Raw genomic sequence first — 60,948 nt, 5'->3', positions numbered from 1 at the left:
CACAAAAACCCTTGATGTTGTCATTACCAATGTCACCATGACAGTCATTTTGATTTCCCATGTTGTTCTCCTGACCCTCATTCTGAATTCTCTGTGTGCTCAAGTTCTCCCCATGATCGCCATCCAGCATTTCATCTTCCTCCTTACCCTTCTTATTATCAGTTTTTTCAACCTCAATATCCTCATCAGAAGAAATATAAATCTACCTTTTCACCTTCTTTATCCCCTTACGGTTCTTCTTGGTCCTTTGGGTTTGCTTACCCATACCCTTTCTCTTCTTGCTTTTTATGAATTTATCATCAAAAGACTCATCCTCAGAGTCTGAAAGGTCAGAATCCACAGCAGTCCCCTTGCTCTTTCCCTTGTTCTTCCCCTTGTTGTTGAAATCCTTAGACTCGCCTTCAGTTTCAGAGTAGAGATTGAACCCACTATTCTCACTTTCAGTATCATCATCCCTAATTTAGTTGCCTTTACTAATGGGTTTCTCAATAGTTTTCCCCTTCAACAACTTATAAACTAAAACCATTAAACCCTGGTGGAGGGCATGGTCTCTTTGAGAGTCTTTCTGCACTTCTCTAATAGTATGATCCATAGAGCAAGCAAGATAGTAAGGCAAACTGACCTTGTCACCATGATGGAAGTGATTAAGCAACACAAAATGATGCCCATAAGCCCTTGTGAATCTCTCATCTAGAGTAATGTAGTTGATGGTGGCAAACAGAACAAACCTCCATGGCCTACAAATACGCTTAGGGGAATGGTAGGGATTATCCACCTTCACCAATTTCCCTTTTTCTCCATCAATGACAGGAAACCTATCCGCAGCCTTGTCAGACACACTTTGATCTCTGTAAAATTTAATACCTTCTTTAACCATACCCGTAGCTTCAGCAATGACATCTTCGTCCACCTTCTTCATCTGGGTACCAACAAGAACCTTACCATTCTTCCAGTTTTTTATGAAATGCTTAGTGACAGTAGGGTCTTTGCCACAAAGCCTTTCCATAAAAACACTCAAGCCTCCCTCTTGAAGAATCTCCCAGACTTCATTGTTTTTCTTCCAGTCCGAGCAAGAAGCCAGTTCAAACCTCTTTTTATTACCTCCCATATTACCCTTAGTTTCACAATTCTTCCTTATCTTAGCTCTGTTATTTTCTCTATGATCTTTGTGAAGAAACCTAACAATTTTTTTGTTGTTATGAAGAACCACCTAGAATCCATGCAAAGTAAATATGATATGACTAATAATAAAACAAGTCACATCGTCGTAGTGAACAATCATAGAAAAATGAGGAAAAGGCATTAGAAATTGTGATTAGCAAAGACATGTTGCTTCATCTGGATACAATCTAGTTCAATCATAGATTTCGCCTCGCACTTGAGATTACTCTCACCATAAAGGGCAATGATTTTGTCAGAATGGCAAGCCAGGTTGGCAGCCCAGTCAACACACTTGTTGGATTCTCTATATACATGGTGAAAATACACATTTCAAAAGTTTCACTAATTTCCTTCGCAGTTTTGATGGCATTGTGTATAGACCAAGAGGGAGGGAAAACATTATTCAAGCAATTAATAATGTTCAAAGAATCGCCTTCAACCCAAACTTTAGTGCAATTGGAATCCTTAGCAAGAACCAACCCATGATAAGCAGTAATGGCCTTGGCAACATGGTTGGTTTGATTACCTATAGGAATACATTTGATAGCTTTGCATATTCCCCCTTCATCCCTTAAAACCACACTGCACCCTGCATTGCCAGAGTTACCCTTGGAAGCACCATCGAAGTTAATTTTCATCCATCCATGAGGGGGGCATTCCCATCTTGCCTCTTCTCTAGGATTAGCATGTATGATGTCACTCCCCTTTATTCTCCAATTCTTGAAAATGATGTTAACACCTTGATCTTTGGGGTTGGTTATTTCACCAGTGATGTAGAGGCTCTCCACCATATGTCTTTTGATTTTCTAAAAAATAATTTGAGCTTTTGAAGCCTTATCTCTGAACACTTTATCATTTCTTTCTTTCCAGATTCCCCAACAAATATGAGGTAAAGAAAATCTCTATAACAAAGTAATTGAATTGTTCTTCGAAGGGTGGAACCAGGAATTAAAAACATCTTGGACAGCTTCAGGGAAGACCCATCTGACATTGAAGTTGTCAAGATATCTAGCCCAAATATCAGCAGAGAAGGGACAATGGATAAACATGTGATTAATGGTTTCCTCATTCTGCATACAAAGATGACAAATACTAGGCAGACAAAAACCTCTAGTTTTGAGATTGTTAGTCGTCAGGATCTTATTTTGAAGGACAGTCCAGAAAAAAATTATTTTTGGGAATAAGTCCTTTCACCCAAGCCTTAGCCCAACAAGGACTCTCCTGACTAGAATATTGATGGATATAAAGAGAGGAGACAGAAAATTTACCATCACCAGTAAGTTTCCAGATAAGTTGGTCCTTGTCATCAACCACTACCATAGAATTCATAATTTTATTCAGATGCTCAAGGGAAGGATCAACAGAGGATAAGTCCTTCCACTGGCCTAAATTCCAGTAGTCAGCCATAGTAGTACCAAATTTTTCCTTACACTAATCCTGAAACTTGCCCCAATCAGGATTTTCACTAATGGGAAAGTCTAACAACCAAGTGTCTTCCCAAAATTTAATGAAATTACCCTTCCCCGCCTTCCATTTCACTCCTTTGACTATTATATCTCTAGTTCTAGTGACATTTTTCCAAATGTTGGAACCAATCAGAATATCTTCAGCCTTGAAGAAACTATGAAGGGTAGGGAGTTGTCTTTTATACTTATTGTCCCATATCAATTTCCATTCTCCCTCGGTATTATAACCTCTCCATATCTGCTTAGCCATGAGAAACTCATTCATATCTCTGATTCTTCTAAGACCAAGGTCTCCTTTTCTTATAGGTTTGCACACCTTATCCCATGCATTCAAATACATTCTCTTCTTTTCCTCAACCCCAGTCCAAAGAAAGGTTCTTTGAATTTTTTCAATAGCCTCTGCAAACTTAACAAGGATTCTAAAAAGACTGATAGCATAGAGGGGGATACTCTGAAGAGTAGATTTCAGAAGTTGGACCTGTCCTGCTTGGCTGAGAAAAGAGCCTTTCCATCCGGCTAACTTCTTATGAAATTTATCCACAAGAGCGCCCCAGAAGGTATCAGGAGGCACCTGACATAAAGGGAGCCCAAGATAGGTGGCAGGGAGATTCCCAATTTGGCTACCCAAAATGTTACTAATCTTTGTCTGTCTTCTCTTTGGAGTGTTTATGAAATAAACAAAACTTTTAGACCAGTTAATCAATTGACCAATAGCAATCCCATATCTGTCCAAAGCTTTTTTTAAGCTTCTAGAATCTTTCACAGAAGAATTCCCCATAATAATTGAGTCATCCACAAATTGCTGATGAGAACAAACTTGGTCAGTAGATGAAGGTTTAAGCCCTCTAAACTCTCCCTTCTCAACTAGTTTTCCCATAAATATGCCCAAGCATTCCTCCATGATTATGAAAAGAACAGGGGAGAGAGGGTCCCCTTGTCTGAGATCCCTGGAGGACTTTAAAAAGGGAGAAGGGGACACATTGACCAACACAGAAAAAGAAGCAGTGGAAACCAGTTGCATAATTAGACTGATGCTTCTAGAACAAAATCCAAAGGCAAAATGAACAATCTGCATAAATCCCTAGTCAACTCTATCATAGGCTTTAGATAAGTCAAGCTTCAGAAAGAAACCTTTCTTTTAGCCCTAGAAAGAGAATGAATGTTCTTATGGACCGTGATTTTCGAGTCCAAAACTTGCCTCCTAGGGACAAAACCACTTTGCTGGGGAGATATGATAGAGGGGAGCAAAGTCAGAATTCTAGAGGTCAAGACTTTAGAGATAATCTTGTACAAAGAATTGCAGAGGTTGATAGGTCTAAAAATATCCATGGAGTCAGCTCCCATCTTCATGGGAATAAGAGCAATGAAAGTACCATTCAATTCTTTCAAAATTCTCCTAGCACCAAAGAATTCTTTCACAACACTAGAAACATCCCTTCCAACAATATGCCAATACATTTGAAAAAAGAACATAGGGAAACCATCCGGGCTCGGGGCCTTATTACCTTCAAAAGAGTTGACAACTTTCAAAATCTCATCATTAGTTAGGATAGCAGTAAGATAGGAGTTCTGATCAACATCCAAGATAGAAGGGATGCAGTCCATAAGGTCCCTTTAAGCTTGAAGGTCCAGGTTTTGATCCTTAGTCAAAAGATTGGAGAAGAACTCTAGGGTAGTCTTCCTCATAGAATCTTCATCATCAATAGTTCTACCATTGACTTTAAGCTGAGAAATCCTATTGATAGCCTAATGTTTCAAAGTGGACATGTGAAAGTATTTTGGTGTGTCTATCCCCCTCCTTCAACCAGATATTTCTCAACCTCTGTTTCCAGAAAGTTTCTTCTTTGGCTATGATGTCATGATATTTCATAAGAATCTCATCTTCAGCCTCTCCAGAGACATTGTTGTAGCCATTATTATGAATCTCATCTTGGATATCTTTCAGATCTAAGAGAATGGCAGCTTTGGAGACAAAAATATTCCCAAAGGAGTCCTTATTCCATATTTTAACATTGTCTTTCACAAACTTCAACTTTTTGACCACCTTATACATAGAATTTCCTTCAACTCTAACCTACCACCAATCCTTGATTTTGCTTTCAAGGTCTAGGTGTTTGGTCCACATTCTTTCAAATCTATAAGGGAAATGCCTCCTTCCCTGCTTGGGATCAACAGTAAAAGATATAGGATAATGATCCGACCCGACCTTGATATGAGCAAATAAAGAACAAAAGTAGGAATTAAACCAGTCATGAGAGATTAAAGCTCTATCAAGCCTAACCTAAATTAAGTCTTCACCACTCCTTCTATTGGTCCAAGTGTATTTAACCCCTTCCAAGTCCAGATCATGGAGAGCATGGTTAATAATGAACTCCATCAAGTCCAATCTGTTGTCCAGATTGGTTTGGCTCCCTCCCTTCTTCTCATATTCTCTCAGAGGGGTATTGAAATCCCCCATGATAATCCATCTATCTTCTGCAAAATTACTTCTAAGTGAGGATAGGTTTCTCCAAAAAACACTTCTACCAGCTTTGGTGTTAGGGGCATACACATTAGTCAAGACCCATGAAGTACCATCTTTCAAATGCTTAAATCTAATACAAGCCAAGTTGTTATCTTGAATCAACACCTCTCCCTTAACATTATTATTATTCCAAAAAGTAGTTATACCCCCAGATGCCCCTTCAGAACTACCACCACTAACTCCCCCATTACTGAACATTTTTAGACATTCAACCTTCTCCCTAAACATTTTGGTTTCCTAAATCAAAATAATATCTGGGTTTTTGTCTCTACTCATACTTTTTATTAAATCTTGTTTATGAGGATTATTCAATCCTCGTATATTCCAGGAAATAATCTTCATGATTTTTTGGAAATACCTACTTCAAAGATGGTTCTTTGAGTACCATTTGTTAGATTCTTGCTCATTTACATGGTCCTCTTCTTTGCATTTGAATATCTTCTAGGTGATATGTGCTGAGCCCCCACATCCCCTAGTCTACTTTTGGTGTTTCTGGTAGTCAGATGTGATGGACTTGAAAAGCACTAAGAAGGGGGGGGGGGGGGGAGTGAATCAGTGACACCAAAACAAACACTAATTTAAACACTAACTGGTAGATGAACTTAACCAAGAAGTTAAACAAAATACATGCTATCCAAAATGAAATAATAGCATCCACATAATGTAGAACATCCACCATAACACAAGTGTTTATATGTGGAAAATCCAAATAGGTAAAAACCACGGTGAGATGGAACTCACAAGGTAACTATCTATAGTAATAGAAAACTGACCGGTTAAGGTCTTACAAAGAGCTTTGCTATGAGCAAATCTTCTTAGAGATCCCAAGCTTGATTAGAAGCTTATACCCTGTTAAGAGTTACCTTGCTGGAGGATTTTAGAATCCAAACTAATGGATCACCTTGTTAGAGGATTTGTACAATGAATCTTGTTAGAGCTTACCCGGTTAGGGGATTTAGTTCTGTCGTAATGATTAGAAAACAACAATAAAGATTTGATCTGTTCTAAGTAGCACAAACTTGCTTGATCAGATCTTTCTAAGTGCATTCAACACTGCTCTCCATCTAAACACTTATCGCTCTTCAGCAAAAGTATTCGCATAGATCACCTCTACTATATTTGTTCTCTCTTTTTTCTTTTTTTTTTCGAAATGCTTCACTCAGATGTCTTTAAATAGGCATTCAGACCTTATGTCGGCCATAGGAACACAATTTCCTAGGTGTAGTGTATCTAGACATTTAAGCATAACTCATCACAAAAATGACCACCAAACAAACGGTGCTGGTAACACATCACAAAATTAGATACCGGTTAGAGCAGTCAATACCAGGTTGGAATAAAACTAGTGAATCATTGTCCAGGAGTCTTCCACTTGATCTTCACCTTCAACTTCATCTTCACTTTGATGTCGACTTAGTGCTACCATAGGTTATCTCTTAGGCACATACCGGTTGACACAAAGTACCGGTTAGAGATAGACCTTGAACATATCGGTGGGTAGTAAAAACCAATTGAAGTTATATCGATAGTCAATGTAATCATATGTGTGTGTGAGAGTGTTTCATCAATGACAATAAGTGATGAATACATTTCAATCATCATCAAGCCAACAAGATGGTTGTTATAATTATTATTGTTTTTTTTTTGTTCTTGCCCTTTCTTTTGTCCTCCGATATTTCTTCCTCCTCCTGTTTTGTCCCACTCTTTCTCAGAGCCTTTTTTATGTCTTCTTCATTTCCCCATATTGGAGTATTTTCCTCCAAGAAAGTCAGCTTGACTTGGGCCGGAGAATCCAGAGATATCTCCGAGAGCTCTTGCTCTAGGATATTATCATGTTGAGCATCTTGAAACCAACTTACTCCATTTTCTAACCCAGAAGAACTTTCTTCTTTTTTAGGAACACCTCCCTCCTCCTTATTGTCCTTGGTTTGACTGTCTCCCTTACCCATCTAACTACTTTCCCGCTTCTCACTCTCAACTATATTCTGATTTGTCATGTCCTTTTGGTTATTTAGGTAGTTGCATTGTGAGTTCTTCTCTCCATCATTAGAATCCCTTCCACTTTTCTCCTGGGAAATCTTATCTTGCACTCCATCCACCATTTCATTTCCTGATTCCCTAGCTAATTCCTCCTCATTTCTTCCAATCTGGGATTGTTTCTCTTGATCCGAACCATCAGAAGGAAAAGCTTTCAAATATTTTTCTATATTATTATCTGGGTTCATTTCCACCTTTTTCCAAACCCTAGTTTGGGTTTGAGGTTTGGATTCTTTGTTTGGGCATTTTTTAGCTCAGTGCCCAACTCTCTTATAGTGAAAACGGGAAAAGGGAATAGATTCGTAAATGATTTTTTGCATCCATTTGCCAAGTTTTGAATCTATCTCTATCTCCTCTAGCATATCCGTATCAGGCCCATCCCCTACACAGATTCTGGCATAAATGAGTCTTCTTTTGGACGTCGTCACTAGGTCAATGGAGAGAAGCTCCTCGAAAGCATTAGTTATCCTAGCAAACACATCTTCCTCCCACTATTCCATTGGAAGACCTGGAAGTTTTATCTAGATAGGCACTTGGACCACAAACTCATCATCCAGACCTGAGTTAAGGTACCATTTCTGTATATACATTATATATTTACCTATCATCCAGGTTCCATTGCAGAGGATTTGTCTACGGTCTTCCTCACATGAGAAGGAAAAGGAGAGACAACCTTTATTCATAGCTATCACATCCACCTGGCCTTTTAGATTTCACTTTCTCTTAACGAATCCGCGAACAACCTCAATGTTAGGTCTCGCCCCAATGAAGTTGCCTATCAGGGTACTTTCCATCCGAGCAATATTATGATCTATGATTTGATCAGGAATGGAAATGGCGTACATTTCCTAAGAAATATTCGAGATATTTTCGACAGGAGGCAAAGTCAACTTACCTTTGGGTTTGATGCCAAACAGAGAAGACCATTTACCGATCTTCTCAAGCCTATCATTATCCAAGGGTCCACGTGATCTGGGTCCCCCACCTAGGTCCCCCGAATCCAAAGGGGCATCGGGTTCCATATCATCTGATCCATCCCCCTCCAAAGGGTTGTAGAATCCGCCTACTACCTGTTGTTCCGATGCTTCTCCAGGTCTCCTGCCCCAAAAAATTAAATCTTGGGCCTATCCATTCCCCTTGTCCACTCCATACTTCTTCAATAATTATTTTACACTACTTGGATGATATTATGTGTTAATCCTCCCTTTTGGTTTGAATATGATTTGTGGAAGGTAATTTGATGTGCTATGGGTCTCACCTTAGCTTGTGGAGATCTAGATAAGAGTAATTTGCATTGGGGAATGTGTTTTGACCCATTGATTGTCTATATGGACACGTTACATTTTTGGAATGTTGTGGGTATCATTTCGATGTTTGTGGATCATTGGATTGGACTTAGGAAGATGTGTTTTGATCCCCTCTTTCTCCTAGAGTGGGTCAATGTGTGTGTTTTTGGTCCGAAAGGTTTATTTTGCTTTTGGCCAACTTGGTTCAAGCCTTGATGATCTATCTTGTATATAAAGAATGTATGTGCAAATTAAAGTAAGGATGGCGATGTAGATGACAGAGTGTGTGGTGTGGACATAGACAACACAATTCAGTGAAGAACAAAGAGGAAGAGTTATGTTCAAATGATATGCAAGTTGTTTAAGATTGTGGCAAAAATATGAGATAGTGTGTTGATAGATGAGGTATGAATTATGTGTGTTGATGTTGGTCGCTTGATGCAAAGTTCAAGGATAGCTTCATGATCAGGAGATCCTTCTTTTCAAATCAATTTTTTGTATCTTGCCCTGGCTTTGTTAGCATCAAGTTTTCAAGTCATTCTTGTATCTTGCCCTAAGAGCAGTTACCCTTGGTCAGCAAGTCCAATGCAGTGAGCTATTTCATTATAATCTGATATACATAGTGGATATATTTTGTGAGCAAGTGCTCGCAGTGATTTTTCCCTATTTGGGTTTTTTGCAGATAAAATTCTAGTGTTGATATGTTGATTATGTTTTGTTGTTGTGTTATCAAATTAATTTTGATTTAGACTTATTCACCCCCCTCTCAATCCTTCCTTGGGTTCAACAAAATGAAAAAAATTATCCACAATCAAGAATGTATCACACAAAGCTTCTTAACCATGACATGGACTAGATGAGTCTAATTAGATAAGGAAGACAAGGCTATTATAGGACAATGAGTGGTGCTCTATTATATCTCAAAGATGAAGATAGAACTAGTTATACCCTTGGCCTCAATAATGTGTGTCTTAATTGTAACATTTGTACTCAATACACCCATTTTAGGAATTATGTATTTCATTATTGAGTCTATTTTTTTATTATGATAATGCATGTACTCTTTCAAGAATGACATCTCAAGTTTAGATTATATGATATCATGCATACTATTTCAAATGAAGCATTTTGCATTTAGATACATCCACTTTGGGCCTAACATCCCAATCATTCATACCACACATTCAAAGGAGACTAACTCATGTAACTAACCCTTAAGAGGAAAATATATAATTTATAAATAAAGATGCATCCAAGGAAAGTACATTTCATTTCTATGACAAAATAGCATGTTTCCCCACCCAAAGGTTTCAAATTCTCAAAAGAATGAATTTAATATTTTCTAAAACATATTCAATGTATAGATTTCACCATTGACAAACCTTCACATTTTTATCTAAAATGAAACACATTTTATCAAATTTCTTTATATACCCCCTTTTTAAATTCTACCCAACTTAACAAAAATATTGATCACATAATTTATAGGAATTGTATTCAAGGACTTGGGTAGTATTTGTGTTTTATCAATTTTTTATAATCTACAAACTAAGTTTTTCCCAACACAATAAAATTGAATTCTAATCTAAAATTCAAACAAAACCATTTACACAAAGGGAACAAGAAGTATTTAGCAATCCAAAGTATTTTCCTATAAGGTTATAATCATTTCCTACCAATTTTTAAAATTTTCAAAGAAAAAAATACCTCCAACTTGAATGATTAAAAATACAAGAATTACAAATCTTCAATCCACCAAGCAAGCCCAATAATATTTTTCACAATCCAAGATTTCAACTTCAAGTAAATCCTTTTTTAAAATTCAAGCTAGATACGGCTTCAAAATAAATTTCTACTCATTTTTTCTCTTACCCAATTTCACCCAAATGAAAGTTACAAAAAGTTAAAAAACACTTTTGCAAACACTAAGACCTAAAGAAAATTTCCTTTTTCCCATTTAAAATATATTTTTAAAAGAGATTTTTTTAATAAATTAATATGTAAAATTTCACAAAGACACTTTAACTTGCTCACTAAAGAAATTTTGTCTATTTAGATAACCTAGAAACATAAAATCACTCTGGATAGCTATTTAATCATTTTTTGCACATATCAAACAAAATTTACAAAAAAAATAATTAAAATCACCCAAGAGAATACATTTATAGGTATAACAAGTTGAAGTTGATAAAAAATAGGGGTTTGTTCTTCTTTTGTCTAGCTTTATGCCAACCATCCAAAATGAATGTCCAAGCTTCACTACCAAATAATTTGAATGGAGAACCATCAACTTAACGTGGTTTGAATCCTCCTTGGGTGTCTTGTTTTGCATAGCCTTGTGAGTAATGATGTTTTAAATATTGGCACAATTGACTTCCTTAACACATAAAGTAGGTGCCATATTCTTACATTGAATCGTGTAATCGGCCATCTCTTTCATGTCGCATTCTTTCTCTTAGCAATGTCATCATATTGTGTAATGTAACATTGAATTTCACTTTCTATAAAAATTAATGAGTGCCCAATTCACATACTCCCTCATCCTTTGTGTGTATCCTCCTAATGGGAAGACTTCACTACTTTTCAACAAACACTATAGATATTGAAATTGGTGAAGACCTCACTCTTGTAGCTAATAAAGTACACTCATGTGTTTCAATAAAGGTGAATGCATACTTTTCCCCTGTTGGTTAACAATTTTTGTTCCCTTCAAAATATGACAATATGACTCCTAGCCCTAGACTAGGGAACAAACTATTAACAACAATTGGAGAAGTTGTGTTTTGTTTTGCAACTTTCCTCTGAATTTTAGAAGTACAACTCCCTCTTATGATGTCGATTTGGGATTTTTTGAGGTATGCTTTTAACCAGAAAACAAGAAAGGTGAAACTTTAACCAGAAAACAAGAAAGGCAAAACTTTTAACCAGAAAGTTCTAAAGGAAAAGCAATTAACCACAAGGATAATGAAAGAATTTTTCCAATCAATTATCAACTAGCCACTATCACATAGTACTCATGCAAAGATGAACATTATACGATAATGAACAATAGAGGGAAACAAATCTTTAAACAACTCATCATATAAAACTTTGAACATGAAGCATCAACATAAGAAGAATGCAAATTTATCTATCGTAGCACAAAGTCTAATCATATTAGATAAACTATTCAGAAGTTTTCATACTCAAAATTAAATAGTCTATTCTAAATCTCTTTCAGAAAACAACACAATGTTTTCTTTTCTAGAAAATTTCCCCTCCTTTTTACATCTAAATTTCTACCTTTTTATACCTAGAATTTCCCCCTTTACCATTTTCAAGAAATGGTTCTTCTCAGAGTAACGGTCTTGAAATGACTGTTTTAAACGTGATTACAAAATAAAACCAAAAATTACCAGAATTAACACTAAACCCCTCTAATAGTCCTTGGCTTATCATGAGGTATTTTAATACTCCTCTTCAAGAATCTAAAAAGTTTGGAGGGTCCCAAATCCAGATGGATAGCAAACAGGATTTAGCTGACTTCATTAATGATTAGTGTCTCATTGATCTAGATCTTTTAGGAGCTACTTTTACTTGGACTAATAGAAGGGTGGGGGATGAGCTTATTCAAGTCAGACTGGATCACACCCTTATTTCTTCAGAGTGGCTGCATCTTTATTATTGTTCCTTAAAAACTATGTCCAAAGTTGGATCTGACCATTTTCCTATAAGTTTTACTGTTGAACCTAAAGGAGGTAAAAGAAGGTTCCTGTTTAGGTTTTAAAAAATGTGGTTTTCTCATCCTAGTTTGCATAGTTGTGTGAAGGATTGGTGGGATGTTAAAATTGATGGTACAATGTTGTTTCGTGTGGCTAAAAATCTTAGAATTGTGAAGGAGAGGGTTAGAAAATGGAATAAGGAGACGTTTGGAGACATTTTTATGATGAAATATTCCCTTCGGGCGGATCTCAACATTATCTAGGAAAAACTCCAAAGAGAAGGCTATGTTGGTGATAATTTTGCTAAAGAGAGTGACATTCTTTCAAACTACCATAGTATTATTTCAAGAGAGGAAATTTTTTGGAGGCAGAGATCGAGATCATTATGGCTTAATGTTGGAGACATAAATACCAGATTCTTTCATATCACCACTCTTAAACACAGAGCTACTAATAGAATTGATCTCATTCTTAGTAATGGTATTAATCTGGAGCGTTAAGACAAGATTAGTGAAGTTGCTTTTGAATTTTTTGAGAGGCTTCTCAAGGCCGATTCTATGTTGGATCTAGAAGCCCAAAATTATTTGGCGGAGTCCATTCTGAGGGTGTTGTCTACTGATCAGAATAGAATGCTTGTTGCTATCCCCTCTAATGAGGAAATTAAGAAAGGTGTCTTCTCCTTTGATGGTAACAAAGCTCCAGGCCTGGATGGCTTCCCAATGTTTTTATTTCAGACCTTTTGAGATATTGTTGAGAGTGATGTTTCTAGTGTTGTCAAAGAATTCTTTGGAGCCATATCTTTACTTAAGGAACTTAATGCCACTTTTATTGTCCTCATTTCAAAAAAGCAGGGGGCTAATTCATTGGATGCTTTTCGGCCTATCAACCTATGCAATTGTTTCTATAAAATCATCTCCAAGGTCTTGACTTCCAGGTTGTTGAGGATCTTGCACCTTTTGATCGCGCCTCAACAGAATGGTTTCATTCTAGGGAGACAAATCTTGGACTCCATCATCATTCTTCATGAGATTACTCACTCCTTGACTGTGTCTAAGGCTCAAGGATTCTTGCTTAAGCTGGACATTGCTAAGGCTTATGATAGGGTGGATTGGGCTTTCATAAAGAAAATCCTTGTTGCTTTTAGATTCTCTAATAGGGTTATTTGTCTCATTTGGCAGCTTATCTCCATTGTTTCCATGGCGATCATTGTCAGTGGTTCGCCTTCTCATTTCTTCAAAACCTCTCGGGGCTTAAGGCAGGGAGATCTTATTTCTCCTATTTTGTTCACTATTATGGCAGAGAGCTTGGGCAGGTTTATCCAGAAACAAGTTAAGGATGGACTTTTGAGAGGATTGAAACCTACTTCTGCTATCTTGATATGCTCTCATCAAAAATTTGTTGATGATACTATTCTAATGGGGACTTCGTTTGTTGGGGAAGCCATAGTTTTAAAGTCAGCTTTAAATCTTTATGAAAGAGCTTCAGGGCAAATGGTTAATAGAGCTAAAAGTTCCATTTTTTTCTTCAACACTCCCGAGGTGAGACGGAAGAAGATTGCTAACATTCTCGGATGCTCAGATGGTGTGCTCCCCTCCACGTATCTAGGTCTTCCTCTGGGGTCTAAACCGTCTGATTATTTCTGGCTTTCTCTGATTGATCATTTTAACAGGAAGTTGGCTGGGTGGAAGGGTGGACTTTTAAGTCAGGCTGGGAAAGTCCAACTTTTAAAGTCCACTCTTTAAAATCTACATGTGTATGCCCTTAGTCTATTCAAGATCCCTTCAAAGTATGTTGAGGTGCTTGAGAAAATTCAAAGAAGATTTATGTGGTCGAGAGTGGAGGATCGAAATAGAATCCCTCTGGTGGCGTGGGAGAATGTTTGTAGACCAAGGAAACAAGGTGGGTTGGGGCTTAGGAGCATCAAATCTTTTAACCCTTCTCTCCTTGCTAAACAATTTTGGAGAACATATGGATGTAGGCGGGAATGGAACACCCAGTGGCACAATAATTATCTTTCTAATCTTCAGAATTTTTGGGACTTCCTTAAATCTCCTCATCTCCCTGTGGGTTCTCATCTTTGGAATAATATCATTAAGGTCAGGGATGTTGCTCTCAGTGGGACCTGTTGGAAGTTGGGGAATGGCCAGAGCATCCTCTTTTGGGATGATTGTTGGATTGGTAAAACTTCACTGGCCTCTGACCCCGTGATTGGAGCTTTTAGAGATGCTTATGTTGCCTCCTTTGGGCTGAAGGTGGTTGACTATTGGATTGGCGGTAATTGGGTGGATCTTTCAATTATTAGTGATGCTCTACAAAAAAGGATTAGAAAATCTGGTTTGATGGCAACACACACAAGAGAACAAGAAACAAAAGTTAGTGTTAGCAACAAAAGATTATCCTAAACAGGCATATCAAGAGAGATATTAAGCATGAAATAGAAAGCATACAAATATAGAATAGATAAACTATACTCCTCCAAATGCTAATCAAGATGCTCATAGTTGCTCCTCCCTTGTTCCTCTCCTCTCCAAGTTCCACATGAGTGTAGCTCTCAGCTTTTAGCACTAGCCATGAATGCCATATGGAGATTCAAGATGGTTTAATATGATAAACAAATGATATGTAAGTGTAGATAATGATGCTATGAAAAAGCTCTATGCTAATACCAGTATAACAACAATACTCTAATGCTTCCTTTTTTGCTTGAGAAGAAGGGTTCTATTTATAGAAGAAATGGGGAAATGAAGGGTTAATATTGATCAATCTTAACAAGGGTTAGGATTGAAAGATATTCAATCCATGTGAGACTTTCAACCCAATCCCATGTTGACAAGTGTCACCATGAGGAGGCTTGAGAGGAGAGATAAGGAGCATTGAATGCTTGAGGGGACATGATGGTTACCCTAGGGGGTTGGGTTAGGGTTAGGTTAATGGATATTCCTTTTATCCAAGGGATAAATGAATGTGCAAGGGTTAAATGGTTACCTTAGTCAAAGAAATAAATGCTTTGAAGAGACCCATGAGTCAAAAGGATGGTTAAGTTAGAGGAAAGTCTCTAACCAAAGGTAAAAGGTGAGTTAACCATAAATGGTTATGTAAGAGCCTTTAATGGTTTGGAAGACTTTAGAGGTTAACCATTTGAAGACTTAAAGCCTTAAATTCCTTTCAAAGACTTTGAGGGCTTTGAGAAGTGACTCCAAGTTGCTTAGGAATGTGACAATATTTAGGGGATGGATTAGGCTAATTAGGAAGGGGTTGGAAGAATCTAGAAGGGGGTTAGGATTCCAAGTGGATTTTGTAAGAGAATGCAAGTGGGAGGAATTTTGGGATTTTCAATTAAAATAAAATCATTTATTTCAATTAAATGGTGTAATTTGCATTTGGATAGATATTTAAATAAATATTAATTTATTTAAATGTGAATGTGAATTTTGAATTTAAATAAATCTTAATTTATTTACATGAGAAAAAGGAAGATAAAGCATTTAAATGCTTGAAGACTTTGAGGGAAACCATTAAAGGCTTAAGAAGACTCTAGAAATAAGCCATTAAGTTTGAAGACTTTAAGGGAAACCATTAAAGGTTTGAGAAGACTCTAGAAGGAAGCCATTAAGTTTGAAGACTTTAAGGGAAACCATTAAAGGTTTGAGAAGACTCTAGAAGGAAGCCATTAAGTTTGAAGACTTTAAGGGAAACCATTAAAGGTTTCAAGTGGGTGAGGATAAATAGGATTTTAAATAAATTATTTATTTATTTAAAATAGTTGTGCAACTTGCATTTGTAGGAAAATGCAAGTGGGTGGAGGATAAAGATGATTTAAATAAATGTTAATTTATTTAAATGTAAGAGATGGGATTTTAGGGGATTTAAATAAATATTAATTTATTTAAATGTGAGAGAAGATTTAATTAAACAAATATGATTTAAATAATTAATAGGAGAAGAGGGTTAAGATGAATTAATTAAATATTAATTTAATTAATTATTGATTGATGGTTAAATAATCAAATAAATACTAAATATTCATTTAATTAAGTGGAAAAATTTATGTGACTACAATTAGCCCTGCCTTAGGGTTGTTGCAATCTACTTTGAATTCTTTTACTTTGGAGAATGTTAACTCTGAAGATGAGCTGATATGGCGGTTTTCTTCAAATGGTAAATTTTCAATTGCTTTGGCTGCATATCATTTGGATTCTCTTGTTTCCTGGTGGTCCAAAATCTGGATTAAATATTTGATTCCTAAAATCAAAATGTTCTTTTGGCTCCTTTTCTTGAACAAAATCATGACCACAGATAATCTCTGTAAAAGGGGTTTTTACATACCTAACAAATGCTATCTTTTCTTGAAGGAAGTTGATTCTATTGATCATCTCTTCTTGCATTGCTCCTTTGCAGTTGACATATGGAGTCAAGTGTTGCAACGATGAGATCTATGTTGGGTTTTTCCTAGTTCGGTTAAATAGTTTATTTTTCATTGGAAGGAGCCTACTAAGAACCACACATTACAAATTTTGTGGTCCTTTGTGTTTCCCCATGTGTCATGGGGTATATGGAAGGAGCGAAACAATCGTATTTTTAGGGAACCATATCTCCAGCCGGATATTGTCTTCAGAAAAATTCATCGAGCTATCAATGATAATATTTCTATTCTATGTCCCAGATCGAGTTCCCATAGCAGTGTGGCTTGTAATGACTATGAGTCTAGGGCTATAAGGGCCTGGGAAATTCTAAAAATAGAACTAGCTAGGGTTGGGCCAAAATTAATTTTGATGGGGCGGCCAAAGGTAACCCAGGGTCGGCAGGAAGTGGGGGAGTGTTACGAGATCATAATGGCAATCTTGTTTCAACGGTGGCACTCCCCTTGGGAATTCAAACTAACCACCTTACTGAAGCCATAGGAGCATACCAAGGACTCAATTTAGCTAGAAAACATAATTGCAAGCTTGTGTGGGTGGAGGGTGATTCCAAAAATATTATTAACTATCTTAAAGGTATATCGAAGCCCTCTTGGAATGTCAAAGTTTGGATTAATAAGTTTAGGTCAAACATTAACTCTTTTGATCAATGTGTCATATCCCACATTTTTAGGGAGTCCAACTATGTGGCCGACTACTTAGCTAATAAGGGAGTGAGAAGTACTAGTCAAATGAGATGGACCAATGAGGATAATTTGGACACTGAAATCTATATGCTTTCTCTTCATGATAGAAGTCGAGGTAGCTAAATTTATGAGTACTTTTTCCATCATAACTAAATATGTATCTAGAAAGATTGGCCCCTTCCCGCATATGGCATGTGTTTATAGTGGTCAGTGTCATTATTGCAGAATTAATTTGCATGCTTTGTGGGTCGATATTGGCTTCATTTGGGCTTTCTTTCTCAGTTTGAAAGTTACGAGTTTCTTCAGTCACAGAGTGAAGAGAAGAATGGGTGGGGCTAGGAAGAGAATTGAACCTCCAAGATGTGTGCAACTCAAGAAGGACAAGAAAATATGGAGGCTCTTGGAGAAAAGGGGTGTCATCCCATATATTAAGAGATTAAAGGAGAGAAATAAGGATGTGATGGCCTATTTCGAGAAGCAATGGAAAGATGGCACTATCACTCTGCATGGGTGCAAGGTGCTAATTGATGAGAGTTTGATTGCACAGGTCACTGGCCTCTAGGATGATGGGGTGAAATATTACAGGGATAAAAACTATATGAAGATGGTGGTGCAAAAATTCCCTAAAAATGAAGAGGAGAGAGGAAAGATGGTGAAGAAAATGACAAGCTACTATGACATCTTTGTCATCAAGGAATTTTGGGCAAAACTCCTCAAGGTAATAATGGAATATTTCACTCTTGATGGTCATTTCACTAGGGTTTATGGACATCACTTTGTGCTTTTGAATCACTTTCGTCAAGGTGGCCCTTCCTTTTTATTTGATGTCTGCCCAGAGGGCTAATTTTAGGGACCATAAAAAGAACCCTGTTAAGTTCCCTATCCTCCATGAAGGGCTTTTGGTTCTTATTGACTCCCATTTTTTCGCCCTCCCTGCCCCGTCTGATTATATCCCTACATCTTTTGAGAATGACACTAGCGCTGGGGAGTCAGGAGGTGAGGATTCCAACTCGAACTCTAAGGCAAATTCTCCTCCCCCTCATAAAAAAAGCCAAATCTGAGATTTACCCAATGGCTAAACCTTCCTTGGGTAAGGGTAAGAATGTGCGGAAGCAATTGGTTGTTTCTTCTTCATCCACCTTGATTGGCAAGGATTCCCCTATGTCTAGTGGTAATAAGGCTGATTCTGAGGGCTCTGCAAGTGGTAATAGGGCTTGCTTGAAGCCTGACAACCAAAACCTTGAGAATCCCCCTTTGATTCCCCCTTCATCGCCTCCATAGAATACCACCAAAGACCTTCATGCGAAGAGTGCGGAGTTGAGTGATAAGAGGGATGACTATGAAAATATTTTGGGAATGGCTAGGGACCACACCATTGATACTTTAAGTATGTTAAAGTGGCTCTTTCATGAGCTTAAAGAGGTTAGACTCAACCAAAGGGCCTTGGGTAGCAAGATGGAATCTATTCATGTGGTCACTACTCAGGAAAATCAGAAAGGTAACAGGCAATGGATGGAAGATGAAAAGAAATCAATGGTGGACTACATCAACAAAGCAATTGAGGGCATTGATCAGATGCAAAAAATATTTGAGGATAGGCTCACCCATCTGGAAGAAAACTATTAGAAAATTCAAGCCACTCTCAAGACAATTATGACCAACAGTCATAAGATTGTCAAACAGACGGTGGATGCCATGAATTCCATGGTGAATAATCTTGACAAAGAGCATCAGGAGAAAGTTCTATTCAATATCGGTGATGATAATGAGAAGACTCAGGATGATCAAGGCCCTTGTAAGAGGACCCAAGGCAACATGAAGAAAAAAGTTGCGATTCAGAGCATGGATTACAAAAAGATGAGGATGGTTGCTAATAAGATGAGCCTGTTGGAGGATGAGGTCGTTGAGACCCTTAAGAGCCTCATGTAATTGTGTTGTCTTTTCTATGTTTTTTTGTTTTGTGTTTTGGTTATTTGTTGGTCATTTGTCTACCCATTTGGGTGTTTGTTGGTTTATTGGTTGCTCTATGTATTGTCCTATCTTTTTTAGCCTGTTTTGTTTTGGATCTTCTAATGCTTTGATTCTAAGTCTTTTAGAATCTTCTATGTAAAGGGTTTCAGGGCCCGTTCAAAACCTTTTTTTGCCTTAATCCAAAACACTAAACCCCATATCATAAATAGCTACCAGTTTCACACTTTTCCTTCATTAGGCATTAGGTTTCGACCAACAATCTGGTTGTTGATCATCTCAGCCTTCGTCTCATCTTCTATAAGTACCCAAAGAACTGTTGAAAATTCATCTTCATCTTCTATGAGTTCTTGAGCAAGGTCAATCGGGTCAAAAAGGATATCATCTTGCATATGTTCAACATCATGTTGTATCATTGGACCTTTCCCTCTGAGAACCATCTTCCCTATTGTATTGAAAACTAATCACCAAGATTTCTTCTAGCAACTATTTCTTCTTGCAAACGTCGTTTGCGATTTTTGTCTTGCTAGGCAATTTTCCTTAATAAGGTAACAATCTTTCTATATTCGGCAAAACCACCTTGTTGTTTCCATGCAAGAGCATACAACCCTTGGATGATATTTCCTTTATCATTTTCCAACCAATTCAAGCCTAGATTATCAAATGGTAGTTGGTTACCATGAGGCAAAACCATCTCGACAAAGGGAGCTCATGATGGCACGTGTTACTTTAGTCAATTTCTAAGGGTGGTGCATTAAATTATGTCTGCAAAGGGGACAAATCAAATATTGCAACTCGTGTCACCAACTTTACATGATTTTAGATATTTAATTTGTCATTAATGATGGTACTAGCAAATCTCCCTTTGATTCATTTTTTTTTTGGAAATGTGCATGGCTACGGGCTGACTTGGAAATCGATAGAAGGAAAGCTTGGGAACCTATGATACTTTGATATTGGCTTGTGAGAGAGTATCGAGTATCCGCAAGGAATAAGAAATGGACACAACAAGGCCTATTTATTGTCGCTTGGTAAGCATTAGCTTCTCCTTTTATCGCAATAGTGGGCATAAGTGGAACTTGGGAACCTCAAACATAGTTCCAATATGCTAGATTTATCTGATAGTGTAGAAGAGATAGGAGAGGAAAGACCACTTATTGACATGGATAAGAATTTTTTTAAAAATAAGATGGGGGAGGGGAAACAACCCCTAAAAAGGAGTCCAAAATGACATAATATCACTATGTACCAACCCAACGGGTGTCTCACCTTGTGAAGCCTTACCCTTAAGAAATGGTTCCTAATGATGTTTGTTGACAACACAATCTCAAAAAACTAACTTAGTACAAGAAATATTAGGAAGGACAAGCATCTATTTTTATGTGCTTATCTACTACAAATACATAGTTCAAGTGACCAAAATAGTTGTGTCAAAGTTTTCTCAAATAATTGGTCTATGCAATGATAGATGACCTTGAAGAAGATACAAAACCATCAAACCTATGCAAAAAAGAACCATGATACGCATTCCCGAAATAAATAATAAAATTTGGATCATATATCTCTTAAATGATCAAACCATGCAGAGAAAACTCAACTATCTTACTCCAACTAGAATGATATATATGATAACTAGAGAGTTAATATAAATATCAATTGAGAAAAAAAAATGGCATTATTGATGCAACCATTTGCTAATTGTATAGTTCCTAATGAGAAAACCAAATATATATGGAAATTATTTAACTATTACTTGAGAATAGTTTATATTATAAAGTGAAGAAATAAGATAATATGAATGAATCATATGATGTGAGACACTTAATCAATTATCTATCTATGTGATGATGTGTGCAAAGCATAAGCTAAAAAATCTTGTCATTTATTGATGAAAGAAGGTTTGGAGATAGAAATTCAGTGATACTTTATGGTTTCCTCCAATGCCTCTAACATCTTCCAACACCTACATTCAACATTCCCAAGTTTGCTACAAAAATTGTAAATGCCACTAGACCTTTATCTTAGAGAAACTCCCATTGGACATGAAAAAATTAGGAGATTTATATTCATTATTTGAATTTCACTTAGATTTATAGGGATACTCATTATCAAAATTGGACTATCTCACTATTTTTCCTATTTCTACCTTTTCATTTAGAATATTAAGCCATAAATGCTTGACTGCTTTTTTTTTTTTTTTTTTTTTTCGTTTTATCGGTAAAAGGCCGAAGCCGAATAATTTATTAAATTTAAAAACCTAATACAACCCAGCTCACTAGGGGCACTGGTAGGAAAGAGCTGGGTGGAGAAAACCTCTAGTCTTGCCCCGTAAAAGTAGAAAAATTTAGTACATACACAACATCCCACAAGATAGGGTGGGATTAGAAGGAAATAGTCCTTTACTTAGCGTGGTAACGCATACAAACACCCCTTTTTAACAACCGGGGTAATAAATGAAGCTACAATTCATAAAATGACTAATAAACTTTCATCCTTTCGCATGATGGGTGCCAATACTTCTATCCAATTAGGATCTTCCCCTTTATGATACAAAATAAGCCTTTCCTTAATCGTTGTCTAGGATTTGGACAATTGCATTCCTGACACAAGATGTATCTTTGGTATCTGGTACTTCCTATGAATCAATGTTACCTGTTTCTTGCATACTCAAGAACATGCTCCAAACAGTACCACAAATATTATTCTGAGCTGTAAGAAACTTTCTTATTATAAGTGTTTTTACAACAATAAAGATATTACTTGACTCTAGTTGCTGAGTGGGAACAGAAGGGGATCTACAGATTAGTATTTAACACTAAGCATATCTGCTCAAGGCAGCAAATATTAATTTATTTACTTTAATAATGAATTGAATCTAGGCAGTGTTAGTACACAGAATTTTAGAACCTTATAACCACGAGAGAAGGCTAAGCATCACATTTACCTTAGAAAGTAGAGTTTATCATTAAGTCTAATTAATATAGGCTTCCTTATATTTTCTATTTAGCGGGTACAATATCATATATACCTCTGTCCAAACTTTAAGCTATGACGAAGTTTACAAAACTCCTACTTCTTGACTGCTATTCATTGTTGTATCTTGAGCATAGAATTACTGTATCCTTATCCTTTTTAGCTGGATGCTTGTTTTCAATTAGTCATTAATCCATTTCGCACCGTATTTATGACAATCTCAGAGTGAAGACTCCATTCCCATCTTGATGCTCGGAAGGGGTACTTCGAATGGGATAATCTCGCCAACTAACCAAAAAGGGAAATAACTAAGCTCCACCATATACAAACTATCAGAGCTTGATATCCCTGGATTTAAAAGAAATGATGACAAAGAAAAGTTTTTATTACTAACTTAGTTATAGGTCTGTATCCCCTCCATTTCCAATCCTACCCATACCACAAACCTTAGTTTATTTTCTTAACCATCAATCTAAATGTAATATTTCTATGATTTCACCATCAGCTCCTCTATTAGCCAAGTTGTCAACACATTTATTTCCTTCTCTATAAATATGGTTTATCGTAAAATGATTAAGTCTCTCAAAATATCCATTACTCGATGAATATAACCATTGAGAAACCAATCAGGAGTACTCCCTTTTCTTACCGCATTAACTATAATAGCTGAGTCTCCTTCAATCTCAATGCTATCCAGACCCAACCTCCTACAGAGGATAAGTCCCTCAGTGAGTGCATATACCTCAGCTAAATTGTTGGATGTTATTCCCAATGGTTTAGCTAAACTTGCTACTATTCTCCCTTCCCAATCATGAATACAACACCCCAATCTTGCTTCCCCTGGGTTACCACGCGAAGCCCCATCAAAGTTAAGCTTATACCAACCTTGATGGGGAGCCTGCCATACACATTCCTATCTAGCCTTTTTTTTATCCCTACTTTCTTTTCCTATGAATGGAGGAATCTTAAGACCAAACCATCGATTTCTAATAGAATCATCCCATGGAGAGAAAAAATGATCACTATTAGGAAGTGAATTTTTGCTATTAACTACTTCTACAATACACGCCTCTATTTTGTTCCATAGTCTATCGACATCCAATTTTGAATCTTTAAACAGTCGTCTATTTCTCTCCTTCCATATCTCCCATATAAAGAGAGAAGGAGTCGTCTCCCAAAGTATGCCATAAATGTTTTTTCCTTTATTTCTTGGCCAGCATTGAAACAGACTCACCAAATCCTCTGGAATGGCCGATATCCAGTCCATCTGAGTTATGAGCTTCTGCCAACACTGCATCATGTATTTACAATGTAATAGAATATGATTAACAGATTCTTCATCTTTCTCACATAGCACACATCTAGAAGGTCCATGGTACCCCATCTTCCTGAACCATTCCACAGTTAGAATTCTTTTATGAAGGGAAGCCCATGCAAACATACCCACTTTTGGTAAACAATTCTTATTCCAGTAGAGATCTAGGGGAAGGTGAGATTTCTTGTGTTGTGATCCATGGATGTTGATATAACCATCCTTAGTATTGTACTCACCATTCTTAGCTCTAGCCCAAACAATCCTATCCGGTTCAAATCTAGGGGTAATCCTTCTATTCAAAAGAGCATTATTCAATCTGTCTAGGAATACCGGAGGTAATCCAAGATTATCCTAGGGTTTCCACTGCCAACCCAAGGCTGGATTACCATCTTTGAGGTCTATATAATCACATAGATGAATGCCCCTCTTAATGATAATATCATCAATTAATGGGTCATTCTCTAGTAGAGGTCTCAGAGGGGGATAAGCTCCCCATGAGTCATCCCAAAACAAAGCCTCCCTCCCATTACCAATATCCCAGGTTAGCCCTCCTAAGATAATGTCTCTACATTCGAGCATAAAGTTCCATATTCTAGATCCCTTTGGCGGATTTTTGTGTCTAAAAATGCTTAAAGGATCCAAGCCATTTAGGTATTTGAATCTAAAAATTTTAACCCATGTGGCCCCTGGGTTCTTGTGCATGCACCAAACCAATTTAGCTCCCAATGCCAAGTTCTGATGCCTTGTGTCTTTGAAATTCAGGCCTCCCCTGTCCTTTGATTTACATAAGTGATTCCAAGCAATTAACGCCATTTTCTTCTTGTCCTCTGAGCCCTGCCAAAAGAAATTCCTAATTATCTTGACTACCTTGTCCCTCACCCCCGCAGACATACTAAAACACATCATTTGATAAATAGGTATCACCGATAATACTGATGATCATTGTGGCTTTTCCAGCTGTTGAGAGCCATTTACCGTTCCATAATTTGACCTTTTTGTCCAGGTTACACAAAATATTATCCCAAAGCTTCGTTCAGTTGTTACCTTTGTCTAGAGGCATTCCTAAATATTTACATGGAAATGCACCTTTTCGAAACCCTAAATATCTACAAATATAATCCTCAATTATTCTAGTTGAATTAAAAAAGAAAATATCTAATTTTAATCTATTAACAAGTTGGCCTGAAGCATCATAGTAGGAGTCCAAAATCTTCTTGATTGTCACTGCCTCTCTAATGCTAGCTGCCCCGCATATAAGATTGTCATCCACAAATTGTTGATGCGACAAAGGATTTACTCCTTGTGTAATTCTGAGTCCACGCAGTTCTCCCTTACTTTTTGCGGAGTTGATAGCTCTGCCTAATGCTTCAACCATGATAATATAAAGAAAGGGGGATAATGGATCCCCTTGCCTGATTCCTTGGGATATCCCAAAATAACCTTCTGGAGATCTGTTAACTAGTATTGAGAATCTTGGGCTAGAAATGCATCCAAATATCAGATTTATCCATTGTCTTGAGAAGCTAAAGGTTTCTAGACATTGACACAGGAATCGCCAATCTACCTTATCGTAGGCTTTGCTAATATCTAGTTTAATAAGCATACTTGGATCATGATTCATTTGAACTGGATGAATGGCTTCATGTACCAAGATTACCCCGTCCGATATAGACCTGCCTGGAACAAAACATGTCTGCTCCTCCGAGATAATATATGGTAAGATCTTTTTGAGCCTATTCGCTAATGTCTTAGTGAGTAATTTGTAAAGAGTATTATATAGGGATATTGGTCTAAAGTCGTTAGTTTCAAGCCTAGTCTTCTTTGGAATTAGGGCTATAAAAGTATTATTGATTTCTTTCGATATGTTTCCAGAGTTCCTAATACCTTCCATAACATCTACTACTTCTTGCCCTATGAAAGACCAGCACTTTTGAAAGAAAAGGGTAGGAAATCCATCCAGCCCTGGGGCCTTATCAGAATTAAGGCTTTTTAATGCAAGCTCTACTTTAGCATAAGTAAATTTCGCGTTCAAATTCCTATTCTGATCCTGAGTTATTATACGCGGAATATTAGATAACATGATCTTCTGTGCTATAAGATTGAAGCTCTCATTAATATTAAGGATACTCTTAAAATAATTCACTTCCTCCTTAGCTATACCTTCCAGATCTTCAATCCTATTCCCACTGGTGTCCTTGATAGTCGTGATCCTATTTACCATACTTCTTGCCTTAGTGTTGTTATGAAAAAATTTCATGTTTTTATCTCCTTCTGCTAGCCATATTTCTCTCGATTTCTATTTCCAAAATATTTCTTCCTTTGATAATATGTCTTCATAATGTTGCCTACATTCCTTCTCCTCTAAATATAATGTCTGATCCATACCTGTCCTCATAATTGCCTCATTTATTGCTGCTAATCGCTGTTCTAGACTCCTTTTCTTTTCAAATATATCTCCAAAACTATCTCTATTCCATTCCATAAGCTTTTTCTTAACATATTTAAGTTTTGATACAAAGATATAAGCTTTTGATCCCTCAAAGGAGCTTTCCCCCCACCATTTCTCTATCAATTGTAAAATATTCTCATCTTTTAACCACATTTTTTCGAATCGAAAAGGATATCTTGATGGTTGTCTATGTTCTACCAAAGTAAGTTGGACGGGCAAGTGATCCGAACCAATTGCTGATAAGATGGATGAATAGATATCAAAGTCAAAATTTGCAAGGTTCCCCTTAAAGAAAAACCTGTCTAACTTTTCAGCAATAAAGGTTGCCCCCGATTATCTATTGGACCATGTATACTCTCCATTAGTAGTTTGAATTTCCATATAGTGGTTATTCTGTAGCCATTCCCGAAACTCTCTAATCGTTTGAGTTTCCTTTGTGGATCCTCCTTGCTTATCAGACATATTTAGAACTGCATTGAAGTCCCCCCCAAGAAATATCTGTTCACCACTAAAATCCTGTGTGAGTCTGTCTATCTCTGCCCATACCTCCCTGTTTTCATGCAAATTTTTTTGACCATATATATTGATGATAATGAAAGTTAGTTTACTCTTTAAACTCTGTACCTTGCCACAAATCCAATTACTACTACTCCCCATTTTGGAGAATAACACCCGTCTAGGATCCCACAATACTCCTAATCCACCTGAAGCCCCACTCGAGGGAACACCTACTACCTCCCAAATTCCTACTTTTTTCTTGAGAGACTTATATCCTTCTTCGTCTAATTTTGTTTCTTGTATCAGCATTATGTCTCCTTCAAGAGAAGATAGACAATGTTTCAATATACGCTGCTTGTTAGGGGCATTACATTCCATGTAATTACCTTCATGGCACCTTGGGAAGGTTCTTCCCCTTCCCTGCATCAAAAAGTGAAGTAATTTTGGCCTGGTTTGCCGCTAAGCTATCCATAAACCGTAGCTCCATTAAGGATTTTCTCCCCCTCTTTTTTGCATTCTTGGCACAATCTGGGGATTTCTTCCCCTCTTCAGTTTGGCTAAGACCATAGGGCATTGTTCTTATTTTAGGAGTCTCATTATTCATACACCCCATGTTCGCATCCTCGTCCTTTTCCAAGGATTCTAATACTTTTCCCAAAATATCCTGGTCTGATCTACCTTTTTCCATATCTTTCCCCATGTAATTCAGATTGAGGCCAAGAAAATCATTAATGTTATCTAAATCCTCAATCCTACTATCTATATTTTTGTCCCCAAACTTCTCATCCATATTCTCCACTTCCTTCATAAACCAGTCACCATCCAAAGAATCCTCCTCAATATTACTAAGCTCCTTGACCACCAACTCTCTTACTGCTTCCGCTTGATCTTTAACCTTAACTAGAGAATCTCTATATTCCTCTATGCTGATGTCCTTCAGTTCCTTTTCCCCCAAAATGTTATTCATATTACTATCCATCCCCATACCTCCTGTATTGCACTGAATCTTGGCCTCTTTCGAATCATCCAAAATTATATCCCCTACTTCCTTAATCTGATCTATCGTAGGAATCTCATCTAGCTTTCCATTCTCCTGATCTACAAGATTGGGGTCTAAAGAAGGTTCAATTACAAACCCTCCCTTATCATTATTTAAACGTATAGAAATAGGCTGCTTGTTTACATTCCCAATAGGCTGAGGGATACAGAATTCTGAAAAATCCGCCTATGCTTCTATAATTTCTGTAAGAAGGGTGGGTTCTATTCTAAAAGATGCCGCTCTACTTTTAATTACTATGGGTTTCAAGGATTTCACGGTGCTATTAATTCTGACTATAATTGCTTTGTCTGATTGGGGGAAAATAGAGTCTATTGTACTTACATAAGTTCCGAACATATTACCAATTTTCCTGAAATATTCATCATTATGGAGCTCTACAGGCAAATTTTTTAAAATGATCGCTCTTTCCACCAATTTTTTTTTTAAGTTGCTAGGACTGAATGATGGGGACCAATCAATAATGGAAAAATCTATCCCTCTAAACCTAGGGCAACCACCCTATAACAAATTATCCTTCATTTCCTTATTTATATAGCTAATGAAGATAAATTCATCCGAAAGTAAGACTATACCTACCTGGTTGGAGAATGTTGTCTTGAACCATTGTGCAATTCTCTTAGAAGATGCTCCATAACCATTCCATCTTGCGAAGACTCCATATTCCTTACACATCTCTTGCGTTCTCTCAACCATTCCATCATGGATTTCTAGAGTCATCACATTTGCATAGGGTTTGGTTGAAGGTTCACTTGCTTCCTGAGGATTTGGACAGAGTGGTCTGCGATGTGGAGGAGAATAAACATCAGCTTTAGGGACTGAGCGCGCCTTCTCATGCTTTGCAAATTTAGGTTCTTCCTTGACTTCCTTCTTATCCTAAAGATGATTAAAATTGTTGGCTGTGGGAATCGGGTATCTACGATCACCCATCCCCAGATTCCTTCCAAAACTTTGCACATTAGGTCTATAGTTCGCAGTCCTCCTTTTCTTTCGATATGTAACCATTTTCCATTGCTTGTCGTCCATAATAGGGTTTGGAAATTGATTGGTTGCATGTTCCGAGCCAAAAACTGACTGTCGCCCATACCGTCTCCACTCTTTTGTTGTAGAATCTAGAGTAGAATTACGACCTCGTGTTCCATGGAAGAACCTAGGTTGCCAAATTTGGGAGTTCGCCCAAGTGTGAGTCGTGAAAGTTTATAATCGCAGGGAGAACCCAGGCACCGTGATGGCAGAAAATATTTCATTTTTTGGAAAACCCCAAGCTGTTTTTTACCTCTATCTTTCCAGAATTCGCTGTTCACATTATTCACAATTTTTGTTTGCAGAGCCATATTTTTCATTTTTTCCGATATAAATGCTTGACTGTTAGAACTAGGAAGAAAATTTAATTTTATTAGTTAAGCATGTCCCCTATAAAGATGCTCACAAAAAATCTTAAAGGTGGGAATTTTGAATTTAGATATTAGGGCATCCACATGGAGTTAAAGACAAGAGAGAAGACTTATAAAAGGTTAAGGACACACAACATATAGAGGGGGAGGGGGGTGAATTAGTGTACACAAATTTTCAAATTAAACATTAATTATCATTAATAATTTCTCCAAGAATGACAACCAATCTCACATCCAAATCACTAGCATAGGTAAGAAAATAGTATACCTGATGGTATGATGAAAGAATAAGTATCCGGTAGAATACTGAGAGGTGGGGGGGGGGTGAATTAGTATATTAAAAAATTGATACAAAAACTCAAACTTAGTCACACAAAGTAAACATATCTCAATCAAGATCAATATTCATAAGAATACTTGACATCAATCGATTTAACTGTTATGACAACTTTAACAGTAAACAACTTCAATCTTGTAAACATCAACAATGCTTAATCATTACTCAACATATTCATCTCTCATTGCTTCTAATTAACATGCCTTTATCAAAAGTTAACCAAATCAACAAATAAGATCATAACCACAAAATAATTCACCACTTGACACAAATGTTTATACGTGGAAAACCCAAATAGGTAAAAACCATGATGAGATGAGACTCACAAGGATAGCTATCTGAAGTTCACCCTCTTAGGAGCCAAGCCTATTAAATCTTTACAATAAGTCCTGTTAAGAACTAATTTCGGTTAGGAATTACCCGGTTAAGGGATTTAAAAATATGCCTTAATGAAAAGCACAATACCTTGTTAGGATTAACCTCGCTGGAGGATTTAAGAATCCAACCTAATGGACCACCTTGTTAGAGGATTTAATGAGTAACCAAGCTTGTTAGAGCTTACCCAGTTAAGGGATTTCACTTTTGCTGTAATTGTTAGAAAACAACAAGTTTTCTTGATCTGTCTGAGTAGCACTATATTTGCTTGATCAGATTCTTCTAAGCTTCAATATGCCTTCACTCAAAGTGCAGATCCATTCACTGGTTAGGCAACTACACACTCAATTGATTTCAATCAATCTTGCCAACAACCTTTACAAACAACTTCATCGACCTTAAATACAAATCAATTAGGTCGGTAACACAACAAAAACCTAATTCTCATCATCAAGATTACAAAAAAGTCGGTACAATCTTGACCAATAGTAATCATGACAATCTCTTCACATTCTTCAAGAAAATTCCAACCGCTCCATGATCACCGCTTCATCGGACTTTGTAACTCATCATACATTGTGCATTAGATGCAATCCACTTTGCTCCTTCCCTAGACAAAAACAAATGCGCCAAAACAATTTGAACACGTCCTCATACAATGATCACACGTGTCTCCATCATTATCACTTATCAGATAATAAACCAACAAACTTGATCGGTTAGGGTTTAACAACTGATAGGGTTTACTGGTTACATTACATAGAAAGGTTTAACGCTTTACACCGGTTCACTGGTTCAACTCACAAACTTTACATATCGGTTTACAACATCTTCCACAAAGCTCTTCTTACCGGTTACTAGCCAATATAAAAAATAACAATATCAACAATAACACAAATACCATTACCAGTTCAATTGACATCAATGACAACATATCATTAATGCAATATCTGTGCAAAATGCCAACAATCCCCCCCTTTGTCATTGATGGAAATACAAATATCAACACCTTTGATTGCTGCTGAGATTGGTGAATAGGAATCTTGGTTTACATTACCAAGTATTCACCTTGTTGTTGTCTGTCTTCAGCCTGCCACTAGTTCACCTAATCAGACACATAATTCTTCTCCTCAATCACATAATTCTTCTCCCTAATCACATAATTCTTCCCCCCCTTTAACAACAATGCCAAAGTGAAAGTAAAACATGTAATTCTGCTGTCACTATGCATCAACATCATTTTGCAACTTGATGCTCCCCTCGCGGAATACATCCACTTCTTCATCAATCCATGTAAAATTCTGCAAGTGGTTTAGGGACTGATGCAATCAGCATCATGCTCAATTAATTTCATGAAGAGGGAAAACCCCCAATTGACTTCTAAGATACTCGAAAGTGGTCTTAGGCAGAGGTTTGGTAAAGATATTTGCAAGCTGCTCCTTGGTAGAAACATGCTCCAAGATAACATCTTTACTTTGTACTTTTTCCCTCAAGAAGTGATATTTCAATTCAATGTGCTTAGTCCTTGCATGCAAAACATGATTTTTAGAAATGTTTATTTCACTTGTATTATCACACAAAATCTTTATTGGTTTTGATATTTCCATCTTCAAACTTGTTGGTTCCCAAAACCACAAATTGGAAAAATTAAGGGTTTGCCAAATCCTCAACTAATCCAACTAGCCTTGGCCAACGAACAAGGATGGTCGAAGACCAAATCCCTCTGCACTTAAGGCTCCACCAAATCTAGGTGGGTATACCTCTTCCTCTCAAGAACAAAAGAGATTGTTTAAAGTGGATTTAAGCCTTTTAGCAAATTACAAAAACTGGCAAATTGTTGTTCTGCAATTTATGCTTTATTATGTGCTTTAAGTAAATGCCTTTGAAAAGAAATGAAAATGATTATAATAGTATTGTAAGAATAAGAATGCTTTCAGGACTTAAAAGAAATATGTAAAGATCAGTTCATATAGAATTGAGGAAGAATGTTTCTCTATCAAGGACCTTTAATGCATGACCAACCAAAACCTTAAAAGATAAATAGCAGACCAGTGCCTCTATCTAGGGGTATTAATGATACTTTGTGGACAAAAAATTCTATCAACTCTTGAGACAATATTAATCATCAACTATGAAGGTTTCAGTATGTGTTACACAACAATGAAGAACCCAATCTCATATTTAATGTCAACGACATGTGATGGCACATCATAGCAAATCATATGACAGATTTATCAAGAGGACAAAACAACTCATCAACACAAAAGTATGCACAATACTTAGGAAAAGAAACAATGAACCTTCATATATTAATCCTTAAGATATTATTTGTATACACAAGCTACACTTGAAGATCCTCCATTACAATCCATTTGCATAAAAAGATACCTCTTTGTTCTATAGACTTCCCTAATACATATAACTTGTAGTCTTGCCAGGCAGTATGCTTTTTCTGAATACCCTCTGCCTTTACATACAAAATGAATCATTATAAATATATATGCTAAGAGATATGAATGGAAGGACACACCCTTCCATTATCCTAACAACTAACTGAACAACAACTAAACAACTTAACTAAATCATCAATTAGATTACAAAAACTAAAACAATGAACTAAGACTTTCGATCCAGCCGCTATCCACACTTCTGAATATACCACAAATAGCCCGCATCCTTGTAGGTTGTAGCATTGAAGATCACATCCCTGGCTGCATTATCGATCATGTAAAAGTTCTCAAACTAGTTGGCCATGTCATTCATATCAAGGATATCTATTTTGGCAATGGCTTGGGCTGCACTAAGTAAAGACTTACACTCAGAAAGCCATATGGTCTTATCTTTAATTACCTCTGCATCGTCTGCCAAATGGGGAACCCCACGCTGAACAATTTGTTGGCACTCGTCAATTTTTTGATTTCATCATGTGTGTTGAGCAAACCTTGAACCTTCTTCTTTACTTTTTCCCTGGTCGATGCATCTTGTAGCAACAAGTTAAGTCTATCTAGAATTCTAGTGTTTGAAACCATATTGTCCATGTTCTTCTGATATACTTCCCAGAACTCATCCAATGCCTTCTCCATATTATCATATCTTTTACTTAGCAAAACACAAGCAATATCAACCCTGATGGTCTTCATCTCCCTCTTCAACTTAGTATGCTCATAAGCTAATTTTTCAAATTTCTTCTTTCATTGACCTCCTGAATCAGTAATTTGAGGGATCAGATGCCCACTCCTCTTAAGGGTTTCTTCATATAAGGCCTTATATCTATTCTTCTCTGTTATCTCATGTTTCATCTGGGCCTTGTTTAATTTTAAAATATTAATACCTATGTCAGCCGTGACCATAGGATCTACCTCTCCAACTCTCAAGGTCATCATGTGACCAAAAGCTTTATCCACATCTATAATTTTTGGCCTTTTATGGGGAGGGTATAAGGCCCACAACAACATTTCTTCCTCATTCAGATCGTACCTTGATCCAATAAAAATATCTTTTACTCCTTGGATATTCAATTTCATGTCCTTGTTGTCTGAGTGCAACAAAGAATCAAAGATAAACGAGGCACTCAGGTCCCAACCTGGAAACACAATTATTCCAGCCTCTACTAGTAGTTGCCTCCCCTTTTGTGGGGTCATAGTCTCAACTTCCACATCAATATCTTCCTTCAAATTCTTCTTCATTTCTGCCTCATTCTCAAGGGTAATATTTGGCACTACTTCCCTTAATTTCTTACCCTTGAAATGGTACATGAATGATTTGAACTCCTTAGACTTTATGAATTGATCATCTGATATAAAAGAAACATGCTCTATTATTCTTTCATTTGTTTCTGCCTTCAGTGCGATGATGAGCTTATCCTGTGCTTCTGGATCCTTTTCTTTCTCAGTTTCCCAGAGCTTGGAAACTACTTCTTTTTCCCCTGAATCACTTTGGGTTGGTTCTTCCTCCATGTTTTCTAATCTCTGCCTTCTCTCCTCTAGTTTCTTCTCCAAGGTCTCCATAACATCTGCAAGTTGTTCAACCTCCTTATTTCTACACATGTCTTCAAATTCATCCTCTTGATGAAAATAATCTCCCAACTCTTGCCTCTTCCTACTTGTATGAATGTAACCCTCAGGATCACAATGCATTCTAGACATGTGCTCGAATGGGTTGTATTCATCCACCAGCTTCCTGTCAATAACTTCATATGCTCTGGTAGATACAACTTTAAAATCCTGGAAATGAAGTGTACCAAGGAGGAAGGCTTGCTTGTGTGCACCTCCAAAATGCTTGGCATTAGAGACACTTAATTGCCTTACAATTTCTAAAAAAGCAATCCTGTCTGGTGCAGGCTTTCGTAACACATAGGGATAATCGTCAAATCCATAGCATCGAACAAAAGTGAAGTTTTGGCATGAGTACCAATCACCCCAATTGTGATCAACCTTTGGATTTTTGTGCTCATGAGGCCTAAGAAACTTCTTGACATCCTCAGAAAATGATCCCTGTAGAGGCTCACCAAAGAGCAAGAAAATTGGTTTAACAAAGAATTCCTCAAATTTGAGGTAATGGGAATTCACATATCTATAATCCTAGAAAGAAACCCATAACTGCACTAGTTGATCTTGTCCATTCTTCCCTACTGTATTTACATTCAAACCCTCTGACCATTATCCCTTGAATCTCCCATAAAATAAAATAATATGCATTAATAGTGAATAATGCTTGAAATGCTTGTCTAGACTATCTTTCAAGTTCATGAAGCCTTCAACCAGTCTATCCACCAGGTATGAAGCAAAATCAAAATCTCTAGGCTCATGTCTCTGGATATCTACTGCTAAAACCAACAATCCTATGTCTGCTACATCAGGAGCTTCAAATCCTCCCACCTGACCACAAGCCATATATGTATACTGTAGATACTTCTTGAAAATAGTCATATCATAAGGAGGACCATCTTCCTCTATTAGCCTCCACTTCTTCTTTTTGTGGATAGCGAGGTTCCAACCCTAATATGTAGTATCCATTTTTTTGTATTCTTCTTGCAAATCCACAAATGATAAAGGCACATTTGCCTCTAGATCCACTGCAAAAACCTCCTGAATTGTAGCTACTGCAAAGTGAACAAAATCATTCCCATCGGACAACAAAATACATCGTTTGTTTGCATCATAATGTCTTACCAGGAGCTTTAATAAGTCAATATTTACAAAGACATTAGGTACCACGACTTTACCTAAATTAGTATTCCATGGGTTTGAAATTGGCAAAGGCTCATCCCTGCGGAGGTAATGAAAAAGAAACAACTCATGCCCACACACTGTTGTGAGTACATCTCCAATCTCTCTGTATCAGTCCTCTAGCTGGTTGCAAATAGGCAAATTTGCCTTAGCTCTGCATGACCTAGCTCCTAGAGAACCCATCTGATCTATCATATCTTGGTTTAATTTTCTTTGAGCCTCACCGATTTCACCCTTTGATTTTTTCTTCGTGGTACTAGATACTTCAACAACTTTTCCCTTCCCTTTTGAGCTTGTCCCTTCCATCTCTGTGAATTTCTTTACTCTATGCTCAACAACTCAGACTATTTCTCAATAGACACCTGATATCTTCTGTAATAGCTCTGTGCGAAATGCTGCTATGCAACACTGGTTATATATCCCATGGAGACCAATTTTGTATTTAATTACCACAATCTTGATGGATTTGCTTCGTGTGGCAATGGATCTACTCAATATATGAATTTAATTGAAGCCATTATGTTAGTTTTTTACATCAGGACCTCCAACGGCTAATCGGTGAGACTTTTCTCTATGATTCAATTGTTTGGCACCATTTGTTATGATTTTACCGCTTTTCACCTTTTGATCAGCACAAGCTATCCCGATCAACTTATCGGGTCTCGGGATAGCAATTTTTTTCCTACCCTGATGGTTCACTTTATCCCAATGAGCACTCCTTCAGTTTCGGCTATGCTTTTTGTTTTAATGTTCCATCGGAATAACTCTCCTTGCTACCGTCGCCTTCAGTTTTCTCTTACTTAACCCATCAGGTATTAGCATATTTCATTTTATATCCCTCCGATGCCCCGATGATCTCAACATACCAATCTACATTCTGACTAAGTCCCTGCATTATCGGGATAACTCACCCTGAAGAACTCCTAGCAACTTACCATCTGCCTTAACAGTCCTATTGGGACCTGGCATAGCATAAAATTTCTTAAACTGATGTCCCAATGAGTCCTCACTTAAAGTTTACTTTATCAATATAGTCTACACCGATATCCCTGCATGCGCTTCTATTTTCATCGAGGGTCGGAATAGCCTTTTCTATTCCTCTCGAAGTCCCGATAAGTCTCTGATGCACCTTTATGCTTTATACCTTCGAGTCTGTTTTATCGGTATAGGTAATACCGATAGCTCCGCCCTCCGATTCTTCAAGTCATCGAGGATTGACCTAACCATTTTTGGATTACTCCGATATGGTCCTTGTTTTCGATGGGCCCGCCTTCAGTTCCCTTCAGTCATCGGGTATCGGGATAAACTTTTCTCATTACTTCCGATCTCCCGATATTATAAGTCCATGATCCGCTTTGCCTTATTTTCACAAGTTACACTGATGGCTTCATAGGTTATCGGTATAACAATTTCTACGTTTTGCCGATAAGTCGATAGAAAACAACCGCCTTCTGCTTCATCGGAACAAGCTATCCCGATGGTATGACTTATTCAAGAGTGTGCACTGTGCTGAGTATTTTTTAAGCACTCCAATGCATCCGCCTCCTATTTTATCGGTATAAGTCATGCCGTTAATCTTTCTTTTTCTTGCCAATGTTGTTTCATCAGGATTACTTATGCCGATAATTAAAATTTTGCAATCCAGCACAAATGAGCCATCTATCCTGAATATTGGTGACCCCAACCTTTTCCCATAGGGTCTGATACATACTAGAAGACGATCCTAGATCATACCATAATGACTTCTCTACTGACAAAAATTTCCATAATGGATTCCTTGTGCAGTCTATACTTAGTGCATGCCCTTAGTGTGCCCAAGTGATACCTTGATACTCCTGAAACAATTGATCCTTTTGGGAACTTTACCTGTGCTAATAAAGCTCGTGCACATACAAACCAGCAATAAATGCTCATATGATAAAAGAAAAAGGCCTACACATAGCATAAAATATTTTGTAAAAATATGTGCTAACAAAACCTTCCAAAATGTGCCTCATCCACATAGCTTGTGTGCAATTCATATAAGCTGCTACATACTCAGCTTCAGTAGTAGATTGTGAAGTGCAACTCTGCTTTTTACTACTCCATGAAACTAGCCTTCCTCCTAGAAAGAATGCTCCACCAGTAGTACTCTTCCAGTCATCAATATTTCCCACCCAATCAGCATCTGTGTATGCTCTCAAATTAAAATTTCCACCATATGGATACCATAACCCATAGTCAACAGTACCTTTCAGATATCTAAAAATTCTCTTGGTTACCAGCAGATGTGCCTCCTTTGGATTCTTTTGAAATCTAGCAACAATACCAACTGCATGGGCAATATCCGATTGACTGTGAACAACATAATGTAATTTGCCAATCATTGACATGTATTCCTTTTCATCTACAGACTTAGATGCATCTTCCTTGGACAATTTACAACCTGAAACCATTGGGGTTCCAACTGGTTTACAGTCACTCATACTGAAAGTCTTCAAAACCTCTTTCACATACTTGGATTGAGTAATGAAAATACCATTCTTCATCTGTTGTATCTATAAGCCTATAAATTTTTTATTTCCCCTACTAATGACATCTCAAATTTATTCTTCATTTCATCTGCAAAACAATTACTCATGTCATCATTACCTCCAAATATAATGTCATCTAGAAATACTTCACTGACCAGTATTTCATCTCCTTCAAACTTGAGATAAATATTGTTGTCATCACTGGTTCTAGCAAAGCCTATCTTCATTAGATGAGTATGAAGCCGTTCATACCATGCTCTGGGTGCCTGCTTTAATCCATACAAAGCTTTATGCAATTTGCATACCATGTCTTCCTTATTTGTCAATGCAAAACCATCAGGCTTCTCTGTATAAACCTCTTCTTCCAGTATCCCATTCAAGAATGCAGACTTAACATCCATCTGGTATACCTTGAACTTCTTATGAGCTACAAATGCAAGTAATGTTCTTACACCTTCCAGTCTTGCTACTGGTGCAAAAGTTTCTCCATAGTCTTCTCCTTCTTCTTGCACATAACCTTTGCATACTAATCTTGCCTTATTGCGAACTACAACACCATCTTCATTTAATTTGTTTCTGAACACCCATTTAGTACATATAACATTATTGTTTACCGGTCGGGGTACCAAAGTCCAAGTGTTGTTCTTCTCAATTTGATCCAACTCCTCCTCCATATCGTTCACCCAATGATCATCACCAAATGCCTCCTTAGCACTTCTAGGTTCAAAGGTGGAGATCATGCAAGAGTTATCTCTTATTCTCCTTCTAGTTAGTACATCGACATCCTTATCCCCAATCATCTGTTCAGGACTATGATTCAGTCTCACATACCTAGGAATAACATGATCATTCTCTTCAGGTTCTGCTTCTTCATTATCATCTTCCTCTGAATTTATTTGTTCTAGTTGAACAAGTACATCAGGATTTGCTTTACCGGTTTCTGATTTAATAGTTTCAGGTTCCAAAAGAAAAATGCAAGGATCTTCATCCTTTTTTTCTGAGCTGGTTCCTTCTGTAACTTCAGGACATTCATCTACACGAACATCAACACTCTCAACAATTCTCTGTGTCCGGTTGTTGAAGCATTTATAGGCCTTACTCTTGGTGGAATAGCCAAGAAATATGCCTTCATCACTCTTAGCTTCAAACTTGCTTACGTAATCACCTCTTTTAATAAAACATTTGCTTCCAAATATCTTAAAATAGCTAACATCAGGTGATCTCCCATACCAGTACTCATATGGGGTCTCGTCTTACCTCTTTTTACCAGAACTCGGTTCATTGTGTAGACAGCTATACTTACAGCTTCTTTCCAAAATGTTTTTGCTATACCTCCTTATATCAACATAGTCCTAGCATCTTCAACCACTGACCAGTTGATTCTCTCTGCTATACCATTTTGTTGTGGTGTCCTTGGTGCAGAAAGCTGCCACTTGATACCATTATCATCACAATACTTAGTGAGCTCCACATAAGTGAATTCAATGCCTTGATCTGTTCTTAGATATTTTATCTTTTTTCCACTCTCTTTCTCAGCTAAGGCTCTGAATGCCTTAAATTTACCAAAAGCTTCATTCTTATCCTTCAAGAATGTGACCCACATCATCCTTGAACAATCATTAGTGAAGATCATGAAGTATTTGTCACCTTGAATGCTTCTTGTTCTTATTGGTCCACTTAGATCTATATGAACCAAATATAACAAGTGCTCTGTTGAGAAAGACTTTCTCTTGAAAGTTGAAGAAGTCATCTTTCCTAGCTAACATTCTCTACAAAGAGCATTAACCAGTTTGTCTAGCTGAGGCAGACCTCTTACTGTCTTAGACTTGCTTACTTTAACAATATTATTAAAATTTATATGACAAAATCTCCTATGCCAAAGCCAGCTATCATCTATTTTTCCAATCAAACAGTTGCTAACTTTAGGATTGAGATGAAATAGATTACCTCTGGTCTGTTTCCCAGTTGCAATCAATTCACCTTTGTTGTCAAATATTTTGCAGATTCCATTTCTAAACTCCAGTGGATATCCTCAGTCATTAAGTTGTGCCACACTTAAAAGATTGTGCTTTAGGCCTTCAACCCAATAGACATCGTCAACACTTCTCTTCCCATTAAGAGAATTAACTCCCTTACCTTTAACCATACAGGGTGAGTCGTTCCCAAATCTGACAACACCACCATCGAATTCCTTCAGGGAAAGAAATTTGCTCCGATCACCAGTCATGTGATGTGAACAACCACTATTAATGATCCAATCATTAGAGTTATCCATTCTGGATACTAGTGCCTTCTGATATGATATTTCTTCCTTAATAGCTACAAACACAATATCTTCACTAGAATCATCATTAGATTCTTCATCAGTAATACCACTATCAATAGCTACAAGACAATCTCTGTTGCCTTTACCCTTATACTTCTTAAATTTGTCTCTCTTGTATTCATTTTCACCATTAGGGCAATTTGTTGCTATATGACCAATCTTGTTGCATGCAAAACATTTTAAAGATAGCTTACCTCTATATTTACCAGTGCCTTTAGGCAGTCATTTTGCCAACAATGCTTCAAGTTCCACTAAGCTGTCTTCATCTTCAGCATCTTTGCTGGATCTAGATTCATAGCTATGGCCGGTATCTCTACATCTTCTCACAGATGGGTTAGAGACAAAAGCTCTGAATGCAAATTCTAATTTATGTACACTACCATCATAGCCATTTAGTTCAAAAGCAGTAAGTTTGCCAATAATAGAGTCAAGAGTTACCTTTGTCTTGTCAATGGATTTCAGCTCCTAAATAGATACAACTTGAATAGCATAGACCGGTAGTAGGGTTCTTGATACCATACTGATTACTATGGTATCTTCCACTTTCCCTCTTACACTCTTTATCTCACCAACTATCTCTTTAATCCTTTGACCATACTGCTGGATATTCTCACCTTTAGACATTCTCATATCATCAAATTTTCCTCTTAAACTCTCCTCTTTGGCAATCTTAACATGTTCATCATCGCTATAAATCTCTTCTAATTTCTTCCATACTTCATATGTAGTTTCAAGACCATGAACATCTACATATTCAGCATCAGACATGGAACTGATAATAGCCTCTAATGCTTGGTGATTTTCTTGTTGTTCTATATTTTGATCATCAGTCAGGGGTCCAATAGTTGTAGTTTACTTATTTTCTATATGATCCCAATACTGACTACCAAGACTCTTTATGTAAATCTTCATTCTATCACTCCATATTCTATAGTTATCTTTGTTGAACTTGGAACCTTCTTTCTTCATCATGATCTACAAGATCTTTTCCTCAAGCTGTTAGGCTTTTAGACTAAGAGGACCTGAGATACTCTGATACCAATTGACGGTATGATGAAAGAATAAGTATCTGGTAGAATACCGAGAGGGGGGGGTGAATTAGTATATTGAAAAACTGATACAAAGTTTCCAAACTCAAACTCAGTCACACAAAGTAAACATCTCAGTCAAGATCAATATTCATAAGAATACTTGATATCAACCAGTTTAACTGTTATGACAACTGTCGTGCCTGTGAAGTGTGATACCTACAGCTGCAACATAAAACACTCAATAGATCATTACAAGCATGGTTAGCAAATAAGAATAAAATGAAAGATAAACCATGACAAAGCGACCTATCACCTCCTAAGAGATGCGAGTATGGATTTGCTCTCAGATCTGGATAAGCAATTCGAGTGAATTAACTACACCTAGATGGAGGATTTGAAATGACAATGATATGCAAAGATGATATTGATTATGCTAAATTGATCCAAGAGACTAATTAAGCTAATCACATGCATGATTAAGCTACATGATTCAACAATTATGCTAGAAAATGATCAAATTAAGCTAAATCTAAGATGCAATTGCCTATAACAATAATGCTCAAATGATATGCCTATAGTAACAATGTCTAAAATGATAATGAGACGGGATCCTTTGTACTCCAAAATGGGGGATATTTATAGGATTTCCAAGGCCAGGGACGAGGTGGCAGGAATCAACAGTCAAGATTGAGTCTGAAGATATCAAGGGTGAAATTGGAGGAGGTTGGAGAAGAGATTGGAAGAAGAGACACTTGTCATCTCTGTGGTGACAAGTGTCTAGGAGCCTTGCTCATAAAATGGCAAGTGTCTAAGAGAGGAGACATGTGGCCAAAGTGCCATGTGTCTCAAGAAGAAAATATCCACACCATAGGAGGTTAGGATAAGGAGGTTAGAATGTGCAAGATAGGATAGGGTTAGGCAAACCCAAAGTTAGGTGGAATGGGTTAGGTTAGAGAGATGGTTAGGTTAGGTGGTTAGAAGTTAGGAGGCATGTGGGTAATTTGAATTTAAAAATTCAAATAATAGGAAAAGACTAATTAATTCTCAACAACTCATAAATTGATTTGTTTTAATTAATTGGGGGATTAGAAGAATTGACTGAAATGGGGGGAGGATTAATTAATTTGAATTAATTAATCAAAGGGGAATATGGAATGAACCTATTAAATAAATCCTTAGATTTATTAATAAGTAGATGAAAGGGATAAATTTAATCGAATTGACTAATGAATTCAATTAAATTAGGAAGGGGGATTAATTAAATAATTGCTTATTTAATTAAATATCTTCAGACCATTTTTAGGTGTATGCATTTTGCCCCTCTTTGAAGCGAGGTGTGATGACACGTTGATTCAAAGAATAATATCATTTTGATAATGATATTGGTTCAATAGGATGCCCCAGCTATTGATTGATAAACTGCGGTACGATGATGCCCCCTTGGGAGATGAATTGAGATAATTGACCTTTGGAGTTTTGGATCTTTGCGAAATTGATATCCCGATTAGAAATGATGTGATTTCTGCAATTGTGGTTGATGAAAGTGCGAGTTCTATGATCACGGTGATGTGGTTGTTGATTATTGATAAAGCTTGATTGATGAGATTGATAAGATAGAGATTTAGTTTGGTTTCAGGAATGACACCTCCTGTGTAAGACAAAGATGATCAAAGTGTCTAGTTTCAGGAATGATATATCTGTTGACGTGCATTTTGACACACCCACCAATAGGCAGGTAGTTTATGCAAACACTCACCACCTCTCCTGAAAAGAAACAAGTTCGGAAGAACTCACTACCCCAAGGTCTCTGTAGTCGGGTCTTGACGGTGATGGATAACTCAATGGTTGATGTGGTTATACCTGTAAAGGGGCTTGCTGGTTAGAACTAAATCTCATTGGTTTACGAACAATTGTACTTCCTATTTTTTTTTTGTATTTTACGATTTAAGACTCTCTGGGGAAATAAAATGCAAAGCGTAAGGAAAACAAGAAAATAACAATAAAGATCAATACAATGACAACTTAATAAACTGTTCAATTAGTTCCCTACAATTTGAGCAATTATTAGATATTATCCAAGTTAGCATTCAACAACGGACTTCCATAAAACCTGCAAAATCATCAATTTCACAAATCTGTGGACATAGAATCATCAACAATATGACCTATCACAGTAATTCCAATACACCACTGACGTGCGCAATATGGTTCATATCATAATAGACAAAAAGATTACCACGTTGCTAACTCAAAATAATAGACGTTACCGATTACACAGAACAATTTGGTAGAATATAGATGTAAATCAGACAATCTACAAGCTGCTTTTCATATTAATCTCCATGAATGTATTGCAAAAATAACTCAAACTTCTTAACAATCTGCAAAAATCTCTAAAAACTCTAAGTGGGCCACAAATCATCAATTTGGGGACCCTTACAAATGAATTCAATTTCTCAATTTATAGAAGTTTTTCACCCTATTATTTAGGAAATAATTCTACCCTAAATTAAGAACTAAAATCAGGAGTCGTAGTTAACTTGCAAGTTTCTGCCTGGACACTCCACTTAATAACTATGAAACGGATGCTGCATGAGCACTACGAAGACCATGCTGGGTGAGCCACGTTTTCGTAACCATGTAGGATTTTTGTTTTCAAAATTGGGACTTGAGTAAGAGGAGCAGTTTTAAAATCAAGAAAAAGCTTTGCTATCTTTAGCAATTGTGTGCCTAGCTTTTTTTATTTCTTGGTAAATGCCTTATAATTTTCAATTATACATGCAATTGCTTGAACTGGTGGATTGGCTACATGCTTAATTCTAAATTTATACTTCTTCAAAGCCTCCTCTGCATGTACTCCTTGTTCCTCTAACTCCTTCACCATATCCGCCACCTCTTGACATTGAGTGATCAACGGTGTGTATCTATCCATAAGGGCGGTATCAAACTGGGCAGCAGGTCCTAAGTTTTGTGCCTCATATGCATCCCATTGATTCAAAACTTGTTGCTAGTCCATTATTCTAGTATCAGCTATTCTGAGGCCAAAAGGCCCTAGTATATCCGTTACAAAATTCTCATATGACAAAATCTCTTTGAGAAGAGGGTCCCGAATATTAGTCATCTCCTTGACATACTGCTTTTACATCTCTACTTTCAGCTCCAAAATGTATATTTAGGACTGTAAATTCTCACAACTATCTCCTCCTAAGAGGTCTTCTTTTATTATCAGCTCTTCTCCTAACTGTAGTATCCTTTTCAAAATTCAGAGCTTTTTATTAAAGGTGTTCTCCTTCCGCTCCCATTGTGTGGAATGGGTTGCCAAAGCTCCACTTGCCTGTACCGTCTTACGATATATTTCCATTGTGTCCTGTAGAAACAACCTAATTTTGGCTGCATTCATTTGAGTCCAAGACTTAGCGGCCGTAGCTGCTCGTCTCACCTCCAATAGTGCCTTTACATCTCCTTCTGGCAAGGATGAGGTTGAAGGTAGGTCATTTGTCCTAAAGGAGTCCAAAGGTTTACACATTTCTACCAAGAGGTGTTTATACTGCCCAAGCCACGCTTTAAGTTCTACATTTGAGCTATGTTCCTTTTCCACATGTCCTCTGACAACGCTTGTGGCTAGTTCCAAGGTATCTAACTCTCCCCACTTGGTCTGCTTACCTAGGTTTATCTGTGATACTTGGTATTTGGGAGAAGCTTGTCCCTCGGCCTGCGATGGAACCGCCACATCTGCAATCACTTCACCGGAACTAGTTTTTGACAGGTGGTGAACCGTCTTCAACTTCTTAATCTTTGGTGGTTCCTTGGTGATTACTTGTTGGATTGCTTGTTGTAAAGTAATCTTGGGAAGCTCTGCTTTTTTCTTTTTCTTTCCAAAGGTAAACTCTAACCATTTTGGTATATCTTCAGCTTTATCACCTTGATGTGATACAATCTCAGCAGTTATAACATGCACCTTTGCTTGCTCCTCTACCTGCTCCTCTGCTTCAGCTCCTGTTTGGCCAGGAACCTGGAATGATGAAATTTGGTGGGCTAAGTTAGCTTGGAGAGCTTGTTGTTTATGTAACTCTCCTAGCTTACCACTAACTTCCTCATTGAATGCCATTTCTTCATCACCTAGCTCCATCTCTGCTTGCCCGACTTCTATATCCTTAAGCAAGTCTTCTTGGTCTTGAGGAGTTAGAATCCACCTTTCATTTAGGATGTCCTCTACTTCACCTCCTTCTTGCTCAAAACCTAGAGGCTATTATTGGTCGAGATCCTCTTCCTCCTGGTCAGAGTCAAACTCGACATTTCTAATTTTCACTTTCTCAGCAGTGGATGTAAAACCTTGCACTCCATATTGCCTTGTGGATACATTAAGTAATGGTGGTGCGGGAGCAACGGTGCCCGAAGCACTTGTTGTACCTATGGAAGGTGGCTGAACAGGTACCTCCTTGGTGGCTTCTAGGTTCTCTTCCTATTCTTGAGTATCCTCTCCTTCAGTGTGGCCTATAGTAGTCCTTTGTGGGAGAACTCTGGCAAGTGGGATGATGCCTAGCCCATCGGTCACCCCTAGGTCTGCAGCCTTCTTCAGTAGTTCAAACTCCTTCATCTTTTCTTGGAGTTTCTTCAACAAGTCCTCAGTGCTTTCTTGAGGCTTGTCTTCCTCAGCTGGGTCAGTGGAGGTATTCTGTCTTAAAGTTGACCTTATTTTTTGGGCATACTCTTTATGGCCTCTTGACTGTAGTACCCCTGAGGTGGATTCCTTTTGCTTTGTTTTTGATGCACTGGGTCTGACCCTCTGGCTTAACCATTGTTTAGTCCTATTAATGACTACCTGGGAGACCTTCTCCATATCTGTATCTTCACTTGCAAACCATTTTACTGGGGAGAGGGGCCTCTTGTCTTTCCCTGATTCTTTATAAATTGGATCGAGTAACTCTCCATCATCCCTCAGGTCTTTAGGGAGGTTAGTCTTGATACCAAAGTCTCTAACCTACGACACAGATAACTTGTTATAATTCTTCTCACTGACTTCAAAACTGTGCTGCAAGTTGGCCCAAAAGTCTTCCAAGTTGGGCCTATGCCCCTCATATGCCTTAGGCATAGCTTGCTTAAGTTTCCCATAGGGATCATAAAATTCCCTAGTATGATTATATTCTTTCAGGTTCAAATCCCGAAGCTCTTGCTCGGCCAACTTTGCCACTTGTATTTTAGAACAGGTAAAGTACCCAATGGACACTGAGAAGTCAATATGTGTTTTGTGTTTAGAAGATAGCAGTGACTGGAGACTAAGAAGTTGTCTCACATACTCCAATAGGATTACCCTATCATTGCAATAACGAGGCAATAGCATTGGATTCCCTGTGAATCCACTAACTTTGATGTAAGTGGAACGTGGGTTTTGGATGAACCAACATGCCCACTCCTGGATAATAGCCATGGCTTCTGGGCTTATCCGATATCCTGCATCTCCCATCAACTTAATGATTATAGGGAAGATGAAGCCATAATTAATTCTCTTGAAGTGTGTCTTTGCATTTGTTAGAGTGAGCTGGGAATAATATTCCCATATCTTCTTTTGTCCCTCCTTCTCTCCTAACTGCCCTTCTACCTGTAGGCCTGGAAACTTTCTGGCTCTGGCAGCTACCCAAATGACATTGGACATGAAAAAGAACTTCTGGGTATGCTGCACCTCCTTCATCTGCTTACAAATGTTATCAGAAAGGATTTGCGGCCAATCAAAGTATTGCTTGTTGGTATTTTGGTATGGTTTTGTCATTGATGTCAACACCTATTGAATACACCTATTTTGGAGATCCAGCAACATTCACCGACAAACAGTAAACTGTGCAATAGTTACTGGTATATAGTTCACTGGCAGGATATATTGTTCACCGGTACCTGGAATGATATGGAAGACACTTGGTAATGTCAAAGACATCATATGGACACTTTATTTTGAAGAAATAATCATTGGTATATTCATATTTGCATATTTTCTTTTACCGACAAATAGGTCCAGGTTATCTAGGGTTACACCGGCAAGTTTATCTTTTCCAGATCAGCATGGCACACTATAGAGATGATTAATTATTGTTGTAAATGCATTAAGCCAACATGTTCAATCGGTTATTGCATCGGATTTTATATTGTTTGTAAAATGTTTTTATTGTAATATCTTGTAGAGTCGACCTACTAAAATTGGTCTTAGGGTATGGTATAAATGTAAGATCTTATTTATAAGATCAAGTGTGGAATGCGAGAAAGAATTGTGTGAAGGTATATGCGAGATCAAGTAGAGGTATACATGAAGACATCATTTGAAGGTGAAGTTAGGTTTTTGTAGAAGCATATCAGCATTACACCGGTACTGAATCCAACATATGAAGATGCTATTTTGAGCAGTACATTCTTATTGGATTTAACCATCCATCTGTAGTTAGTGTGACTCCCATTTGTGATTGAGTAGTGAGCTCTAGGCTGTTGGCCTTTCTGCATGTGCAAACCCCTTTTGTACACTTACTATCTGCAGTAGTATCATCTGATTGTGGGTAAGGTTTCCCACCGTGGTTTTTCCCCTTACAGGGTTTCCACATTCAAATATTGGTGTTATTTGTTGTGGATGACTTTATGTTTATGTTTCATGCATTAATCCTTACCGGTATAGCAATTTATTGTTAACACTGTCTATCGGCATACTTAACTGGTTTACCAGTATTAAGCATTAAGTTGGTTAATAAGTTTTTGGTTTGAATTTATTAGACAACTGATTCACCCCCCCCCCCCCCCCAGTTGTCTCCGGGACCTAACAATTGGTATCAGAGCTTAGTCCTCTTTTGTAGAAGTTTAACAACTTGAGGAGATCCAATGTCTACTAATTATTCTAGGAAGGACAGTCCTAAACTTGATGGAACCAACTATGGGATATGGAAGATCAAAATGGAGACACATCTGAATTGCATCGGTAAAGACATCTGGGAAGTTACTAAGAATGGTTATACTACTGCTGTAGCTGGTCAGACTGCTCAAACTACCTTAGCCAAAGATGAAGAGAATGATTGCAAAGCAAGAGAAGCACTTTTGAGCGCATTATCAGATCAACAAATCATGGGATTATCAGATAGATCTACTGCTAAAGCTATTTGGGATCACTTGGAAACATTGAATGAAGGAGATTCCACAGTCAAAATTGCAAAACTTGAAACCTTCCGAGTCAGGTATGAACATCTGAAAATGGAAGAAGATGAAAGGATTTCTGCTTTAATGGAAAGAGTAAATGAAATTGTTTTGGGTATCAAATGTTGTGGAGGAACATTGAGTGAGGATGAAATTGTTTCAAAATTCTTAAGAGGTTTGCCACCGGCATATAAAATGAAACTTACTGCTATAAATGAGTTGAGAACAATGCCTAATACATCAGTGACTAGGGATACATTGATTGGAAAACTTTCAGCCTTTGAAATTGAGGAATTTGGTCCTGTTGCTACTATAAAGACTGATCTAGCCTTTAAAGCATCAACATCATCTGCTCCATCATTTGACAAATCAGATTGGAGAGCCTTTTATGCAAGAGAACTTGAAGAAACCAGAAAGGAGAATGAAGAGCTCGAAGAACTTGAAGCACTATTTGCAAGAAAAATGCCAAAAGGTCCAATTGGAAGTAAGTATGAAGGTAAAGCACCCTTTAAATGTTTTAACTGCAATAAGATTGGTCATATGGCTTCAAGATGCCTTGATAGACATGCTAGACTAAGAGAAGAAGCTAGAAGAACATACAAGCCTAATCCTGAATATCAGAGATACAGATTTAAGAAGAACAAAGATAAAACTTGTTACATTGCTGATGAAGGTGTGACTGATGATTCTGATGAGGATCCAACAGACAATGGATGGGTTTTTGTTGCTATAACAGAAGATCAACTGGCACCTATTGCTCAATCGGTAGAACAAGCCCTAGCAGCTAAAGTTGAATCAAAGGATGAATGGATTATTGACTCAGGATGCTCACATCATATGACTGGAGACAAAGGTAAATTCTTAAACTTTCAAGAATACAATGGAGGTTTAGTAAGATTTGGAGATGACAAAGCCTGTTCAATCAAAGGTAAGGGTTCAATATCTCTTGATGGTAAACATAACACTGACAATGTCTACTATGTTGAAGGATTAAAGCATAATCTTTTAAGTGTTGGTCAATTAGTTGAGAAGGGTTTTCAGTTACAATTTAAAAATGGAAAATGCAAAATCATGAATAGAACTGGTTTGGAAATTGCAACCGGTAATCAGACTAGAGGTAATATCTTTCATTTGAATAACAGTGAAAAGGCATGCTTAATTGCACATGTAGATGAAAGTTGGTTATGGCATAAGAGACTATGTCATGTAAATTTTGATTGCATGGTAAAAATCAGTACTTCTAAGGCAGTAAGAGATCTACCTAAAATTGTGAAACCTCAGAATACAATTTGTAAGGAATGTCAATTTGGAAAACAAGTTAGAGCTAGTTTCAAAAGTATTCCAGAAAAATCCAATAATGCTCTTGATTTAATTCACATTGACTTATGTGGTCTAGCTAGAACTAAAAGCTTACAAGGTGATAGATATTTCATGCTAATTATTGATGATTATTCTAGAATGTGTTGGGTTACTTTTCTCAGAGAAAAATCAGAAGCACTTGGGAAGTTCAAACTATTCAAAGCAATGGTTGAGAATGAAACCGGTAAGAAAATCAAATGTTTAAGATCAGATCAAGGAGGAGAATTCACATCTAAGGATTTTAATACATTGTGTGAAGTGAATGGAATCAAAAGACAGTTATCAACACCTCGGACACCACAACAAAATGGAGTTGTTGAAAGGAAAACCACAACTATCTTGGATGCAGCAAGAAATATATTATCAGAAGCAAATCTACCACATGTGTACTAGAGAGAGGCAGTAAGCACTGCTGTCTATACATTCAACAAAGTTCACATCAAAGGTGAAACCAGTAAGACCCCTCATGAACTATGGTTTGGTAATATTCCTACTCTTAAGTATTTTAGAATTTTTGGAAGTAAATGTTATATTAGAAGAGATGAGTATATTGGCAAATTTGATCCTAGAAGTAATGAAGGAATATTTCTTGGTTATTCATCTAAGAGCAAGGCATATAGATGTTTTAATAAAAGATTGTAGAAAATTGTAGAGAGTACAAATGTAAAGATTGATGAACAATTTAGAGGAACTTCAAGGTATATAGATTCTGAACCAGCAACAAAAGTTGTGACAAATGAGCCTACATAGAAAAAACCGTTACAGAATGAAGATCCAATTACCTCGGTATCATCAGAAGATTCCATAGTAATTGAAGAACAACAACAAACTAAGACACCCCGGTATGTAAGACTGAATCATTTTGAAGATTAGATAATTAGAAACAAATTTAAAGGAGTTATGACAAGAGGAAGATTGGCAAATGAAGAGGTATGTCTTATTTCTCAAATTGAACCATCATCTATCAATGAGGCATGTGAAGATAAATTTTGGATTAAAGCTATGGAAGAAGAATTAAGACAAATTGAAAAGAATAATACTTGGACATTAGTTCCCCAGCCTAAAGATAAAAATGTAATTGGAACCAAATGGGTATTTAGAAACAAACTTAATGAAGATGGTAAGGTTGTCAGAAATAAAGCAAGACTAGTGTGTGAGGGATATTCTCAGAAAGAAGGAGTTGATTACAATGAAACCTTTGCATCGGTAGCCAGAATTGAGGCAGTTAGATTATTCTTGGCTTTTGCAGCTCACAAGGATTACAAAGTTTATCAAATGGATATTAAATGTGCATTTTTGAATGGAGATCTTGAAGAGGAAGTATATATTGAACAACCTGATGGATTTTCTTTGACAGATGACAATGACATGGTTTGCAGGTTAATAAAAGCTCTGTATGGATTGAAACAAGCCCCAAGAGTTTGGTATGCAAGATTGGATAAGTATCTTTTAAAGATTGGTTTTGCTAAAGGAAATGCAGATAGCAATTTATATTACAAAGTAACTAATGATGACATCTTGATTATTGAAGTATTTGTTGATGATATAATATTTGGAGGAGAAGATGGATTATGTAAAGAATTTTCTCTTGAAATGCAGCAAGAATTTGAAATGTCTATGATTGGAGAAATAAAATTCTTTTTAGGATTGCAGATTTCATAGACTGATAAAGGTATATTTTTGAGTCAATCCAAGTACTTGAAAGAACTACTAAAGAAATTTGGGATGGAGAATTCTAAACCGGTAAGCACACCTATGACTACAAATGACAAATTATGTCAAAGGGATGAATCTACACCTGTTAATCCAACTAGATACAAATCTATGATAGGAGGTTTACTGTATTTGACACAAACCAGGCCTGATATTATGAATGCAATATGTATTATTTCTAGATTTCAGAGTAATCCTAGGGAAAATCATGAATCGACAGTGAAAAGGGTTTTCTGGTATCTACAAGGCACAACAAATCTTGGATTATGGTATCCTAAAGATGAAAATTTTGATCTATGTGCATACACAGATGCAAATTGGGCAGGAGATGTGGATGATAGAAAAAGCACCACTGGAGGAGCATTCTTTCTTGGAAAGAGATTGGTTTCTTGGTTGAGTAAGAAACAGAGTTGTACATCTTTATCAACAACAGAATCAGAATATGTTGCCACAGCAACAAACTGTACACAGGTACTTTGGCTTAACCAAATGTTGAAAGACATAAAGGTAAAATGCAAGGTACCTATTACTATATATTGTGACAACATTGCAACAATTGATATATCTAAAAATCCAGTATTACATTCTAAAACAAAACATGTTTCTATCAAACTGATTTTTCTAAGGGAAAAAGTTGAAGAAAAAGAGATAAAACTGGTTTATGTGAATACTAAAGAACAACTCGCAGATATTTTCACAAAACCTTTGCCTAAGGAGACTTTTGAGTATCTCAGAGATCAGCTTGGAGTCATACCACCATCGGTAGAGACTTAGATAGTTGATGATTGTCATCAACCGGTAGAATTAAATGGACAAATCTTTTATTCCGGTATTTGATGAGGAAGCTACTTCTCAGGGGGAGTAGTTGGTATATTAAATTGGTTGGTATTTTGTATCAACTTGACTTTTATAACCTTGGCATTTTATGTCAAAGGGGGAGAGATATCTATGGAAAAACACATTATCTTTTTGGTGAGAGATTTTAGGGGAGAGATTTTGAAGAACACATTTAAGGAGAAATTGGTATGAGAGATTGGTATTGTTACTCCTAGGGGGAGAAATGGAGATTGTTGGTTTTTATATTTGGCATTTTTGTTTTGGCACTTTGATGGTTTTTCCATCTTGTGTTGCCATTAATGCCAAAGGGGGAGATTGTTGGTATTTTGGTATGGTTTTGTCATTGATGTCAACACCTACTGAATACACCTACTTTGGAGATCCAACAACATTTACCGGCAAACAATAAACTGTGCAACAGTTACTGGTATATAGTTCACCGACAGGATATATTGTTCACCGGTACTTGGAATGATATGGAAGACACTTGGTAATATCGAAGACATCATATGGACACTTTATTTTGAAGAAATAATCATTGGTATATTCATATTTGCATATTTGCTTTTATCGACAAATAGGTCCAGGTTATCTAGGGTTACACCGACAGGTTTATCTTTTCCAGATCAGCATGGCACGCTATAGAGATGATTTATTATTGTTGTAAATGCATTAAGACGACATGTTCAATTGATTATTGCATCGGATTTTATATTGTTTGTAAAAAGTTTTTATTGTAATATCTTGTAGAGCCGACTACTAAAATTGGTCTTAGGGTATGGTATAAATGTAAGATCTTATTTATAAGATCAAGTGTGGAATGCGAGAAAGAATTGTGTGAAGGTATATGTGAGATCAAGCAGAGGTATACACGAAGACATCATTTGAAGATGAAGTTAGGTTTTTGTAGAAGCATATCAGCATTACACCGGTACTGAATCCAACATATGAAGATGCTATTTTGAGCAGTACATGGATTTAACCATCCAACTGTAGTCAGTGTGACTCCCATTTATGATTGAGCAGTGAGCTCTAGGTTGTTGGCCTTTCTGCATGTGCAGACCCCTTTTATACACTTACTATCTGTAGCAGTATCATTTGATTGTGGGTAAGGTTTCCCATCATGGTTTTTCCCCTTACAGGGTTTCCACATACAAATATTGGTGTTATGTGTTGTGGATGACTTTATGTTTATGTTTCATGCATTAATCCTTATCGGTATAGCAATTTACTGTTGAACACTATCTACCGACATACTTAACTGGTTTACCAGTATTAAGCATTAAGTTGGTTAATAAGTTTTTGGTTTGAATTTATTAGACAACTGATTCACCTCCCCCAACCCCTCTCAGTTATCTCCGGGACCTAAAATTTCTTTCCTACCAATATGGTACTCATAAATTGGAACATCCAAGGGTGGAAATGCTTGCAGTCAGGCTTGCCGAGGGCCCTACTGAGCATAATAATCAAGTCCCTTTGAGGCTCTTTGAAGTTTTCCTTTGAGACCTCTGTAGCTTTGAGCCCTGTTTTCCTCTCCTCTTCCAACCAGTAAGTATTCATGTGTCTTTTGCTGGCTGACACCTTCTCGTTCCATGTTTTCAAGGCCTCTTCTTCCATGAGTAAGAATGCCTCTTCCCTAGTTGGGATTCTGAAGGCGAACCCTAGCATATCCGGTGACAAGTCAATAACAGTCTTTCCATGTGCATCCATACACTTTCTGGTCCCTGGATTGTAGAATGGAGCGATGGTCATTATAAACTCTGGTGCTTGAAGTGACTGCGGGACTACAGTAGCTTCCATAAGACCCAACCTCTTGATCCTTTGATGGAGAGCATCTAGATTAGGTTTATCCAATTGGGTTCCAATATCCCCAATCTCTATGTGTCCTACTTCGGTGTCCGTGACCCATTTAATTTGATCGTCCAACTTTGAAACATGGACCTATCCTTGATATTGGTACTTCATGGTGCCTGGAAGTCTGTCAATTTCTTTACCTCTCTTGTTGGTGGATGAGTCCATCTAACCATTGTAACCTGCAGGCAAAACACAAATTTTAGTCCTCAATACTAAACATAAAACTTGATCCATTTTGGGACTTCGGGGTCCCGGGGTCCCAGGGTAACCACCAAGGAAAAAGGCTCGAAACTTCGGGGATCCGGGGTGGAATGGAAAATGAAACCCAAAACTCCGGGGATCCAGGGTTCTGGGGTGGAAGGCTAAATGAAACCCGAAACTCTGGGGATTCGGGGTTCCGGGGTGGAAGGCTAAATGAAACCTGGAACTCTGAGGATCTGGGGTTCCGGGTTGGAAGGCTAAATGAAACCCAGAACTCCAGGGTTCCGAGGTGGAAGGCTAAATGAAACCTGGAACTCTGGGGATCCGGGGTTCTGAGGTGGAAGGCTAGGGCACGCCCACAAACAACAAGCATAAAAGAACAAAAAAGAAACAAAAACACAAAAAGACATCTAATCTAGAAAAACACAAGGAGAGAAAACTAATTCACCAACGTGGTGAATCGAAAATCGAACGGACGCCAGGAGAGAGAGCTCGGGAGTCCGGAGGTTCACGACTTGGGGTTACGGAGGAGAAGTTTTGAATGCACAAATGAACTCAAAAAGTTCATCACCTCTTATATATAGCCTCCCAAAACCCTTCCGTACAAAAGCCATAAACACGACCCCAGGACTCCAGGACTCCAGGGTTCCGGGGTCGATAGAGAGGAAAACCAAAACCACCTCGGGACTCTGGGACTCTAGAGTTTCGAGGTCAAAAGACCCAAGACCTCGGGACTCCGGGACTCTAGAGTTACAAGGTCGGAACAACAATGAACCTCGAGACTCTGGGACTATGGAGTTCCAAGGTAAAACCAAAAAGAACCTTGGGACTCTAGAATTCCGAAGTTCCGAGGTGAAACCAAAAAGAACGTCGGGACTCCTGAGTTCCAAAGTTCCGAGGAGAAACCAAAAAGAACCTCGGGACTCCAGAGTTTCGAGGCGAAACCAAAAAGGGACCTTGGGACTTCGGGACTTCGGAGTTCTGAGGTCAACACCAAAAAGGGAAGAAAGAAAGGAATAAGGGGGTCCATATTTTGACTCAAGGAAACCAAATGGGGAAACAAATATGCTAGGCATAACAAATGGCGACTGTCTGGGAAAAATGACTATAGGCAATTTAGAATTTCAGAATCTCTGGTTAACCTGATACATAAGGCTATTATCACTCAAAAGGATGTATAAGAATTTTAAGATGAATAAGTGATTTGAACAAAGAACCAAGATGAGAAATAGACATGATCAACTCTTAAGTGTGTGCGTATGATTTATTACTCCATCATTTCAATAATGTAGATAAGCAGAATAAACTAGGCACAAGTTACATAGGTGAAGTCTTTAATTGTGTTTCGTGCAAGGTTATCCTGGGCATAGCTCTGCTGCCAGCCAAGCGTCTATAGCACCGACAGAGATATCTCTGGCCTCCGTCAAGTAGTGCTCCACTGCCAGCCAGGCGTCCATAGCCCCAGTGGAGATTACTTGAAACACCCATTTGAGTTGCTTAAGAAGATCATTTATCTCATTTTTTTTCTCTTCTCTTTTTTTTTTTGATAGAGATTTATAGGATATAGAGAATGACTTCTTTCTTCAATAATCTCTCAAGCAACTTCCAAACATTGAAGTTTGATAACTGGGTTGGAAGCCACGGTGGATAACATGAAACACCTCGACTTCAGATTTTTCAGTTGATACCTAGTTTACCTGCTATCTCACAAAACCTTTCTGATGTATCTTAATGTGACGTTAGTGCTGATTTTATCAAGCTAGCCTTTTCCAAATTGAAAGTCAAAAACTCGTATCATATTTAAATGATTATATACCACTTTGAATGAGTATAGACAAAGGTTTCAAACTCAACCAAATGACAATGAAAATATAAATAGCAGAGAGTCGAAGTCTTTCAAAATTTGGCAAGATGTTATACAAAGGATACCTACTTCCCTTCAGAAGGGAAAACACACAACAAGGCCCAACGAAGCAAAACCGAAAAGGAAAAAAAAAACTAACTACTATATACAATAGGTCAAGCTTTATTAAGGATTTAATCAAAGTAATGCTTGAGAAACTGACCATTGACGGGAAATGGTACCAGTTCTCCAGTCAATGAGCTTAACCTAAAAGTGTTCTCGCCTAGAATTTCAGCTATCTGGTAAGGACCTAGCCACAACCTTTCAAACTTGTGATGATCACCTTTCTTTTCCTTGGCCTTGTCCCATAACAAGACTAGGTCAGAGATCTGAAAAGCTTTCACCTTGGCTCTTTTATCAAACCATTGCTTAAAAACGGCTTGGTGCTTGGCAAAGTGTTGTAGCGTATTAATTCTTTTTTCATCAAGTCTTAACAAGTTTAAAAGGCGAACCTCTACCTGATCCTCAATGTCAAGTTCTTTCATTAATTGGAGGACCGATATTTGCAAGTTAACTGGGAAAATAGGGGTCTGGCCATAGACAAGGTAGTATGGAGAAGTTCCCAGGGCAGCTTTTATTCTAGTTCGATCAGCCCACAGGGCATATCTCAATTGATTATGCCAATCCCTGGGGTTTTTCTCAAGTAGCTTCTTGATGACATCTAGGATGTTCTTGTTTGTGGATTCAACTACCCCATTACCTTGCGGGTAATAGTTGGACGAAAATTTCAATATCACTTTATATTGGTATGACCATTGCATCAACTGTGCGGAAGTAAAAGCAGGACCATTATCACATACCAGAGTGAATGACATACCAAACCTAGTGACGATATGCTCTTCAATAAATTTCAGGACTACCTCAGCAGTAGCATTGCAGCAGGCTATGGCTTCCGTCCACCGAGTACAATAATCTATTGTTGTAAGAATAAACTTATGTCCTGCAGATGAATTAGGGTTAATAACTCCTACAAAATCCAGGGTACATTGAGCAAAAGGTCTTACCTCAAACACTGGTTGGAGAGGCATAGCAGGATGTCTTTCTCTGGAGGCTACAATTTGACACATATGGCAATGTCGGACATGTTCATGAGTATCCTTAAATATGCTAGGACAATAGTATCCAGCCTTCAAAATTTGATGTGCAGTGGCATCAGCTGACCCATTACTAGTACCATATTTCCATGAAATTCCTCAATCATATTATGAGCTTCTTGATGATCAAGGCACCAAAGGTAAATACCCTCATAATTTTTTCTGTAGAGTGCCGAATCCTTGATCATATAATTAGCACTTTTGAGCCTTAATGCTCATCTTTGCATAGTTGTCAATCCCTCAGGACACTTATTATTCAATAATACAAATACCAAATTTGTGTACCAAGGGTCCTGAGTAAATGACTTCAATGTATATTGTTGGCACTGGATTTGAGGGATGTCAGTCGCCATGACCTGAGATAATCCTTGGCCTCAGACTAATTTCATTGGATGCATCTCTAAGTCAAATTCTTGTAATATTTCCATCCATTTCCCTCGTCATTCTCCAAGTTCAGACTGCATGAGTAGTGACTTTACTGCTTGGTTAGGAACGATCGCATAGATTTTACTCCTCAGGATGTAATGTCTAAACTTCTTGACTGCTCTTACTAATGCAAAGGCCTATTTTTCAAGAACATAATATTTAACCTTAGTGCTTTTGAAAGGAGAACTCATAAATGCAATAGGTTTCTCGTCTCCTGCTTGCCTTTGCGTCAAAACAGCTGCCCCAGAGTGTAGCGAAGAAAAAGAATATATGTAAAACGACAGTGTGTAATCTGGGCTAGTTAGTATAGGAGCTTCAACGATGGATTTATTGATCTAGGCGAAAGCCTCTTTTGCTTCAGTTATCCACTCGACCTTAGCATCCTTCTTCATCATTTCATTCAAAGGCTTAACTATTTCTGCAAACCCAGTAATGATTTTTCTCACAAAATTGATATTTCCGAAGAAAGATCTCATCTCTTTTTTACTACCAGGCATTTGCATTTTTAATAATGCTTCTACCCGATCTGGGTCTATGGAGATCCCCCTCTCAGAAATTACGTGGCCAAGTAGCTTTCCTTCAACCACTCCAAACACACATTTCTTGGGATTAAGGGAAATCCCATATCTCCTACACCTCTCTAACACCTTTATGAGGTGGTTTGGGTGATCTTCTCTGATCTTAGAAAATATCATCAAATCATCCATATAAATAATAATGCATTTTCCAATCAGTTCTTTGAATGCTGTATCCATCACTTGCTGGAAGGTTGCCCTAGCATTAATCAATCCAAATGGCATTCTTTTATACGCATATGTTCCCCACTTCATTGTAAATGTCATCTTCATACGATTTTCAAAATTTACCAACACCTGGTTATATCCTGAATAACCATCTAAAAATGACATCATTTGTGAACCATTCACAATTTGTAATACTTCATCCAAAGAAGGGAGTGGGTAATTATCTTTCTCAGAGGCTTTGTTGAGATTGCAAAAATCCACGCAAAGCTGTATTTCTCCATTCTTTTTCCACATTGGTACCAAATTAGCGACCCAAGTAGAATGTCGTACTAGAAAAATTATCTTAGCGGAAAGTAACTTTTGCACTTCCTTGAAGATCAAGGGTTCTATTAGTGCATTGACCAGATGTTGTTTTTTCCTGAAAGGTTTTATGTTAGGTTTTAGGGGAATCACATGGGTGATAATCGTTGTATCGAATGTCTCTAAATCTTCATACCCCCATGCTATTACATCGATGAATTCTTTCAAGATCTATATCAGCTTTTCTCTTTCACCTTGAGTGCAAATCTCCCCAATATAAACAATTTTCTCTTGTCCTTCAGGACCAATATTATGAGGCTCATATTTTCCAGCATCCGAGTCGGTTGTTAATCTCTCTTTTACTCTCAGGTCCGAATCGAAAAGTCTCTCCAAGGTAGGTGACTATCCCTTTAGGAATAACATTGGTTGGTAAATCTAAAATATCCACGTTACCTTCGTTATTGAAATCATCCGATTTATCTTCCTCATTAATAATTTGATCTTCAAAAGCCCCCGAATTGGCGGGAAAAGCTAATATATGGGCATCATCTAGGAAAAATTGGAAATGTTTGATATTATCAGGCATCGTAGGTGTAGAGATTAATTCCACCGAAAACTTCTTTAAAGGGGATCGACTTATTGGTTCTAATGTACTGGCAGCTACAGCCAGCACATCGGGTATTCTGTTTACTTTCCTAGGTACCAGTTGAATGTCAAAAGCCTCGAAATCTTCAATCAGATCCCACACTCTATTCCAATATGCGGCTAACCTCTTGTCATGGCACGCATATTGGCTTCGCAGTTGTTTAACCACCAACTTTGAATCTCCTTGCACCTTTAAACGCTTTGCTCCTTTCTTATGAGTGAAAAGTAATCCTCTAATTAAAGCTTCGTATTCCATTATGTTATTAGTACAAGGGAATTGAAGTCGGTAAGAAGCTAAAAGTGTTTTCCCTTTTGGGTTGGTTAACTCTACGCCTGCTCAACTGCCTTGTTTGGATCTTGACCCATCAAACTTTAAAAACCATATTTCATCTTTTGGTTTCTTCGTATTTTTCATCTTTGGGTCAATGCTGAGGTTAGATCTCAGAGAGAAATGTTGCTTCTCAAGCTCAAGACTTTGTGACAATTGAGTTTGTTCAATCCCTAGTTGTATAAGCACTTCAATTGTATTCGAAACAACCTCCTGTTTAGATTGAGGTTGAAATTTGGATTGTATTTCTTCCTTCTTAAGCTCTAGAGGAACATCTCCCTCTTCATTTTTAACAACCTTAACCGCAAGAACTTCGTGGTTACATTCTTTAGGTAAGGTAATCTTGTCTATGGGCTCGATTATCTGGGACTCTAATTCGACACCTTGAACTTCCCCCATATTTTTGGTATGATCATCTTCTTCGAACGGAACCAGATTCATCAACTTTGTGATCTCATTTTGACATGGGATACATGAAACTTCTGAGTGTTCCTCATGGTGTATTCGACACCACTTCAGTAGCAGCAACTCTTGTATCATCATAGTATTTCCTAATAAGTACATTCCTTGTTGTACTGTTGTAACGAACTCTTTCACCCGCCCTCTATATGCGGTCTTGTCGGTTTGAGATGGTTGAAGCGGGGTTGGTGCAGAGAAAGTAAGAATCTCATTGACTCTGTAAACCCCTGGGCTTACCTCAACAAATGCCACTTCATTAAGAGCACCATAATTCGTGACCAATTTCTTCAATTTAGGCTCACTATTAATTCGGATATGGTTGCTCACCCCTTTCCAAGGAAGCCATAAATACGTAAAACAAGTTGAGAAATATCCTCCCAATGTCTTGGACCAATCTCTACTGAGAAGCATCCCATATACTTCTGGAATATCCACCACTTGAATGTCAATATAGCAAGATATTCAAGGATCAGCGCCTAATTGGATAGATACATCTTTCAATTATCCAATGACATTAACCTCTGTTTTGTCTAATTGTACTACCTTACTATTCACATGTAGTGGTTGAAGTCCAAGTTGTTGGCATATAGAGTAAGGCATTACATTTCCTGAAGCTCCTGAGTCCACCAAATAGCTATGTAAATTCTTCCCACATATCTTCAAAATTAGTAAAAATGGTGGATTTTCTATTGCATCATTACTAACGTTAGCATTAACTTCATTAAAATCCACCATCTTAACCTCATTACTCTGTGATTCTAACATTTCCAACTTCCTAAAGAGAGCCTTCTTCTGTTCGGGGCAATATCTAAATACTTTCATTAACGACATAGTAGTGGTAATCCTTTCCATCTCTTTAGTAACATCAAATGATCCTTTCAGAACATAATCTTACTCCTGAACTTGTCTAGGGTGTGCTCCTTGGAAAGCTTGAGGTGGATGAGGATTGTTGCTCGCATTAGCGTCCGGAGGTACAAACCCGCCTGTCAGGGGAGGTGGCTCTGTTAACGGAGCCTTGCCTTGACTTCTAAGATTATAGTTGTTCCTGGTCTGAAAGGCTTGAGCGGCGTATATGCATGGTTCACCATCAGCTTCAGCCTGAAACTCTTTACACAGGAAAGTATCAACCAGCATGGCAGTATTAACCTTATCTAGTTCATCATTGGAACAATCTTTGGG

The 60,948-nt window shown here is 37.5% G+C and overlaps 1 protein-coding gene across 1 annotated transcript; it reads left to right on the top strand.

Moving 5' to 3' along the window:
- The first annotated feature begins 13,371 nt into the window (after nt 1–13,371).
- On the top strand, nt 13,372–13,917 carry LOC131069069 (uncharacterized). Its single transcript, XM_058004381.2, has one exon. The coding sequence runs from the start codon at nt 13,372–13,374 to the stop codon at nt 13,915–13,917; it is 546 nt and encodes a 181-aa protein (XP_057860364.1).
- The last annotated feature ends 47,031 nt before the right edge of the window (nt 13,918–60,948 follow it).

Source organism: Cryptomeria japonica, chromosome 1 (genome assembly GCF_030272615.1).
Source record: "Cryptomeria japonica chromosome 1, Sugi_1.0, whole genome shotgun sequence".
NCBI lineage: Eukaryota > Viridiplantae > Streptophyta > Pinopsida > Cupressales > Cupressaceae > Cryptomeria > Cryptomeria japonica.
Note: the sequence above shows the minus strand (reverse complement) of the source record. Positions and strands in the feature narration are given on the sequence as shown.

Bases quoted from the DNA above. Each gene is read 5' to 3' on its own strand.
- LOC131069069 (XM_058004381.2), top strand. From the start codon at position 13,372: ATGGCGATCATTGTCAGTGGTTCGCCTTCTCATTTCTTCAAAACCTCT.